Source organism: Haliotis cracherodii, unplaced genomic scaffold (assembly GCF_022045235.1).
Source record: "Haliotis cracherodii isolate W230 unplaced genomic scaffold, xgHalCrac1.p SCAF_2, whole genome shotgun sequence".
In the NCBI taxonomy this organism is placed as follows: domain Eukaryota; kingdom Metazoa; phylum Mollusca; class Gastropoda; order Lepetellida; family Haliotidae; genus Haliotis; species Haliotis cracherodii.
This window is the reverse complement of record NW_027266275.1, coordinates 57,445,242-57,517,330: the sequence shown is the minus strand read 5'-3', so window position 1 is coordinate 57,517,330 and position 72,089 is coordinate 57,445,242.

The following is a 72,089-nucleotide window of genomic DNA, read 5'->3' as shown; positions in this document are numbered from 1 at the left end:
ATGGGTTTTGGGCTTCATGATCAAAAGCTGATTTGACCTAAAAATGTAGAGCAAAGACTTTTCAAAATGGATGGTCCATATGTGATTTAAGCAATCTGTATTCGTATCAGATCAAAGATAGACATTATGGTCTACAAAAAATGGTGTCTGAACCCCTTGCCACCGCCCACCCCCCCCCACTCTCTCACATACAGACAACAGTGCTTCAAGACCCTGTCTGACATTTGAAAGCCTCCCTTCTATTGCTCAACATTTTATAACAAATTATACACATCGATCAAACTATCAATTTCCAGCATTACCATTGTCCATAATCTGTGAACATCCAAGGAAATCCATTTTACAAATACACTCAATTCTTCAAACAGTCCATTCTGTGAAAACGGTAACAAGCTCAATCCTTTCAAAACAAAAACAAAACTAAGTACAGAATGCATCCTCCATTCTAGACAGCATCAAGCAGGTATGGCCAGACCCCTTGTGTGGCAGTCTATTTACACTGGTCCATTTCATCAGCCTATGTAAAAACACCATGCAGACATTGACATGAGGGGTAATCTATTGCCTGTCTAAATGAACATGACACCAGGTAATGAACAATGATAAATCACTGTGAGATCCTGGTTTAGGGGGATTCCTTGTTAAGATGAAGATCCTCGCAGTACTTAGCATCATAACATCACAATGAAGGAAAGTCTCTCAGACAATTCTAATGCTTTCCAATGTTGATTTACTTGGACAGAGAAGACCTTTCTATTGGCAAGAAACATCAAGAGCAGTTTCAAAATAAAGTCTGATAAATATCCATCACGTGCTTTTAATAGCTGGAACTATTCCGTAAGGCCATTGGTATTTTTTCTCGTGTTATGTATTTTCTTGGAAGAAACACTGCAACTGTGATAATGTGCTAACAACTATGCTTCAGAGCAGTCAGATATGATGCAAGTACTAAGGCATCTGTGGACGCCCAATTTCAGTCTCTCCCCTCTCTCTGACATCCAATGTCCCTAAAGTCTTCTGTGAGTGAGTTGGGTTAGCAAACAATTATTTCAGTTAATTCATGATGTGTCAGCTTGATGTTGAAAACCCAAAGCGATGCAGGTCTAGGATGTTTACCACCTTTATGAACATGATAAGATCTTATGATGCTGACAAAACTAGAAAAATAATCTGGGCAGCCTGGGATTCGATCGCAATCATAGGTTTCTGGCACACCTGAGGAAAAGAAACTCTGCACAGTGAATTACAGCTCCTCAAACAACTGGGCCACCCGAGTCCCTTAATTACAAAGAAACACATGGATGAAAACTTAGGTGGGTTAGGTGAAATGGGGTTCGATTGAGTGAGTGAGTTTGGTTCATTTTAAATTTTGAAAGGACCGAGTCTGTGAGGTCATGAACTGTTGCATGTGAGTGAGTATGTATAGTTTTATGCCGCTTTTAGCAATATTCCATCAATATCACGGCGGGGATACCAGAAATGGGCTTCACACATTGTACCCATGTTGGGATTTGAACCCGGGTCTTCAGCGTGACGAGCGAACACTTTAACCACTAGGCTACCCGACCACACCAAATGCGGTTTAACATCGCATCCAAGATTATGGCACTTATATAGCAATGTGCATGCATGTGTGTGGACTATTTTATAGTGAAAGCCCACTGAGACAGATTAACATGAAATACCCCACTCAAACAAAGTATACAGACTCTGAGCCAACCAGTCCCTGTTTTAGTCCCTGTTTTAGCCCCTAAATGCCAAGTGCCAGTCAGGGTAACAACAAGTACCATCTTTTAACATCTTTACTTAATTAACTTTGAACTCAGTGCAGTATTTGGGAACTTTCTGTTACATATGGAGCTAGTTATATGTTCATATTTAAGAATCTTTCATTTAAATTCATTTAAACTACCTGTGTGAGTTTTCAGATATTTTCGTTTCAGGTTTTGATTAGAGATTAGTCTAATGTATCAATAGAGCTGTCACAAGACAATATTTCTGAAACAAACTAACACACAATAGCTGTCCCCACCCCTGTGTCTCCCCATCAACCCCATCCAGTTAATAGTCTTCTGGTTGTCAAAGACACTTTCACCGAATGACCAAGAATATCAAGCCTGCTATTGTCAAAGTGATGACTCCAGTGTCGTAAATTACATGAAAAGAAAGACTGTAGAGAAATACAATCACTTGGGATTCACTAAAGGAATTTCTTTTGTTCAATTATTCATGCCTGTATAAGGGCAATGAGTACGTTTAATAAAGACATATATGTCGTTTCCTCATACCGTGTCCTTGTGGGGGAAATCATCACGATAGTGGTGCCCTAGATCAATATTATCTTATGAACCATGTCACGCTGGGTTCATATATGATAGTGGTAAAAATATATACTCTTTTTGATGACTGAATGTGTCTCTTCTGTTGGAAATCCATTTCAATAAAATGTAATATCTGTTTGAACTTTAGGTTTGAAATAAGCATTATCTATCATAAGTGGTAGTGCATGGAAATTTATATGACAAATCGGTGTTGATGTTTGCCGTAACCATTTATATTTTCATTCATTTGAGGCTACTGATGGAATAAAAAATATTCCCCTGTGCGTTACTTATATGTTTCAGAGGATGAAAGACGTGATATTGAATTCATAATCTCTGAAAATGACGTCAGATAAACAGAATTCCCTGTGCAGTGTGATAAAATGATGAATTACCTACTTTGCAATACATATATCTATCACACGGGCAGTGTGAAATATTTGAGTATTTCGATCCCCACTGTCAAATTGTGACAGAAGGGAGGCAGGGAACTGTTAAAAGTAATTTGAAATGGTGATAGAATTGATTCCTAAGTGCACAACAGTTTGCCCATCAGTCCAATAACATGATGTGATATCAATCACAAAAAGCTGAAAGAGACATGATATCAACACGACATGCTGGCAAAGATTGCTGATTTCATGCCATGGTGGTTCCATTCAAATGGTTTGCTACCAAGGAACAGCAGGGTGATACGGAATTAAAGCAAATGAAATAAACCAAATTATGTCGTGGGTGATTATATTCAGAAAAGCAGATTTGACGTAGACTTCATTCATTCTTCCCGAATGGGCTTTCAAAAATGTTATGGAAATGTAAGTCATGAATAAACATGAACTGATGCTGGATCCTATGTTTAGAAACTCTACGAATCCAGATAATGATCAAAATAAGTTTTATTTTACTCTTAAAAAACAAGAATATATTATACTAAGTCCATTATTATTATTACTGTTACTATTATTATTATTATTATTATTATTACATCAGTCAATGGATTTTCATCTCCCTAGGGAGTATACAACCCAAGCTGTGGTATGAGGCACTAGAAGGTTACATTACCATTTCATCCTGCCAGGTACCCATATAGTACTGGGTGAACAGAGGCATATGTAAACAAAGTCACTTGAAAAGGAAACACCATATGTAACATGTTTCAGCACAAGACATTACCAAAGCAATAGACACCTTCAGTGAGTGAGTGAGTATGGTTTAACACCGCTTTTAGTAATATTCCAGCAATATCAAGGCGGGGGGCACCCAAAATGGCTTCACACATTGTACACATGTCGGGAATTGAACCCGGGTCTTTGGTGTGACGAGCGAACGCTTTAACCACTAGGCTACCTGACAGACCCTTGAAACTCTCAGGAGTCAAGCTACCGAACACGGTCACCCATCCACTACTCTCCACAACGAACAGTGCTTAGATGTGTCTGATTCTTGGTATACATGCAGTACTTTGGACAATGTACCAGCACATATACTGAATAAGAGACATAATGAATTATGAATATTTCTGGGGATATCTTCATGAAACTGTGTGCTCAGTCTTCACTTAGGAGATAAACATACTGTGTTTTCAATGTAGAGCTAGGTTACCTGTAGATTTAACCCTGCTAAATTGAATTTGGAACCGAACGCGTAGTGTGAGGTTTCAAATGTTAAATTTAGCGCAAAGCAACCTTTGCAAGGCTTTCACTCTACATCGCACGTCACCATTATGACGTCATATCGGTCATTGTGACGCAAAAGATAACACGTCACAGTCGTATATAGAAAAGCGCCAAAATTCCAAGCTCTCTGTTGTCGCCGAAACGTAAATACATTCCCTTCGTAGATTTGTCGTGTTTCTCTGCACTGTGTTGCCACACATCCTTTGAATATTTTAGTAACCGCATCTGTGCATTTTGTAACCTGTAATTGTAGATATAATTATTGAAATATGCCTACCGACAATGACTGAAAATAGTACTATTCTATGATGATTAGCTTCCGCGGTGATACGGCCGTCAAACCAGCTGTTTCAATCAGAGGGGGTTATTATGATTTAATAGCCTCTGATTGACCAATCAGAATCGAGTAAATTCCAAATTCATGGTAGAATTATAAATAATATCCCCCAAAATATTCATGATCTCCAACATTATTTGTATAGGATATATAGATGCACTGAAGTGTGAGTGTGCTTCAAATGATATCAACATGTGATCCAACTGGTGCTGAGACATATTACAAAAATCTTAAATGTTCTCATTGTTGAAAAAAACGAAGACTAAAGTCAAAAGTCTTGTAAAATACATACATAAAATTTGAATCAAGGTGTATTCTGTGGGATCTGTTTTTATCACCTGATACCAAGTGCACAGATAAGTGCAATGCCTCTTCTATTGATTGAAACACACAATTACCAGTACACTGACATGTGCAGTGTATGTTATTTGGGTTGTCAATTAGCAATTGACATGCAATCAAGAGTTCAGCAGTCAATAACATCAGTGCATACAGGTAACCAAACCGACAGTCACCTGCAATTAACGAGTCCTCATTACAGAAAAATCTTACTTGAAATGAAAATCTTATCTCAACACCCACAAACCCAACATTAATAAAAGCAATAAAACATATTCCATGATGGACAATAAAAGTTAAAAAAAAAGTTTCCTTAATCATAAGAAATCTTAAGAGTCGATTGTACAATCTCTGTAACAGTAATGTTTGAATATCATTAGCATCCAGAAAATCAATAAAAAAGCCAAACTTATTTCGGTGAAAAATAGTAATCATCTAACCAAAATAAACGGAGTTGAAGTCTGTTTGGATCCATACTCTTACTGCGAACATTAGGAAAACAATCACATTTTGCAGAATCTGGCAAGCTCTCAGACCATCTGACATTCCTTAAACAGACGTGATTGATACATATATTTTGGTGCAGATGATCCATGAGAAAACAAACTGTAACCCTCATCACGATGCAGCACCTTGGATCAAACTCAACTTGTCACTGGCCTCATCCCGGCAAATTAACATGATTTATAAATAATGACACAAAACTGTAAACAGTTTGACTATCGTGTCAGATGCTGGGATAAATCGTGGCTGCTTGCACAGACTTGTAAGGGTTATCTTGCTCCGCAGGTAACTGGTTGCCAGATGCAAGTTACCCAGTGCATCAGTGCATGTGCGACAAACATGCATTAATGGATGCACTATTATCTTGTCACTGGTTGATCGGAACAGATTAATTTCACAATGCCGAATGTTTGTTTCTGAAAATTGAGGCAGTGCCTTCAGATTACTTGATAATAACAGTGAATGATTTACATATAACCTATCCGTCTCCAATCCTCTCATCTTGTCTTGTCCACTCCCACTGATTGGCATAGTCTATGAAGAAATATTACTTCAACTCACAACAAAATCTTTTCTCAAGAACATCTAAATTTGGACACAATGGCACCAGGTTACCAAAACGCAAAATATCAGCAGTACTTTTTTTCAACAAACTTTTGACGGGAGATGTAAAAAACAAAATCTTTTGTAGCAACAAAGTTTGACATAATCGTAATTCTTCTGTTGGTTTAAATTCACTCGATAGCTAGTTTGTCAGGCTCCTCATCAACAGTCGAGATAGAGTACCTACATCTGACATAAATCTTCAAGATTGAACTTTTTTCTTACAACAGTCTAAAATATCCTAATTTGTTCATTTCATGAAGTTCTCTTCCTCTCGCTAAACCTGTTGGGACCGTGTTTATAGACTGAGCACAGCTCGGTGTATCTAATGCATGATGCTCCCCATTAGACAACTCGACATCGATTTTACTCAAACACATCTTGTCGATGAGGAAATCTACCAGATCTCATGCAGTGTTATTTGTTTTACATGTCTTAAACAAACAATGCTACAAGACAGTTGTTGTTCCTGATTGTGTTAAGTAAACAAAAATCAAGATGGTTCAATGGAGTATTTATTTTGTAAGAATTGGTTGTTGTTTTTTGTCAAATTACAATGAGATTTTCATGTCTAAAATCTTTACGAACATTTAAATGCAATATGCTTTGTAATTACAGTGAAAATCAGAGAATATGCTTTACTTGAGTTAACAGTCTCATTCTCAACTGCTCATTTTACTAGAACCTTCCCTAAGGAACCTGTTAACCTGTCAAAACCAATCTTGTTTTTGTGGTTTAAGTGGCAATTTCAGACAAAAAAATCTGATCCTAACAGCCATGTTCAAGCTGTTTGAGTTGGATATGGCAGCTGTGTTGCTGCTGGTGTAACTTTTGCTGTTGCTGTTGTTGTTGTTGTTGTTGAAGCTAATGTTGGTGAAAGTTTTTGTTTGTTGTTTAATGCCGCACTCAGCAATATTCCAGCTATATGACAACGGTTTGTGAATAACCGAGTCTGGACCAGACAATCCAGTGATTGATATCATGAGCACTGATATATGCAATTGGCATATGATTACATGCATCAACCAACTCAGCGAGCCTGACCACCCCATCCTGTTAGTCGCTTCTTACTTAGTTTTTCCCTTGGCTATTGATGTTTAAGTATTGCAATTGGTATTAATGTTGATTTTGGTCTTGCTATTGGTACCAATGTAAAATATCAATTTCAGACTAAAAAAACAGATTGTAAAAGCCATGTTTCAACTTGTTTGTGTAGGATGTGGCAGGTGTGTGTAAATTATGCTGTTTTTGTTGTTATTGGTGTTCTTGATGAACCTATAGAATTGTTGTTAGTATTGCAATTGGTACAATGTTATGTTAGCAATGCTATTGGTATCGATATCGGTGTCAGTCTTGGTATTGTTGGTGTCATTAGTGTTGATATTGTGTTTATCATACACCTGTATCAATGCAGGTTTGAGTATTGGTGTTCAGTGTAATGTGGAGATTTATTGTGGGGATTTATGCTATACAGTGGCAGAATGATATATAAGATGAGTTGCTTGGGGCATGGAGTGTGTGGTTGCATTGATTACGAATCAGAAAAACCCACTGGATAATATATGGCCAGGGGATAAATTGAGACAATAAGATGAAGAACTCATAAGATTCACCAATTTCAAACAATCATCCAAAATCCATTGCCAAATAAAATATTTGTGTAACAGTATTTGTCAGGAGCCATAAATAACCTGAAAACTACCATAACTCTCCAAAATGCTTATAATCTTAACATCAATTTAATATACGGAAAGACTGAAATGCATTCTAAATGAGTCACAACCAAGAAGCTTTCCAGGAACAGACCCCATCCAGATACCACTGTCGGAAACTGTAATAAAACTCTCGAGTATATACCACACAAAATACTCAAAAAGTCTTAAATCTCCCAATGCCTTGCTGCCTCCCAGATAGCAGTTGAAAGTTTGGGACAAATCCTGATATATCATTGTACAATCTACAGGAAACAATGACCTCTGAAGTTGGCTTATAAGCAGGCAACTGCCTTGAGGGTTTCAAAGTAAAACAGATGAGAACCTGGCAACCGGCAGAAGGCTGAGAACCTATACATCACCCATCCCTTAGTGAATATAGTGTTGCCAGAGAGGATATGGTCTCTTTATCTCCCAGCCTGAAGAGTTGCTGATGAATTGAGATGGTGATCCTACATGGCAACTGGTATGCAGGAAGTTTAGCACCAATGGTGTATGGTTGGCATTGCCAGTGAAGGTCTTCTATGAACAGCATCATTGCTGTCAACAACAATTGCAAGAACAACTTTATCTGTTCAGGGCCACCTGGAAATTGCAAAAACAAAATGATGTCTTCGGCAACTTTCTAAGTACCTACTCTGATGGAATTCTTCAGTTAGTGGCACCAAGGGTAGCCTTAATGGGAAAAAACGTCCGGATCTTCCGTTTGTGGTATGGGAATAGGAGAAGAATATTTAAGACCAAAATTATTGATGTTACCTTTCACATACCATTTAGGTATGGCACATAATTTTAAATACGCATTCAAGTTTTTTTATCCAGAATCAAGAATTTCTCAAATTACATGTGTTTTGCTCCAAATTACAACACTACTCAAAGAAAGAAGTATGAAATCTGGATTTTTGATTCATTCAAGTTCTTGTTTGGCTGTGTGATGAGATCATGAAGAATGTGGAAATCTATCGATTCCATAACCCATTGTGCCAAAAAAGATTTTAATTACTTGGAAATTCTTAAGAAAATCTTGGTCAACAATAGTGGGTTGCCATCTGCCAGGTATGGAATGTACGGCTTAGGCAGTATGGAATTATAAACAATTCAACAATTCAATTTCAGTTGTAATTCATTCAGATATTTATCAAAGTTTCTCCTTGATGGTAGCAAAAACCCAGAACAGGACCAGCATTAACTGTTGCGTCTCCTGCCTTGTGATTAAACTGATAATAACAGATTTCAGAAACTTAGACCCTGGTCCGCCTTTAAATCAGCTTTGTCAAGACCCTGTTCAACACCATCTGAAACTAATTTCTGACTAATATTCTACCCTCATTGCAGATTAACATTGACTCCCTAACACCACATTAATGAAACAGACATTCACATTTAAAAATAACAGCATTTTCTAAATCAAATTTTTAAAGTTATCCTACAGGAAGATGAAAACAAGAATATTTTCAATTGAAATTTCATTAGTACTTACAATTATACATTTTAAAGACAAAGCAAAACAGCTTTCATCAAATTCCAACACTTCTATCCCTGCCTTTCATGTGAATCTTTTAAAAGTATTTGTAAAAAAAATACACCAGCATTTGCTTTGGGTCTTCTTTTCTTCATAATCCAATGCTTCTCTCCATTATATCTTGCAAGGCCCCATCTGTTCAAGCCATACCTGTCTTTCAACAAACTTTAAATCTATGCCAAATTGTGTTTGATTAATGGTTTGTTAAGGGCCACAGAGCATCCCAAATTACATTATCATCAGCTTGAGCGACATGCTTAGTGATTTTTCTCCCAGGCAAAAAATTATCTTGTCTGTTGGTGTAATGATGAATGGAGCCTTTTAGTGGGCTAGCTTGAGAATGTTGAGGAATTTAGAGAATGTTTGCTTCTCTTAACCTTACCAGTGGTAAGGAATATTTCTGGAATTGGAATGAGATATATTGATGTCAAGGCAGCAAAGAGGGTGCCAGAAATATGCATACTCTGCAATTTTTGACTGCCAGTGATAGTCCCCAATAGCGAGTGATAATGATGATGTGTAGTGCTCCTGTAAAAAGAATTTCTCTTGGAGGCAATTATTCCACATTGTCACAAACTTCAATTTGAGATCTCATGAAAATGTAATTGCATATGTTAAGATGGGACGAAATAATTCCGGGAAAACACATTTTGCTTTACACATTCACATTTGAAAATTGAACAGCATTTAAATAAATAACAAATGATAATTCTTTTCATGAAACATTAACTTTCAAAATATTATCTAAAATATTATAACATTTACATGCTGGAATTAGAATGGACGTTAAAAACTTGAGATTTTACATATACCTGACTGGTTATAAATGATGATGTTTGTAACAGCTTTGGGCACATTTTACATTGTAATCAGTTTTTTAAAATTTGAATCCAACTCCATTAACTCTGCCTTGAACAGTATCTCAGTTAGCTCGATGAGTGAGTGAGTGAGTGAGTGAGTGAATATAGTTTTAGCAATATTCCAGCAATATCATGTCAGGGGACACAAGAAATGGGCTTCACATAATGTATCCATGTGTCGAATTGAACCCAGGTGTTTTTGGTGTGACAAGCGAACGTTTTAGCTTGATGAGGGAGTCAAGCCAGAAGTGATGCAGGTCCAAGACGTTTACCACTTTGGTCAAATCCATAACAACAGGTATGGAGCAGACAAACCTAGAAATATAATAAGGACGATTCTTGGATCAGAAGTCATGCTCATAGGCTGCGAGCACACCTGAAAGATGCAACTCTTCACAGGGCTTTCTGGTGCCTTCAACCCTGCCACCCATATCCCCAGGTTTGCTTGAATCCATTCAACAATCATTTCCGTAAACCATGAAAGCCTAGTTCTTGCGCCCCAAAATTGAATTTTCAACAGCTATAGGGTTAAATGATATCCAAATTACTTCTGGCAGGATGATTAGGAATCAACGAGGCAGAAAAAAACAGGTGTTTACATAATCTTATCTTTCCATCATTACGGAAAAAACAACCACCTGAAAACCTGCAGGTCATAGAGGGCGCCAAGCAAGAGCACCACAGAACACTGACACTGGTCTCGGTATTTCTTTACAAACGCAAGGTCAGTGCAGAGCATAATGAAGAAAACACATCTTCTTACTTGTGCTTCATTAACCGCCTCAGCAGGTAATAATATACTGACAAGTCTACAGGCAGGTAACACACCTGAACAAATCCAGGTGCGTTGCTCTGCGTATACAAGTGCTGCAAATTTCACGAATGTTTTAACCAGAATTAAGCAAAGGAGTGGCAATTTCATATGAATAATTCAATATTTAAGCAATTTTTAACAAAACAGTAATACTAGTTTATATTTAATTAAATTATTGTACTTCAACTTGTGTTTTGTCCAGTCAAACATGTTCATCATTCAACAATTATTTGACAATAAAAATTCACATGGACATATATGTCAGTGAATTGAACTGTCTCATCAGCCTATTAGCACTGACTGAACTTGAACTGATTCATGAGGATGCTCTAGTAATTGACGTTCTCACTTCATTAAGGATGGAAAACATTCAACTTTCAAGTGATTCATTTCCGTGACTTTTTTTCTCCAATGTATCCTGTCTGGATTCCATGTCAGTTGGACCAAACTGACCTGGCTGATGTACAAGTTTCTCTTTTATGATTCTTTCATGAGTAGGAGCAATCATAGCAATGAGGATAGATATTTCGCAAGATTGGAAATTGACGTCCATGGAGGGGGTCAGCTGTTAGATTGTGGCCAAATTGGCTGGACTCAGCTCAGACAGCAAATTGACAAACAGTGTAAAGGCGTCAGATCTCTTGAATGACCGGACTACTGACCAATAGCCAATGGACAGTCAGGACACTGCAGGTGGTGTGCTAGCATCTGGTGCCAATTTTGGGGTGCCAATATTGGCACCAGATATTGGCAAAGAATCACCAGTACTGATCTCAGCTGTGGTAGAAACTGACAGCAATTTTTCACAAATCAAGTCTTCACAACCATAGAGAAGTCTTGTGAAATCAAACTTTAAAGTTTGATATTTCATTGAATTCCTTATGATTAGTATACAATTGTAAAAAGCATTTTTAAAATAATTCTTCGAAGGCATGTTTTATTCATTAGAAACATTTCCTGTAATAATACATAAGTCAAGTTTATGTTGATTATCTAAAATTATATTGACACAACGCACTTTTGAATAATAAAGAAATTCTTGCAATAATTTTAGCTGTTAATTGGAATACTTTTAGCTTTAAAACGAAAGGTATGAATGAAAAAACAATGACGCTTGAATAATTACAACATTTATCTTCAATTAAACCAATAAAATTATTTCATTCGTCATTAAAATTACTGAAACTGAATCCCCTCTAGACTCAAACAGGAAGTCAACATATTAAATGGGGAATAAATTCATGAGCCCCCAATTGTGATATTTCTGTGATCTTAGGCTTGGATGTTTGTTTTACCAGATAGCATATTGTATGGGATCTCATTACTAGTGCTCGTACTACATGTGACGACTTTCCTGCATCCACAATGGCTTCATAAATCAAACTGTGCATTGATGGTAATGGAAAATGGATGTTTCATGTCTAATCCTCAAACATGAAACAGCAGCTAACTCGGACAGCAAACATATTTTACACGACTGTGGAAATTCTTTTTGTTGGAGCACTTGTCCCAAGTTTTGAGACACTAATACCTCACAAGATGGAATGACCAATTACCAATTGTAAATTCTTGGAGAATTATTTTAGACACACTGACAGAGGCTGGCAATAATGAAGCAAGAGGAGTTCACTGGAGATACAATCATACCATGATGTCGTTCAAATAATCCAGCACCACTGGCTGTGTTTCAAAAGGACATTACGAATTGGCGCCAATCAATATCGGAAGGGAGTATGTCTGGTCTGAGCCTACGGTGACATGTCTCAGACAGCAGTGGATGTCTGTTTCACTCATGGAGGGATTCGCCCAGGCGACAGGCAACGACACAGCCACTGGCACAGCTATCGACACAGCGACCGACCGTTGACGTACTTCCTATAGCGCTAATGGGCAGAGCTGATTGGCAGCACGATGCATAGCTTGCACGGTTCAGATTACCTGTATATATTATTGCTGACATGTGATATTGCATTTCAGAGGAACATGTCACCGATGATGTTGATAGCTGGGATGGAAATGTCAATTTCGGGAAAAGTGCTGTTCGGCTGTCAGCATCACATGAAGTGCCATCAGTTGAAATTAAGAGAGCCTGATGGAAGTTTGCTCTGGCGCACTGAATTTATGTAACTTTATAGGAGTATAATTGTGCTTGATTTTGCTGTTTGATAAACAGCTAGACCTTACATATTCCCATACTAAAAGTGGAAATCCCACTTTGCCATTAAGCCTAAAGATAATAAACCACTTAAGCTTCTACCCATGTACATGACTTTTACTGGATATACATTACAAATGATGATGCCAATCACCTAGTCACAGCTGTCTCAGAAATCAACATGCATTCCCAACTGCCCCTTGCCACATGAGCTATCATTGGACATCTAGGCCGTCAGATCCTGCACAGATTGTATGTATGCCCGTTTAGCCAATCCCTGATTTCAGTGCCAGCTATCCTGTTTCCAGCTATCTCTGCTAACTATTCATCCTGTCACCCTGCACAGCCAACTAATCAGTTGATTTGCGAGGTTTATCCATCTAAACCATGCATTCATCATCCATCTGGACTATGCCCTCAGGCCTGAGTATGTAAAGAATCCTCTTAATTCCCACCATAACACCACTGATGCTAGACCATTTTAGGCCGTGCATTTAGACCATACTATGGTCTGATGTCTTCAATATATGTACTTCCTGCTGCCACCAAGACAGAATCTACACATTCCATTCAATTCCAAGACTACAATCATGAATTCAGAACAATGCATCCAGACCCAGAGAACCGACATCCTTCCTGAACCAAACCACTTCTGATGTTGTCATGCACTTGGACCATGCACCAAGACACAAAAGATCCAGAAGAACCCCCTCCTGTAGCAAACCACCTTCTAATACAATTATGCACTTGAGCCTTGCATTCAAAGACAACCAACAGATCTCTCTCTTGAACCAATCCACCATCTCAAGCCATCATGCACTCAGATACTGCATTCAGACTCAAGAGAGAATCAACACCCTTCCTTCCCAATCAGAAAAAACTGTCCACCTTCAGAACCAACATCATCATCTGCACACAACCAGATGAGCCATCCAGACCATGATTCCAGACCCAGAGACAACAAACACCCTTCCTTGCCTTACCTTCACATCAAAACCCACATCATCTCAGCAAAGCAACAACAAGATACAGCTACTCTATGCTCCTAGACAATGAAGGTACGTGAACGTACATTACAAATCCCTGACATCAATGTTATCCTTAACCCATATGAGCCTCTCTCCCTCATCCAGCTATAATAGTCTGGTACCTGACCCTCAAAGCAGCACCAAACCCTATCCTCCAATCTTCTTCAGCCATGTGATACACGAGACACGACAGACTCCATCATGGGTGCATCTTGCTGATTCAGCTGCTCATGTTACCCAGTCTAGCAGATGTGCATGCTGCAGGGACACTGGATCTGCAGGGACCGCTACTATTGATTGGGGACTAATGGTTTTCAGGAAGTGAAAAAGTTTACATCAAGCTATCACATAATAGCTGCATATCCATCACTGACAAGTTGACATTCCTGGTCCACAGTTCAACAGCTTGTGTCACGAGTCTTGCTTTCCACTTGGCATGGTAGATACTCAATTTTCGCCTTGCTTTGATCTAACATACCTTTGTTTTAGTACAATGAAGTCATCTGTGAGTTTCTTTTGCTTGAAACTAATGTCATGGTTCAGGCTGACTTGATGTTCTGGAAATATTTGAATATGTCGACAGGTTGTCATTTCAAGTTTAGAATATGGCATGATGGATTCAATAAATGAATAGAGAATAAAGTAAGAAATGAATCCAGCTCAAGTCTACAATGATTTGGCAAGTCTAGAATTAGCTCAGCTCTGAAATCAAGCATTATTCTGGGCCCCATCTTTTTTGATATTTTGTAGACAGATATTTTTGAATATGATAACTTTATTTCTGGAACTGGACTGGGTGGACTTCTTATCATGGAATTAATTGAAACTTTTATGACTACAGTCCTCAGCACTTATTGGATCTTAAATTTTAGCATAGAGGTAAACGTTATTAATCTATACTGGAAATCTTATGGCTTGTTTATGTATGTCAGGCCTTAGATGCTTCAACCATCGCCTTGAGAAATTGGCAATTCCACATCATTATAGCAATACCAGCCTAATGACCTTGAAACTGACACATCTTGTTGTTCACTTGAGACATGCTATTGACACCAAGCAAATGACATACATCTCTGTGCACAGATGAAAAATAAGGAATGATATATTATGGCCATAATGAGAACATTAAAAGAAGTGGGAAAAATATATTACCTTGACAGTAAATGTATAAAAGTTGACTACATCACCAAGGTTTGACATCACAAATAATTCTATTTAGAACACACCGCTTGACATCAATCAAAGAACTTGTGAATGCAACATGACACTTTCTACCAGACACATGACACAGACAATTTCCAGCCCATCTGTTTTCTTGTTTACAGCCTAGGAAACACTACTGCATCAGTCAGGACTATATATTTATCAACTAGTAATCTGATGTGATAAGACAACATGACGTTTGTGAAATTGACATCTGCTCATCTGAAATGTACATAATTCTTTGCACAATATCTCATTTCAACGCAAATAACTTCTGGAGAAGAAATATGACAGTAAATGTTGACAATGTTAATAGGTTTTAAGGATGTTGTTTCTCAATATGTATAGGTTGTTGGGCAAGGGTCCTTACTAGTGCTTTATGCAGAACACCTTTTTGGGTATACCATATTCGACGTAATAAGCGCTCTCAAAATTAGAAATAGGGGGCTCTTATTAGAATATTATATTGGTTAACAAAAACAGAGTTGAAAGGTTTATGCTGACAGCCTGAAATGTTTATATACGCCAGATATATTTTTCCAGAATTTAATTGCCCATAATTGAGGGTGCATATTACACACGAGTGCGTATTATACACGAATAAATAGGTCATGTGTACATTGATCAATGGGAAGGGGTGCTTATTGGGATTGTTCACCAGCCAATACATTAGCAAATATCGCCGTGGGCGCTTATTAGAGTGGGGCGCTTATTACGTTGAATACGGTATAGCAGGTGAGGCACATTTTTGTTTGAAGGCAACATAAAACTAAATCCAGAAATATGGACATATATTTTTCACATTTGACACTTACAGATTTATTTGAACCTGTAAATTGAGCAAGTTGGTTCAGAAGTATTTTCCTCTGATGTTTAAGCTTCAGGTAGTGCTCTCACTTTTGCCATAAAACATACAAAATTACAAAATTACAAAATTACAAAATTAAATGAAATAAAAATAAACATTTATTGCATCAAATTCACAACAAAGTATGAATTGTTTGGGGGTAAACAAACATCCATAATTCAAGAGACTTAGAAAAAGGTAGAATACCACTGATCTTAATGTAGTTCTATTTCGTGGATTTTATGAAAGTCTAACATTCTCAAGTATGAAAAGAAATCAGTCAAAACTCAGGTCCATCCATATTCAAATTCTTTTTCTAACTTTTGGGCATAACCATTCCAGAACTTTTGTCAGAATTCTTGTCTATGAATGGCATAGCAATTTCACTACAGGATTCATGACTAAATGTAAATGAATATTGCAGTAACACTGGCACTTTCCTATAATAAGATGTTTTCAATTTGAAACTGAAACAAAACAATTCACTTCACAGACCTGTCAAAATCTCACAAGCAATTTTAGACTTAAGAACATGGTACACCATTTTTACAAAATTTCCATTTGGATTTCTGTGCAATCATACTTAAAGGGTATCTTTACTGTCAACTTTCATGCAGAAAGGAAATTAAAAGAAACTACTTTCCATAAAACCACTTCCATCATTTCACCACAAACCAATACAGCCTCTGAAAGCCAGCTGAACAGAAAATTCTATCATACATTCGTCTCACCAACTAATCAAAGATTGATACCTCGATTTGACCCCAACTAATCAACTAACAATTTGCTGGACAATCTTTGATTGCTTCTATGATGGCCAGCTTTCAATGTGGTGTCCCTTGAGCCCATCAGTGCCAGACGGCAACGGCAGCCATATTGTGCAAGGATTTCAGCTTGATTTAGGATGTGCTCGGAATCAGAGCTACTTTCGTTAGGTCAGTGGAATGTGGAATGCAATAACAAAATTAGTTTTGTGGACATTTGTCCATACAGACCAAACATAAAATCCTCCTAACTGTCAAATCTTAAAAAAATTGGAAAAAAATTGAACGACACAATAAGGTAATTCAATGGGAGCAAATCCAGACAGCACTTGTTTTAAACTCAGCAGTTTAACCCTGGCTTGGAAATATTATCAAGTTATTAAAATATATGGTTCTGCCTTTCAATCCATCTTGAAGGCCAAGAATGACATGTTTACTTTTGTAAAAGCGTCACAAGTAGAACATGTATTCATCACTCCATCATATTTGCTTTATGAAACTGTAATAATCTGAAGAAGACATTTCCTTCTCTAAAGATCAGAATGCCAAGTGTCAGAATCCAAAGTGAGGTCACGCCCTTGACCTTTAGCCTTGACTGTTACAACTGCAAAATGGTTCATGATGGTATCAATGCTGGTAGTAAACGGCTGTTCTAGGTAGAGGCCTCAACATGTTGATAGCATCACTCAGACCCCCAGACCACCTAGTGTAGTAGAAAAATGTGTAACTCCATCCCACTCTACACACAAACACCTACATGCTTATTTACTCCATGAAATTAATGCATAATCATTCAAAATTGACACAAGTTGGACAATATTATATGAGTGGGTTGGTGTAGAGGAAGATGTTATTGACAACACAAACAGAAGTGGGCTTGTTTATTGTCATTGTACCCTTGTACATTTCACAACAGACGGCATAATATATCGGTAAAGCTGGTGTTATTCAACGTCTCTTTGTGGTAATGTGAAATAGATGAGAAATAAGTGCTTGTTGATATCGCACACCATACAGCTACCAGAGCAGGAGGAACTCCCAGGAGAGGGAGGTGGCTATGTACATTGTTCCAGATAGTGTTCCAGGCTGAAGGCCAGTTCTAATATCACAGGAGCCTATGAATTAGGAAGATTCACCATGCTAAAGATGTGGGCCCACATGGAAGAATTCAGAGAATATTTGGCAGGAGATAAGAATGGAGGCATATCCCTTGAGACGTGTATGATGAATACAATTTAACAAGACATATGATAAAAATGAGTGAAAGGAAACCGACATTGCTGATATGTGCAAAGCATTTCATTCCCTGAACATTTTTCATGATCATGATTAGATCATGGTCGCAACTGTAGGATTACCTTTTATCTGAATGTTCCATCCATAATCTTTCACCAAATATTTTGTACAGTTGTATAACCTGGCTCTTTTGAAAGATATTGGGTACCAGAGTCATAAAGTATAAAACAGCACTCCTGACATTGGTATTGACTAAAATATATCCATTGCATTGTCCTTAAAATAAAACAAATAATTACAACAGTTTATGTCTTAATAAATAATTCTATAACATGAGTGAGAAGGGTTTTATGCTGCTTTTTTTTCTTTATGAGTCTCCCTCTCATATGGGACACCATCACATATTGTACCACTTTGGGGAATTGAAACAGTAACTACAGTGTGGCAATTTAACACTTTATCTACAAGGCTACCACTCTGGTCTTAGGAGAATGTGAAGAAAATATATGCCAAAGTAATAATATCATTCTTCTCATTCAATGTCATCTCCTGCAGCACTGGCCATAGACTAACATTTAATCTATGAAATCTTATATTACACAATACCCTTCTTGGCTCTAAAAATAAAAAAAATAATTTTCCCAATGCTGATTTCATGTGGAATAGAGCTAGCTAAAGCTGGCTAGACTTACTTTTGTATACATTTCTAGATTGTGTTTTTTGTCATAAAATAAATATATTCCACATCTCATGGTGCAGGACGACAATGGCCATGACATGTTTTGATAACACACATTTCTTAATTTTAAATTACTTTGAAAGACTAATTTCCTTCACCATGTTCACTGTTTCAAAATTATCATGCTATTTTTGAAATAAGGGAAAAACCCATTTCTCCAAACTATAACTGCAATTTGCAAACTGAATAACAAGACTCAACTGAAGGATGTCGGATGCTGCAGAGCTGATAAACTTTTCAGAAATGAAGCAATGATGATCACAGCACTAACATCTAGGTATACAATCAAACATAATTCTGTTCTGATGGATTTAACACACTCTTAATGTTATTGTTGCAGATACTTGGAAATAAGCAATGATGAGAAGAAAAACACTGAAAGGTCATGCCACGGCCACTCACGGACAAGGCCAGACTGCTCGGCACGAACACGGAATAGGAGACAATCCAAATATCTACCATGTGAACAACGGTGGCCTTCTCCTCAAATAAGGTTCAAGACATTAAGGCTGGGACGAGTCCAAAGTTTCTACCTGGTTAACCCCAAACCCCCCCCCCCCCCCACTTTGTAGTGGACCTTTGTATGTTCATATATTTAATGTCATTATCATCTAACATATGCAATATACATACAGACTTATTTTGTAGGATTATTTCTTATACCCAAAATTGTCCCTTAAAGATAAACACAATGACTTGCCATACTTTAGATTTGTAGCAATACTGATGGTGATTTTTTGCACAATTATTATTATCAAGTAAATCCTTGGCAAAAAAACAAACAAATTTAGATTAAAATACAAGGTTCAGTTATGATTATGCACTGAAGCTGAACATTCAAATATTCAACTTGAGTTTCTGAAGTAAGCAGACTTATAAAGGTCTAAAAGTATTTGAATTCTTGTTGCGATTTATAAAAAAAAATTGGTAATTGGTAACATTTATTTTCAGTCAATGAAACTGAATGTTGCCTATTTTGACAAATCGCTGGAGAATTTACTCCAACCCTGAGTGACTGCTCCTCACCCCTGATTTCAGCTCTTAGACTACTCAACATCTATGGGCTCTCAAGTAAATAAACCAAAAAACCTGAAATTTGTTCCTATCAAATTATACTCTAATCCAAAATCCTTAAGTGACAGCCAACATTGGTGTGCCAGCCTAGATTATCGATTTTGCGTCTCAGCTCCATAGAAAACTTCACTTTACCTGATCTCCCTCGACATGCAATGGCTCAAATTGGGGAAAAAGTGCATGCGTGTCGAAACTCTGATAAACCGATAATACCAGCTGCTTGCACACTGATAAAATGAGGGAAGAAACTTTTATCATGCATATGTTTACATAATTTTTGAAAAAATTCTTATGTACGTATTTCATCAGAGAAAGAGAGATGCTTCCACGTCTCATGCTCAAATACTGCAGTACGTATGGTGTATGCTTGCAAATGATCAGTCTGGACCAGACAATCCAGTGATGCATACAGTGAGCACGGATCTGAGACTGATCTACATAGCAAGTTTCAAAATGAAATATTTAACGGTTTTGGAGTTCTGCTCTGGAAATAAAAAACCCAACTTGTTTGCATCATGAAAAATCATGTAAACTAAACAAAATAATTGTCATCAAAAATAAAAATTAAAAAATATTTTAAAATCCCAAATGATCATAAGGCACCAGTTCCCCACTAGACTGATCTACATAGAAATTCTCAACAAGAAATATTTAACAGCATTGGAGTTCTGCTCCGGAAATGGAAAATGGACGGACGGACGGACGGACGGACGGACGGATATGCTGATCGGGTTTGGTGGATGGGGGGATAATAAAAAGGAACTTGCACTGAGTGACATATGAAAAACACCGTAAAACAATCAATAATGTTAGATGTTTTTTGTTTAATTTACACATGGTTGAACATCATGAGCTCATACTGACTCGGGGGTAAGTAATGAAATGAACAAGCTGTTGTTTTCCACCATCTCAGTCACGTGGGCAGGGCAAAACACAATGAATCAGTCATCACGCTTTCAAACAACTGATAATAACACAAATCAATTTGGGATTGAAATACTTCCACGTGCAAAAACATTATTTTGTTTTCCGTCGATGTAATTGCATTTCAAACCAATCATTTAACTATGCCAGCTCTTGCCTTAAGCAAAACACTACTTGATTGCAGTACTGGTATATACTATTCCATCTTTATGTGCAGAACTGTAACAAGGTTCAGCTAAAGCTACTTTATACACAAAAGAGATTATACAAAACAATTAAAACAATTCCTAATGGATCCACCCAAAGTCTACGTATGCTGTAGCAAAGTTGTAAACATTGTCTAGCTCTACTAAAAAAATCAGTATAAATTTCAACCTGTAAAGATCTTGGTCAGAATTTGTCTTCAGGAATCCATGCTTGTCGTCAGAGGTGACTAACGGGACCTGGTGGTCAGGCTGCATGTCACTGTATCCCAATTGCGTAGATCAACGTTCATGTTGTCAATCACTGGATTGTTTGGTCCAGACTTGATTATTTCCAGACAGCCATCATATGGCTGGAATATTGCTGATTGCAGTGTTAAACAACAAACAAACAGCATAAATTTCATTACCTTTTCATTTATAAATTAAATATTTTCCTCAAAATTCTTGCTAAAACATTTATACTCGAGAAGTTATTATATACATTTGATACACACACATAAATATATTTTGTAACTCTCAGGCACAAGACAGTAATAATTAAATAAGTGGAGTAAGATTGAACACAGTTTTAATAGGGATATAATTAATTGTTTTCCAGATTTGTTTGAATAGACAGATATATAGATATTTATATCTATATATCTGTCTATTCAAACAAATCTGGAAAACAATTAATTGAAATTGAAATGAAATATGCATTAAATCCCATTAAAATCCACCAAACTTGATTTAATCTGAGCAAATGTGTAATTATTAGTGGAAAGCCATAACCTTGGTGAATTGATCCAACTCAAGAATAAATCAGAAGAGAAATATTCTTATGTAAACATTTATACTAATGAATCGATACCGGACAAATTTTCCCCAAATCCATCCCGGTAACTATGCAACCAATTAAAAGATGGCAGTCAACTAGCTTCGTTACTATGGCAATGAGGCACTTTGAAGTTTCACAAAGATCTTTCATTACTACAGGAGGATCGATAGATGCTTTTTAGATTTTCCACTGCAGGAAAATTTGGTCAGGATTTAACATGTGTCTTTCTTCATTTATGAAAATGACAATGTGTTGATAGTGACACAACTAGTGATTACAAGAGGAACTCTAATGACTGGTGTGAACATAAGGAAAGGTGCATCCAGTGTGGATGACTGAGTGCAATGTACAAGCTCCATAATGAAATGGACGCCATTACACTGGAAGTTGAAATCTATCAACAGAGCTAATGACAATTGATGAGGACACACAGTGCAGTACACAAAATATATGTTATTTCCATTTGTACTATTTTACAAATTGGGAATCTTAAACAAAATATGACATTTTTTATGTACATGTTTTTGTTAACTTCTTTGATTGGGGAGGAAATAAATCATCTAGATGAAGAACAAACAAGATAACGAAAAGGTTACATGACAACATGAAATCTGGTGACCGGATACAGATATCCCGTAGTTATTTCATGGGTTATGTAAGGATGATGAAGCCAAATTGGCCATCACATCGCATTCTTCACAGGTTAATTCCTGTTTTTCGACTTCCCTGAAGTTACTTCCACACTGCTAGGCACTCTGTGGTTGCCATACTGCAATTGTACCCAAACTAATGACGTCATGCTGAGGTAAAGCAGAGCGCATGGCGTGTAATATGCTTGTAGGTGAAAGCCAACAAGAATACCTTTGTCATCTTGAACAATGTCCATTTCTGAAATGGTATATTAAGGGCTATGAGTACCTAATAATATCCAATTGGTGATATTTTGCAATAGGTCAGCTTTAAAATATCATTGAACAAGCTTCAAAACCTAGTATTATCATAAATATATGAAATATTGTATTGATACATTTGAAGATATTCAACAAAATATATCAGTGTCTGTCTATGAATAAAAATGCCTGGACTGTATTATATATCCATGTTATCTATTCATTTCAGAATTTGTCTATAATACAAAATGATTCTAAAATTATCTACAAATAGACTCTGCAATACCTTTCACCTTATTTGCCATGTCAGGTATAGAAGCGCCACCAATATGTGCCATGGTATATACCTCCAAACCAACACTTGTACAAAGCTTCTATCATATAAACAGAGCATGTCATATGTGCTGAAGTTACTAGCTTTAAAAGATACACGAGTCCAGTTAAAAGGGTGAAAAAATTCTCTGTTTACATCTCACTTAAACAAACTGAGCTAAATGGCTTGCATGTTTGTTCTGTGTGTCTTAATTGTTGAGCAACGTGTTGCATTGCTCAATTCTTCACAATTTCTGGTAGAACATGCCATTGGTGCCAAGAAGAACACCATTGGCGCTAATAACAGGCATGTCCAAGTTTTCTTGCATCTTAACCCATTAATAAACAACTTCCAAATAAGGAAAAACATGTAAAAAAGTGACAGTATGCAAATTACGGTTTTAGTGATAGCTTGTAGTTTACTGAATTACTAAATATTTCATACCGCTTTCCATTAAAAAAACCCACTAGTCCATCCTATTCATAAATCAAATTCAACATAAATGGTATCGAACTTATCAACACCTTTAATTCAGTATTTGTGAATGTGTGTTTAGGATGTTGAATCATATTCATGAAGGCAGAAAAACTGAACCCAACAGCATAAGAGCATTGCCCATTGGCGCCACAACTGGTCCAATTTACCATAAAATGAAGAATTTTGAAGCAGTTTCCCCTAGGACCATAACGGTAAGAGTCCCATCTGCTGGGATTTCCTCTAGCTTTACTGCTCAGCATGACCAGGCTCCAAGATATTTTCCTTGCCACTAGTTACACTTCATCAAACGTTTGATACCAATAAAGTGTTCCGTATCTCATGAGGTTTGCCTGCTGCCAAACTGAATTTTGATAATTCAGGTGTAGCTCCTTGCCGGTTGTGATGCTATTTTACAACTTGGGGAGTATAGATTTTCAACAGATTTTTGAAATATCAAGAGATCTGTCCCTCTTTACATTACCATAGCCCAAAAGCACCTGACTCCCCTCTTGTGGAGATTGGGATGGCCCTGAGTCAAGGGTGGATTCAACCCAAATGAAACAAAATGGGATGGAAATTTCACACCTAGTCACTAAAATGTCCATACTTAAATTTGATTATCAGGACATTTGCTGCAAACATGATCTTAAATTTTAAAAAAAATAGACTTTATCAACCAGATTTGAAATCTGATGCAAACCCAATATCCTTTTAGACTTTATTTCACATAGATTTTTTACCACACAGTCAAATGTTTGAGATAAAAATAAGAATAGTTGTAGTATAACTTCTATAAACTTGATGGCTTTGATTTTTCAAACAAAAAATATATACATGTCATACAAGCTGGCATGAATAGTGAGTGAGTTAAGTCTTCATTTATTCAGCATTATCTCAGCGTGTCAGCTTGATAGGGAGGAAAACTTGGATTGATGCAGGTTTGGGAAATTTTCCACAAGCATGGGCACGGTGCTGACAAGCCTAGAAACCTAATCAGGGCGAATCTGGAATTCGAACCCTTGAACATAGGTTTCTGCACGCCTAAGGGACATAACTCTACACAGGGATTGTCTTGTCAATCTGTCTCCAATCTAGTCCCTATAAAAGATTTTAATCATGCCTAACCTCAATACTTATTTTCACTTTACCATAATGAAGAGATATTATTTTCACCAATAACTGTCGAATTTGTGCCATTTCATCAGTAGCCATCAGTATAATTAACGTAAAAGTAACACAGTTGACTGTTATGTTCTCCGAAAAGGATGTACTATGGTGCCACAATTTGGCCTCTGCAAGGTGGTGACTATTAATTTTTCCCACTTATCATTCTCTGGAACCCATAAAGGACCCCCATTACTGAAGATCTTGGTGCCATTACCAGATTGGCCAAAGCAATATATATGATAGGGACATTTCCTTGAGCTGATGGTTGCTCACGTAATATCCCCGATCAAAGCAAATTGGCACAAACTTTAGACTAAAGGTTTATTAGTTACTACAAGACCTGGTACCAATTTGAAGATGATATAAGCATTCTTGTAAGATGAACTGGCAGTGACCGAGTGACCTAGTTTTCCATGCTATGTATTACCTTCTGTCTGAATCATGTTTCAGTGTATTAATCTTAGATGTGACATTCAACGATGTCTATTGCACGTTAGTTTCAGCTTGTCACAATGACCTGTGCAGGTACTTATTATTAATCTTATTAACAGCTCATAACAAGGGAAGTACATCACACATCTATGTCAGATGTATTTACTTGTGGTTCTAAATATATCTTTGGGACATAATATCAACTGATTTTAAAAAAAAAGCACAACAGGTGTTTGTTTGGACAGATTCTTTTCCAAGTTGAACAATTTCATTTCTTTGAACTTTTTTATCCAATATTTGCTCAGATATCTCAGGCCACACATTGTTTATTTCTTGTTTCACAGGCCCACCACCCCTACTGAAAATGAGCTGGAAAAGTAATAAATTAAACATAAAACTATTTATTTTTCCCACTTATAATATAGACCCTCTTGTATACAATATATAATAAATTCCTTGTCTACATCACTATCAGTGATTCAAGAAGCCAGCTGCAGTTTTAACTCCATGGCAGAGTGATTTTCCAATAAATACATAAATGATTGACATAGCTATTTATTGTTTATTTTATTTTCATTTTTACCGACCTTGTGTGGAAAAGCTGTAATAAATCTGTGAAACATAATATCATGTGGCCTCACAAGAGTTTTGATAATTTCTGTAGAATCTGATATACTGAAGGCAAAAAATAAGGGCACACTTAGCAACATTTACATTTATTACTAAAAGGTGAAGTTATTTCTGTGTATTTCTGTATTGGTGTGTCCGATCAATCCTTTAAGACAAAGGTGGATATGATTGTATTCAATGTTGCTATGATGGCGAAAATCAACTGTCAATTTTCAGGATAGAGACATATTTCAGCAAACAATGGTTCTCTTAAAATCAGATATCTTACTTTTGTCCTGAGGTATTAATGAATTGAATAAACTGACAAAGGCACCATTTTTAACTTTTAGAAACCAAACAGATCAGGCAAACTGAGAAACTCAGGAAATATTGTATATTAATAATATATTTAAACATAAAGTAGTACCCATGTGTCAATATTAAATTTACATCATATTTCCTCGAAACATTAGTTTCGCAATGGAATCGCTTTCTTTATCATTGGAAATATCAATAACAGATCACTCTTTGATAACAGTAATTAAAGTTGGAGCCATCACTGGTCAGTGTGCAAATATCGCCATCAATTTCAAATGATTACCTACATTTTCCTGTCTACATTTTGTTAATTGGGACAAGTGGAATTGATTTTTGGACAAGCTGTGTCCTAAATCTCAGCAACCGACTTTCCCATCAGCCAAGACCACTGCAAAAGAAGTCAATGGATAAAATCGCCAAAGCAAATGTATTGATAGTTGTCCCAGTGAAAAGGCAATGCGATTGATTTCTAACACAGACGAGACACTGATTCTGACCCCCAAAGACTGCTGGGAAAGTTTATGACGAATGATTAGGCGTGTTTAAATGTTCCACGACCCATTCCGCAAATGGAAAATGGTATCAAGAAATTAAGATTTCTGTTTAAGGACATTATCTGTTGCCCAAAATGGACTCATAGGTAATAGTTATGTCGACTAATGCAATGCTAGTCACTTGTGTATCGACAGGTATGACCAGTAATGCAGCTTATGTCATCCATGTACTGACAGTTACGACCACTAATAGAGTGGAAGTCATCAGTGTATTGACAGTTACAACCACTAATGCAGTTGAAATCATCAATGACTGACAGTTACGAGCTCGTAATGCAGAACAAGTCATCTATGTATTGACAGTAACGACCACTAATGCAGTTGAAATCATCAATGACTGACAGTTACGACCTCGTAATGCAGATCAAGTCATCAATGTACTGACAGTTATTGCCACTAATGCAACATAAGTCATCTATGTGTTGACAGTTACGACCACTAATGCAGCACAAGTCATTAATGTACAGACAGTTATGACCACTAATGCAGCGTATGTCAATGTACTGACAGTTGCGACCTCGTTGTAATGCAGAACAAGTCATCTATGTACTGGCAGTTACGACCACTAATGTAGCGTATATCAATGTACTGATGGTTGCGACCTCGTTGTAATGCAGAACAAGTCATCTATGTACTGGCAGTTACGACCACTAATGCAGTGTATGTCATCTATCTACTGACAGTTACGACCACTAATGTAGCGTATATCAATGTACTGATGGTTGTGACCTCGTTGTAATGCAGAACAAGTCATCTATGTACTGACAGTTAGGACCACTAATGTAACATATGTCAATGTACTGACAGTTACGACCTCGTAATTAAGAACAAGTCATCTATGTACTGACAGTTACGACCACTAATGCAGCACAAGTCATCAATGTACTGGCAGTTACGACCACTAATGTAGCGTATGTCAATGTACTGACAGTTACGACCACTAATGTAGCGTATGTCAATGTACTGACAGTTGCGACCTCGTTGTAATGCAGAACAAGTCATCTATATACTGACAGTTACAACCACTAATGTAGCGTATGTCAATGTACTGACAGTTACGACCACTAATGCAGCACAAGTCATCTATGTACTGACAGTTACGACCACTAATGCAGCACAAGTCATCAATGTACTGACAGTTACGACCACTAATGCAGCGTATGTCATCAATGACTAACAGTTACGACCACTAATGCAGCACAAGTCATCAATGTACTGACAGTTACGACCACTAATGTAGCGTATATCAATGTACTGATGGTTGCGACCTCGTTGTAATGCAGAACAAGTCATCTATGTACTGACAGTTACGACCACTAATGTAGCGTATATCAATGTACTGATGGTTGCGACCTCGTTGTAATGCAGAACAAGTCATCCATGTACTGGCAGTTACGACCACTAATGTAGCGTATATCAATGTACTGATGGTTGCGACCTCGTTGTAATGCAGAACAAGTCATCTATGTACTGACAGTTACGACCACTAATGTAGCGTATATCAATGTACTGATGGTTGCGACCTCGTTGTAATGCAGAACAAGTCATCCATGTACTGGCAGTTACGACCACTAATGTAGCGTATATCAATGTACTGATGGTTGCGACCTCGTTGTAATGCAGAACAAGTCATCTATGTACTGACAGTTACGACCACTAATGTAGCGTATATCAATGTACTGATGGTTGCGACCTCGTTGTAATGCAGAACAAGTCATCTATGTACTGACAGTTACGACCACTAATGTAGCGTATATCAATGTACTGATGGTTGCGACCTCGTTGTAATGCAGAACAAGTCATCCATGTACTGGCAGTTACGACCACTAATGTAGCGTATATCAATGTACTGATGGTTGCGACCTCGTTGTAATGCAGAACAAGTCATCTATGTACTGACAGTTACGACCACTAATGTAGCGTATATCAATGTACTGATGGTTGCGACCTTGTTGTAATGCAGAACAAGTCATCTATGTACTGACAGTTACGACCACTAATGTAGCGTATATCAATGTACTGATGGTTGCGACCTCGTTGTAATGCAGAACAAGTCATCTATGTACTGACAGTTACGACCACTAATGTAGCGTATATCAATGTACTGATGGTTGCGACCTCGTTGTAATGCAGAACAAGTCATCCATGTACTGGCAGTTACGACCACTAATGTAGCGTATATCAATGTACTGATGGTTGCGACCTCGTTGTAATGCAGAACAAGTCATCTATGTACTGACAGTTACGACCACTAATGTAGCGTATATCAATGTACTGATGGTTGCGACCTCGTTGTAATGCAGAACAAGTCATCTATGTACTGACAGTTACGACCACTAATGTAGCGTATATCAATGTACTGATAGTTGCGACCTCGTTGTAATGCAGAACAAGTCATCTATGTACTGGCAGTTATGACCACTAATGCAGCGTATGTCAATGAACTGACAGTTACGACCTCGTTGTAATGCAGAACAAGTCATCTATGTACTGGCAGTTACGACCACTAATGCAGCAATGGGCTGAAACAATGGGTAACTTTTTTACGTGAGAGATATGTATGTGTGTGTGTGTGTGTGTGTGTGTGTGTGTGTGTGTGTGTGTGTGTGTGTGTGTGCACACACATACTACTCAAAAGAAGTTTAAGAACACCCAATTATTTAATATGACTATAATTATGAGAAAGAATAAGGCATTTTATAGTAGTACACATCAAATAGGTACCGTAATCTTTTTAGCATTATTTCCATCCAACCAGGTGAAATGGATGATAAGCAAAATATATGCAAAGCTCCTCATTACCTTTTAGGGACAATCTCAAATATATAGGTACTTTATTTCTTTACGGTATCACATATCTCCATACTGCTTCATTTTTCATTTTTTCTCAAAAAGAAAAAAGAAAATTTTAACCTTTAAATTAAAAAATGTATATCATTGGCCCCAAAAATATAATTTTTTCGTAATTCACCTGTATCACTTTCCAATTCACATGGAGGCTGCAATTCGCTATGCAGAGTTTCATGCCAGAAACCTATGATCATGGGTTTGAAACCTGGTTTTGCCCCAATTATGTTTCTAGGTTTGTCATCATACCTTTGCTTATGGGTTTCACCAAAAGTGGTTAACATTTTAGATCTGTATTTAGGGCTTTCCTCCAACATCAAGCTGACATGCCGTGATTTAACTGGACAACTGTTCAAAGCGGTGCTAAACCCAACTCACTGCCTCACTCCAATTCACACATAAAGTCGTTACAACTCTTTCTCAAATTATCAAAGAGGAAAAATACCACTTTTAGAAAAGTCATAGACCTATACCTTCTGGATGAGAAATGGAATGACAGGATTTGAGATGGTCCCCACATGTAATAAATTGACCACAAAATCCAGTATTCCAACCTGATTGTGTTTTACAGTTGATGGTACCACAGACTTCTTTCACTTGTCCTATAGGTCCGCGATGGTACTGCGCTTCACAAGCAGCAAGTGACCCAGGGAGACTGATGAGCTGATCTTATCAATTCTGCATAACACTTGTCCCAGGTGGAAATCTGTTTGCATTTATCACAATCAACACCGGCAGTGCTTTAAGAAAGAAGAAGGTCAAGAAGTCAGGGGATGCCAATTCATCAGCTATAGATCTGTCAAGTTTCAAGATATATTTGAATAAAAAGACAATTCTATAAATTACAAACAGCCGCTGTCAGTTTTGTGAAAATGACAGGACAGCTTTGGATCCAATGTTTCAGTGTGTCTGTGTATCAGTGTATCTGAGACAACCTGGCGATATTTGTACCTGGGTAATCTGTACCATGGTGTATTTTTACCTGGGTAATCTGTACCATGGTGTATTTCTACCTGGGTAATCTGTACCTGGAAGAATTTGTAGCTGGGTGAATTTGTACCTGGATAATCGGTACCTATGTGCATTTGTACCTGGGTAATCTGTTCCTGGATAATCTGTACAAGGGTGCATTTGTACCTGAATAATCTGTACCTGGGTGCATTTGTACCTGAGTAATATGTACAAGGGTGCATTTGTACCTGAATAATCTGTACCTATGTGCATTTGTACCTGGGTAATCTGTTCCTGGATAATCTGTACAAGGGTGCATTTGTACCTGAATAATCTGTACCTGGGTGCATTTGTACCTGAGTAATATGTACAAGGGTGCATTTGTACCTGAATAATCTGTACCTGGGTGCATTTGTACCTAGGTAATCTGTACGTGGGTGCATTTGTACCTGGGTAATCTGTACCTGGATAATCTGTACAAGGGTGCATTTGTACCTGAATAATCTGTACCTGAGTGAATTTGTACCTGGATAATCTATACCTGGGTGCATTTGTACCTGGATAATCTGTACCTGGGTGCATTTGTACCCGGATAATCTGTAACTGGGTGCATTTGTACCTGGAAAATCTGTACCTGAGTGAATTTGTACCTGGATAAGTTGTACCTGGGTAAGCTGTACCTGGGTAAGCTGTACCTGGGTAATCTGTACCTGGGTAATCTGTACTTGAGTGGATTTGTTCCTGGGGGTATCTATACCTTGGATATTTTTGGTCCTGGGTATGCCAGGTATTTTGACATAACATATGAGAAGCATCAGAACAGAAAGGTTCTATATCCTATTAAATGCAATTAACAGCAGCTTCAATATCAGATTAACAGCACTAAACACGGCTTCAGTATCAGACTCACTAGAACAGACACGGCTTCACTATCAGACTCACTAGAACAGACACAGCTTCACTATCAGACTCACTAGAACAGACACAGCTTCACTATCAGACTCACTAGAACAGACACAGCTTCACTATCAGACTAGGATTAGAATTAAGACAGCTTCGCTATCATATTGACAAGAATAAACACAGCTTTAACAGCAATTGGATTAGAATAGGGACAGCTTCATTATCAGACTTATTAGAACAGACACTGCTTCAATATCTTATTTATTAGAACAGACACTGCTTCAATATCAAACTCAGCACCATTTCACTCAGCTGGCAGAACCAAACACATGGCATATTCATCCATGACCTGATTTGAGAATTCCTTACACATAAACATACATAGCTCCCCAGCATGAGCTTCAAGTCATAAAGCCTGTGCACTGAGTAACATCCTACTGAATCTGTAAACTTCCGGACAGGATGGGTCTACCAGAACTTATCTACAGCCTTCCTCCTCCTATCTTGTCTATAAACCATCACACTTAGAGAGTGTTTGAGGAAATGCAATGTACAAGCAATGAACAGGTCTTATGATGGTCTAATTGGCTTGTGGTGTTTCCGTTTGGTATAACTCATGTTTCTAGGCAATGAAATCATCTACGACTGGCATCACCTGGCTATCTGGCATCTTACATTCCAACATACAAGATGAGGTGATCAGAGATGTTTCGGCAGATATAAACATGTTATGAAAATCTAGGTTACTGTTACTGGACAGAAGAAGGGGAGGAAATTGATGGGTCCTTAATCTTTGGAAACATTCTTTCAATGGTAGCTATGTAAAATGGATTTTTTTTTATTTCAATTAAAAAAATGACTTAAAAAAGATTGAACGAAATAACTAGATTGTCAATATGTGGGGTTATATTCGTCATGCTCATGCTGTTTCTAACATATTTGTCTTTAAATTTTGATTGGGTTGATTGGTATTGAGATACAAATATTTCTTGATATTGAACACTTTTCCAAGTAGTCTTTACTTAGACATGGACAAGAGTTTTATTCTGAATAAGCATTTTAAAGAAAATTCCCTTCCATAAAGTAATTGAAATCCTATGATGGGCCGGCCATTCTAAACATATCCCTTTTTATGTTCTGACACTTATGTGGGTACTTTTCCAATCCTAAGTACACAAATACTATTTTCCATCTGACAAAAGACAGGGAATAACTTTAATATTACAGTGAACTCAAACATGCCAAATTAACTAAAACTTTCCCAGTGAGCCACAACACCTAATTAGGTTATCCAGAGACCATATACCAATGTCGGGATATGGTCTCATCGGTGTATGGTCTCTGGGTTATCACTTCAAAGTGGGATGGATACAAATTATATCCTTGCTAATTGAAGCCCTTGGGATGATACAGACTGTTAAACAGTTGTGTGGAAACCAGTAGCATATGTTGGGATGTACATTTTGCTGGCCATGTGTTAATAACCTATGCCTCCCCTGATGAGATTGTATAAGAATTGAGTCAATATGTATTATATCATGTACATTACAGTTGTCATTGCTTATTGCATTCATGCAACAATGTCACAGCTGAAGCGGAGAAGAGTTAATTTCATATAAACATATGTACATTTCTCTACATGAGATCCAGACCAGAGACGATGCAGATAAATATTCAGTGGTATATATTTACTGTTAATATTCCATATGTAACGAGTATTTTTAATATTCATAATTCTAAATTACTGGCATAACGGGTTAAACATATGTACATTTCTCTACATGTGATCCAGACCAGAGATGGTGCAGATAAATATTCAGTGGTATATATTTACTGTTAATATATCACATGTAACTAGTATTTTTAATATTCATAATTCTAAATTACTGGGATAACGGGTTAACCATGTGCTTTGATAACAAAACATAACATGTTACTTTCAGTGGGAACCAGTCAACATAATCCAACAAAGCTCTTTCATTTTTTATCACAATTTATGATCTGATAAGTTGAGGGATTACCATAATTATTCTATTGATGTGAACCTAAAACATTTCTGAAATGTTTAGATGTCTGTAAGGTTAGAACAGAACATATCAAATAGAGTAAGCAATTTCAGAAGAGGACATGGTGAACTGCTTAACTGGTTATGTGTTAATTTAATAAAACTAAACCACAAAATGACCATGTTTGGTTAGACAGGACCAGTTCCTTTTATTGTTTCATTGACATTTTGTAAAAGTAATAAAAAATATACTTCTGTCATTTTTTATTCCTTCTTCTGAGTTTGTTTGGCAACACTTAAAAATAAGTATAGATCAATGGTTTTTTTCATATGTTTCCTCCGCCATCTTGATGATGTTGTCCAAGAAAACATTTAAAAAAGAAAGAAATTCAGTTGGTCTGTCCTTACAATATTCAACCTCCTGGGCATAAAATTTAAGCCAAAAATAAATAAATCTCTCATTGACATTCTCAGCATGTTTTAATGAAAATAAAAGAGAAAATATTAAATCTACCTTTGTGTTCATTACCACAAAAGAATTCAGTTAGATACATACATATATGTAAACTCCAGCTTTTTTGCCTCCTGGGCTGTTCCGGTTTAACGCTACATTAAGAGAGATGCTTGTTCAACCATTGCCAGCCTCCCGGCCTTCATCATTTACAGTCTTTTGGTTTAGCATTACATCACGAGAGATGCTTGTTCAACTATTGCTGGCAATGGTTGAACAAGCAGGGCTTAACCCAAAGTGTAGCTGATGAAGGCTGCCGGCAGTCCAAAAGTGGTTGTCACGAAGTAAAAGACCCGTGAAGACTCCGGAGTAGAATAGGTCTTCAGCAAACCATACTTGTCGTAAAAGGTGCCTAAAGGGATCGGGTGGTCAGGCTGGCTGACTTGGTTGATACATGTCATCGATCCCAACTGCTTGGATCGATGCTCATGATGTCAATCACTGGATTGTCTGGTCCAGACTCGATTATTTTACAGACCGCTGTCATATAGATGGAATATTGCTGAGTGCGGCGTTAAACAACAAACAAACAAACAAACAAACAAACACAAAGTAAAACATACACATTCAGTTTTCATATATTAAAACACTTTGGCGTTTTCATTTTGTAATAGTATTCATAGTTCCAGTGTTTCAACTCTTCAATATTAATAGCCAGCACAATGGAGTTCATTTCAGCATGTTTTCACTCTTGATGCCACTCTGAAATGTACAACTGTCATCAAGTTACACTCATGTTGTAATAAATCAAGTCTGATGTCATACACCTTCATGTACAAGAGTGTCGATGATAGGTACTCATTGCAGTAGAACCTTTTTCAAATATTCAGTGTGGCAGATCTGTCCAGGCTGGGCCAGGTGATGGTTTGTTGTTGTGGGTGACAATACAAATAGATGACTGCCTTGAGGAATCGAACAAGTCTGGGGCTTAATTAGATAAGATATATCATTAATATTCTATAGCCCTTTGGGAACTCTTCTAGACACAGCAACTTTAGAAATGTGGTGATCAATTTGATTTGTATGAATTATGCAAAAGTGCAGGTCTAATGACTTTACTTTTCCTGAGAACTTCACACATGAAATTTGATAAGTTAACTCGCCTTGTTGATTTCAAAGGAAAACAAATGAAACTAATCAATAGCATTCTATATGTTACATAAATATAAAGACCTTTGTTGCTTTACTCTTTCCAAACAATGATTATAATATTTAAACATGCAATAAACTTTGAGGTTTGGTTGACACCATCAGTTTGGTTAACACTCTACAGGATTTTACTCGAAACAAAATATCATGTTGTACACACATAGAAATGAACAAGGATGCAAATAATATGCACTGCAAGTCCTATGGAATGCCCCAAAGTATGGCTGTTTCAATCATCAAAACTAATCCAAAATAATTAAATTTTCGTTGTGTTCATTGAAATTCCTGTATTCTGATTAGCTGAATTGGCCACGTGTTATTGCATTCATTTCTCAATGAATGTAAAAAATTAAGCCACGCCCACCGAGGCACATTACTTTTATTACTTCGGAATGTCGGGGAATCCCAATATTACAGCCGAGGGAATTCCCTTTCTGCTCACGTGTATCGTCATGCACAGGGTATTTAGCGACTTTCATGCATATTCATTGTTCAAACAAACCTTTGAAACCAAAGGCCGAGAATGAATGAAACAGCGAACGTGCAGGCTCGCTCGCCTGTTTTTTTTCTGCTCTCCTCGGTTCAACTTTCATGTCTTCGGGTTTCCTTTCTAACTAGCATTTTTCCAAATGTGTTTTACCGTAATCAGGGAAGTAATGTTTGAATCTGGCGGTAACTGACCATGTAATTTGAAACAGACGCCTTCTCCCGGACATATTTCTTCCAGTTCGTTACAGTCTGACTGTTGCAGTTCTTCTCACCTCTTGTCTTAATTGACAGGTCCGATGAACATTGTTTTGATCCTGCTCTCCGTTTATTGGCTACTGACAGTGTAGGCGTGTCAATTTATGTGCATAAATTAAACAATCAGCTGATTCACAGTATGCATTCCTACACCTGGAATGTTTATCAATCTCGTCATTTTTGTCTGTTTTGATAGATACAACTGTTTTTGGTTAAACTATTGTAGATAAAACATGTTTTATGCTGTCAAATTTAATTATAAGCATTGACTGTGTATTTTTTTCGGTTCATTGAGGTATGAATTGAAAAACCAATGTGCAAACCTTTGTAAGAATCCGCTACGGTGATTCATACAGTTTGCACATTGGTTTTTCGATTCATACCTCAATGAACCGAAAAAAATACACAGTCAATCCTTAATTGTAGATTACATGTTACATATCTGACCTTTCTATTCTGGTTGGAAGTACACTGAAGGTTCAGAGTATCGATGGTTCATTTTCATCCTTGTTATATTGAAATCCCCATCTTTTATTGGCTCGAGGCTCCTGAGCTTGCACAATGCTATGTCATCTGTACAATTTGTAAAACTGTACAACTTGTGTGAATCGTGCCATGTGTTGACAGCCGGGGCCCCAATGTTCATGCCTTGCACCCCAAATCTTACTGGTTTCTAAAAATAGAACCGGGTAAATCCCACCCCTTACTGTAGATGCAAAAATGTCCATCATGAAAATCACATGGAAATTTTGATGTGTTAACGGTGGCATAAAACAATTTCATTCTCTAACTATACCAAAATCTTTGTAAACTCAAGTATCATATCTCCATTCTGCCATGATACATATCCTGGAACCATTCGCCTTTCAAGCTTCGTTTTGATGTCGGTGTGAATGATGCAATGCCAAAAGTAGACTTTCGTCAATGATTTCAACAAGCAGCAATATCTTTAGATCTCAGGTCAACTGAAACACCTTGTACAATAAGGCCTTCACTCTCTGTCTTTATCAGGAAAACATCTTTTCCAGTTGAAAAATAACTTGTAACATTCTTGTGAGTCATTTAAATACATCAAGGGTTCGCTTGGATGAGACTGTGATTTTGAATGGAGATCTATGCCAAACTCTTGCTCAGAAGGGGCGTTTTGATTGGTTGTTGATTTCAGCTCATGAACAAGAGAAATTCTTTGACTAGGCTAGTGGTGAGAGATGCGGCAGGTGAGTTCACTTCTAAAACAAAGCTATGGTGGTGAATGGGTCAAGGGTATTGATCATAACAATGGGAGATACAATATACTGGAAAATCGAGGATGGATCCTTCCTCTGAGACAAAACAAAATAACCAGTCCTTTAAGTCAGAGAGTTCTTGATATATTACTAATGTGTATCACCTGATGATTTTTACTGTCATAATATATCTTGATGCAGGTCTTTACCACTTTGGTAAAGCCCATGAGCATGGGTATGGTGCTTAAAAACCTACAAACATACTCAGGGCAAACCAGGATTCGAACCCATGATCATAGGCTACTGGCATGCCTAAGGCAGGCAAGTTTGCACAGCAAAGTTGCAGCACATTAGATGACTGGGCCACCCATGCATCCCTTGAATGTTAGAATGTGTGAACATTCTTTCCGTGTTGAAATATTTTAACCTGTTACACATCACTTGTTTATCTTTGAGATATTTCCTGGGTTAAAAACAGCTGAAGGGAAGATATTCTTGAAGGAATACTGCAATAAAGTAGATAAACAAGTGAGAGGGGAAATGTACAATCTGCATGGGTCTTGTTCATACACACCTGACTTTGACATATTTCCCATTTTCAGTCAACTGATATCAAGCTGACAAATCTTTGGGGAACTTGTTATTTGAAAGAGGAAGCTATGGCATACTTTAAACAATAAGACATACATCACCAATTAACAACATTTGTTATGTAGAATTCATATGTGATTTGGGATAAGTCCAAACTTGGCAAAATTAAATCACAAAAATATATATTTCACTTGGGATCAATAATTTTGTATCACAACTGAAAGTGGTTGCTGGGAAAACTGACTTCAGTGTTCATTAATATCAGAATCTGTCATCCATATTGATTTGTAACTGATAAATTCAAACAAAAAGAATCAATTCCAATGGGTTTTTTTCAAAGAGAATGTTACCAAAAACACATTTGCAAAATACACAAACAAAATCACAAACTATGTTGGAAATCAACAACCAGTAACTAAAACTACTTTCAATATTTTCTCTTTGTTTATTTCAATTGCAACCCACTTTTGTTACAATCAATACCCTTCATCTGTAATATAAATCAGGTAATTGGAGCTAGCGCAACAATAAAATTCACAGACAGATGAAGAATTACACTCCCTTGAGTAAATATCTCAGCCTGTTCAGATGGAAATCTTACTAACTAAGACAGAGTGTATTCTAAATGATACTAAATCTCTCAAAGTCATTTCTATTCTCATAGAGTTGCCTGTTTATGGTGAAATAATGTTGATATGTGAGTTATTCATTGCAAAATAATGGCATTCTATTTCTCGGGACATTATGTGAGGTGGCGTGTTTTATGTGCAGTGTACAAGATTTCAATGTTTGATAGGTCATTCACCCTGCCAACAGTTCAACCATTTTATTGATAGCTTATCGGGGTAGTAGCCTGAATGAGATTGGATTACAAACATGAACATGATTGGGAACATTGTTATAATTCTTGTAAAAAATAGATAGTTTTTCTTGCAATGTTGCTTACATTACCAATATCAGCCTTACCCTAGGTCCCAGTTTAATCTGTTGGTACTGAGAATCTAGTTTCCATTTGTCTGTCCCATTATGTCCATACCTCACATATGGAACACAATATTGTCCTTCCATTCTCTGAAAAGCTTTGATAACCTGTTACAGGGGTACAACAAGGAACATATTTTTGGTCCCATCATTCTATGAAAAGGGATGAAAAACAGGTACAAAAGGGTACGTGGTAGTTTTGAGCAGTTACAAATATGTATCTATATTTTACTTCCCTGGTTCGTTTGGAGATATTTTGAAAAGCATAGTCTTCTAGCAACCATGTCACCCCCAAAGTTCACATTGGATATTCACATCAGTGAAGTGTCACGCATTTCCTGCATTTCCCGTTGATTTATTGAACATATGGCAGGGCCTGTATAATAGGCTATGAAAGCAAGAAAATCCATAATGTTACACTCACACAGCTTGCGTACTACTACACACATCCAGTTGGGCATGTCTGCCATCAATCATGTTTCACAATTTTACTTAAATCTGAGTGAGTGTTGTTTAATACACACTACTATTTGGAAATAGGGGACAATAGTGTTGGTCATGGTGGTAGAATGGGAGCTCTTGAAAAAATCAGAGGCTAGTTCTACTTGGATTTGTTTGTTTGTTTGTTTGTTTGTTGTTTAATGCTTCACTCAGCAATATTCCAGCTATATGACAGCGGTCTGTAAATAATGAAGTCTGGACCAGACAATCCAGTGATTGACATCACGAGCATCGATCAATGCAATTGAGCCTGACCACCCAATCCTTTTAGTCGCCTCTTCCGACAAGGAAAGCCACCTTTCACGGCAAGCATGGGTTGCTGAAGACCTATTCTAATCCGGATCTTCATGGTCAGTTCCACTTGGGATCAGGTACCTGGGACATATTCTGCTTGGGATGAGGTATTCAGGACATATTCTGCTTGGGATGAGGTATTTGGGACATTTTCTGCTTGGAATGAAGTACTCGTGACATATTCTGCTTGGGATGAGGTATTCAGGACATATTCTGCTTGGGATGAGGTATTCAGGACATATTCTGCTTGGGATGAGGTATTCGGGACATTTTCTGCTTGGAATGAAGTACTCCTGACATATTCTGCTTGGGGTGAGGTATTCGGGACATATTCTGCTTAGAATGAGGTACTAGAGACATATTCTTCTTGGGATGAGGTACTCGGGACATATTCTGACTTGGTGTGAGTGAGCTGGGTGTAACACCAATTTGAACAGTGTTCCAGTTATATCACAGCATGTCAGTTTGATGTGGCAGGAAAGCCCAAAGTGATGCAGGTCTAAGACGTTTACCACTTTGGTGAAACCCACATGCATGGGTATGGTGCTGACAAACCTAGAAACATAATCAGGGTGAACCAGGGTTCAGGCCCACGATCATAGGTTTCTGGCGTGTCCAAGAGATGCATTTCTGCACAGAAAATTGTGTTGCCATAGATGACCGGGGCACCATTGTCCCCTCTGAGTTGGAATGCCAACAGCTTCCTTCAACTGAACAAACATTTCCGGTAACTGTTTATGATGAACATGACCACTAGTTTCTGCCATTTTGTTTGTTGGTTTGTTTGTTGTTTAACGCAGCACTCAGCAATATTCCAGCTTGTCACTATACATTTATGCTGTAGATGCCATATGATGGCGGTCTGTAAATAATTGAGTTCGGACCACACAATCCAGTGATTGGCATCGGTCCACGCAATTGGGCATACAATGACATTCATCAGCCATCAGCGAGCCTGGCCATCCAATCCAGTTAGTCGCCAGTTACGGCAAGCATAGTCACTTCTTACGGTAAGCTTGGGTTGCTGAAGACCTTCTGCCATTTGGACCATTAGTGAACATGTTTTAGACATTTGGTTGAATCAGAGGAACACGTAGAAATGGGAAAATGAAAACGCGTCTTTAAGTAGCCAGAGCAAATGAACCTTTGGAATGGTACAATAAGTCAAAACAGAGGTCAGCAGCTTCCCCTGTGGAAACACAACAGCACCATTTTACCATTCTCCACGCGACTACCACACTCAATCCTGCAATACAGCAAGCAGCAATTGCTATGGGGAATAAAGGAATCTGGTTGTATTGCTTGGATTGGTACAGAGAAATGACAAGTTTTGTAGTGAGAAATACCGTATTTGACATAATAAGCGCCCAGGGCACTCTCAAAATTAAAAATAGGGGGCTCTTGTTAGAATATTATTTTGGTGAAAAGAAAACAGAGTTGAAAGATAAATTTCGTGGTTTATGCTGACAGCCTGAAATGTTCATGTACGACAGATATGTTTTTCCAGAATATAATTGCCCATAATTAAGGTTGCATATAACACACGAGTGCGTATTATACGCGAATAAATAAGTCTTGTGTACATTGCTCAATCGGAAGGGGTGCTAATTGGGATTGTTCACAAGCCAACATATTAGCAAATTTCGCAGTGGGCACTTATTCGAGCGGGGCGCTTATACGTCGAATACAGTACCTGTATTAATTTTCAACCACTTCTTTCATGTGATTTGAGATCCAACTACGGTACTTTAAGATCGTTTTAATCAGATGATAAATATCTTTCCAAACTATGTGCATTTACATAGAATGATCATGTTTTTAATTGATGTTCTGGAATTCAGTAATTTTCTTCAAATGTCCAGTTGACATGGTGCCTTGTCAGTGTGGGGACTTACTGTTTCCTACCTGCTCTGCTTCTGAGCGGTTTGAAGTTGAGTCAGTGATTAGAAGAGCTATATCTGGATATGCTACAGAAATTGACGTAATCTTTGTTGCCATGGGCTACAAGCCATGGTAATTGAGCCATTATTAGAACAAGAAGTATCATGAAATTGACACTGCCATAAATGATATTGACATGCTCAGACACACATATAAACATAGCTGACATAAAATGCTAATGGCAGCATCATTAGTTTAACGTTATAATAATGTATTGACTATTTGGATTGTTAAATTTTACAATTTCTTTCACTGTCATTAGATCTATAACATTCGTCATTAATTCATATCTATTTATCATAGTTAATACTTAATTATTCAAATATGTGAATTTGAAACATGCATGAATAAGTTATAACCCTGTGATATATGTTCATATCATGTTTCCCACGAACATCGGGATCAAATTTGATAATTGATATGAATAAGTCACATAGTTTCCAATGTACACCTGTAGAAATACAAAATATACATGAAAACGTAAAAACTGGATTGACTCCGAAACTGTATCGTTGTGCTCTCTTCAAATTTATCATCAATTATCAGCCTGTGACTCGCAATATCGTGGTGCATTCTTTGTGGTAATGTCAAGTCTTTCAGGCAGGCATGCTCAGCTTGCAGATCAATACATCTACCTTATCAGGTGAAGCTGAGAACTGGGGACGAGTTGCCACTGCTACAACGGCTTTATTTTGAGACCGTAACACTGTCCCACTGACGTCATTGGGTAATTCGTGGCTACCGAGACAAATTAGAGCCTAAAAGACCAGAGAAGACTGTGTATAAAAACATGGAGTCATCAATAATGTTGTCAATAGCGAAATCTGCGTCCTGGCAAAGACTTACAATGGATAATGAAGGAAATTACGGCAAACTATGGCTTTTAAGGCTGTACGAGTTTTACATTAAACTTTTCAAGAAGAATCTTCGACTATACACTTTTAAAAATAGTTTTTAATTTTAAAGATTTTTTCATCGTATTATATGAAAAAAAGATTATATCATTTTGCCAAAATAACCCTCTGTCTCCATCTTGTTATGTTTGATTAACTTTGGTTTGAAAGTGTTCAAACGAACAAACATTTCACTGTTATCTTGCCTCTTGTGCCCAAAGGAATCTGTTTTATTGGATAATTAAGGCTGGTTATTCTCTGGCGTTGTTGTTTTGTATTTAAGTTCTACGCATTTAAGAGCAAGTGGTTCCGCTATGTTGTGTGTGAATAGGCAGACATCTATGCAATCCACAGCTTACTCCAAATGAGTTTAACAGAATAATACTTCAAACTGATACGCATTAAGTTAATACCATACAATGGCCCACCTTTAGAATAAAGGTTTCTTCCACAAAGCTATCGTAGCGGTAAAATTATTGTAACTACCATATTTTAACATAGACATATAACTGTCATTGCAGTTACACATGATGGCAACAATGAAATGTTCATTTATTTTAAGTTAATGATACATTAATAATAACTGATATTTTACACAACTACCATACTTTAACATAGATGTAGAACTGACATTGCAGTTACACATGATGGAAACAATGAAATGTTCATTTATTTTAAGTTCATCATACATTAATAATAACTGATATTTTACGCAACTACCATGCTTTAACATAGACGTAGAACTGATATTGCAGTTACACATGATGGAAACAATGAAATGTTCATTTATTTTAAGTTAATCATACGTTAATAATATCTGATATTTTACATAACTACGACACACGTTATACACATTGCTACTGGCAACCTGATTACCACAGAACAGCTATTCATACAGTAATTAGCACAGTAGGTGGTGCTGTGACATAACCTCTGCTGATTAAATATCAGTACTGACCAGCAACTGACCAATGCCATTACGCAATGAAGATACACATACCACATATCCAGGCCCTTATTAACAGTGAGACTGACATTGACGTGAAATGAACAACCATCATTACGCAATGGACACCATCACCACTTCCCACATCACCAGGGTGTCTGCTGCTGTGTTACAGCTGATTAATTGTGAAACTCACGTATTAGGTGTTTTCAATAACAGGGTATTGTTCCTTTAATAAGTGACTATGGGAGATACAATCAGGTGGCCATATGTTGCTATTGGACATCAATTTTTTAATGAACATGCTTTGCTGGTTACATAGATCGGCCTAGATAAGAGTAGTGTTTCTGAAATGAATGTGATATGTACAATCTACACAGAAAGATCACAATCATGTACATTAAGTTTTGGTTCAAAATAAAAAATCCCAAATCTCAAACATGTCCACATTTTCTGCACTACAAACAAGATACCACACCAGTTCAAGAGGAAATCACTGTCTCGTCCCATTCCAAGTGGACCTATGCTTCGTCCCTCAAAATATACAACTACATCTAAATTGAAAAGGAGACCCATTAAGATTAGCCTGTGGAAAATCTAGACTAACTTCATTAAGTCTATAATATTACAGTAAGGGCTAAAATCTAGACTTGCTTCATTAAGTCTCTAATATTACAGTAAGGGCTAAAATCTAGACTTTTCTTCATTAAGTCTCTAATATTACAGTAAGGGCTAAAATCTAGACTTGCTTCATTAAGTCTATAATATTACAGTAAGGGCTAAACCCTAGACTTGCTTCATTAGATCTATAATATTACAGTAAGGGCTAACATCTAGACTTGCTTCATTAAGTCTATAATATTACAGTAAGGGCTAAAATCTAGACTTGCTTCATTAAGTCTATGATATTACAGTAAGGGCTAACATCTAGACTTGCTTCATTAAGTCTATGATATTACAGTAAGGGCTAACATCTAGACTTGCTTCATTAAGTCTATGATATTACAGTAAGGGCTAACATCTAGACTTGCTTCATTAAGTCTATGATATTACAGTAAGGGCTAACATCTAGACTTGCTTCATTAAGTCTATAATATTACAGTAAGGGCTAGCTGGAAGGGGAATAATGTGGTTCAGGGACTGAGACATACTTCCATTTCCAGTTAGAGTTGATGTTTCAATTCCACATGTGAAATTAAGTCAATGTCTTTATGTATTACTGTCATCATTATCTGCTAGACTTCTAGGCATCATAAAATTAATGTCAGCAAACAAAATCGAATATTGGGACAATTTGCTAGGACTGCAGTGCTAATTGATCCAAGCCAAGTCTCTTAAGATAAATTTAATCATTCGGTAAATATCTACAGCAGGATCTCAGAGTAAGAGGAGGCTGTGCGGATATCATCTCCACAGCATAGACACAGCACATCACTAAAATGAATTCTGTGAACTTTGACCCTGCCAGTACTGACCCATACTGTGGAGCAGATAACAGGCATCAAAGGTAATTCAGTTGACCCCGCCTGCAGAGAGGGGAAGGGTTGGGAAGGGAGGGGGTGGGGAAGGAGGTATGGAACCTGTTTACTATCCATCTGAAAGACCACTGGTGTTAGGCATTCCCTATGTAGACTCCCTGTGATGGTGAGCAGAGTACATCTGGCTGATGCATAACAGTGCATGATGCATGTGTAATACTGTAACACTCACTCATACTACTGTCTTTACCAGTTGTCAGAATTATCGTACATATTATTCGTAATTTTATGTTATCATTTATAAAATAATACCAAATCCCTCCGAATGTTCAGCTCAAAAAGCCTGTTCAATTCACAGCATGTTTCAAAGCCTCAACACGCCCTAACTGTGTATTAATCTGACATTGTGGTTCATCATTACTGTTAAATTTCCTGCTCTCATAATGCATGATGTCTTCGATTCGTTTCTGTGCCTGGCCCCAAGTTGGTGTATATGTACAATAACCTTTATCGTTATCTTTATCTTCAATCCAGATGAAGAAATTAGTAAAATCCGAGACCGTAAAATACATTTACATAATCGTCTCTATAATTTGGTATGAATCAGTCAAGTTGTATGCTACTGTTCTTAGTTTTATGAAGGCATAGAAGTTCTTGGAACTGAGTCTGGCCTCATAAATGAAGTTACAAGTCTTTGCAGTTTATTTTGTATGGAAATATATATGACAAAATCATAAGAAATGTTTGTTTGTTTGTTTGTTGTGAAACGTCTCGAATCAAGTTGTCTTGCAACCTTTCAACATACTTGCGCTTTGCATCATGACCCTATCTGAATATACACAAAGGCTGGTCTTCTATTATCATGGAACTCACACAAATATCATAAACATTTTACCCCCAAAATAGCTATCCACTTTTTTGTCCCTCATGTATTCTTGTCAACAGCACTGACTGATAGACTAACATATAGTCTCTGAAATGAACATATCATACAGAAAAAAAACAGTTGTTCAGTTATCTTAATAAAATTTAATAAAAAGGGAGCCCAGTGATTCTCTTCATTTTCAGATACTGCAGTAATCTAGACTTGCCAAACATTATAGACTTGCATGGGCTGTAGTTGATATAAATGTATCAGGGTCTGTAAGACAGACTATCTGACTGACACCACCAAGCCTTGAGGAGACTCTTATTATCACCACCCTTCATCCTCACAGTTAAAATAATCCAACAAGTCTACAATGCTTTTACAAGTCTAGATTGCCTAAGCTCTAAAATTAAGATTTAAAAAAAAATAATAACTTTATTTTGGGACTAAATGTTAGTCTATAACTTTAATAACTAACTGTTTTCTTTGTTGTTTCATGCCACCCTCAGCAATATTCCAACTACATGACGACGGCCTGTAAACTATCAAGTCTGGGCCAAACAATACTGTGATCGATATTGTGAGGAACAATCCACTCAATCGGGTATAATGATACGCAATCAACCAAGTCACAGATTTTGACCATCCAATCCACTTAGTCACCTTATGCGACATGCACAGGATCCTGGGCCCTCTTCTAATGCGGGATCCCTACAGGGGGCTAACACACTTTTTTATCTTTACAGGAAATGGCCATCCCCTAGCACCACTCATAAACCAATTCTTAAGTCCATCCCTCCCCCACATCTCACCAGCTGAACCACACCCATCCCCAGACATGTCTCCCCACCATCCTACTTCCTTGCATTTCCACCTTACCCCACCCTGTACAGGAATTCCACCGTTCTTACGGTGCCGGACTATTCCCAGCTGGTCTGCTAGCACTTCCAGGAACCTCAACTATGTCGGACTGTGCAGTATGGGGATGGGTGCTGCGCCTGTGTTGGGCCTGTGAGGGGCTCCAGGAATGGGGGATTGACAGACTCATTTAATATCAATTAAACTCAATCTTTGATATAAGTTAATACAGGTTTTTTTACATCTATGACAAAAATATGCACATCCAATTCATAACATTTATTCAAATGTTTCTGTAGCAACCTGAATGAAGTTTTTGTTTTGATGTGACATATAATGCACTTGCAATTTACTTAAATTCTAAACTTTTGACACCTTTAATCTTTCAGTTAATGCAATAGGGCGGGGTTCAGAATGAATCCCATTTTCTCTGAAGTAGGGAGTAAGGACAAGATAATTTACAAACTGTGACATGCAGGGCCACCTATACAGAGCCTCACAATATCAGGAGGGACACCAAGACCTCATCCTTGGTGATAACATTTCAGGAAAATGCCAACAGTTTAGTTTCTTACAACCACAACTATCTCGTAATCATAATCTCCAAAAGAAAACAAAACGGAACCTTTACCCTTCCCCCACTAAAGGCTTCAATGAAAAAAATCAAACATGTACACACCCAATGTATAAACTCTTTCAAAGATGATTCGATATATTTTCAAGAGATTATTTTCATTAGCAAAAGCAAGAGATTGATAATCCCACCCAAACATGCGTTGATGTGATATTGAAACAATGCTGGCATCTTCTAGTCATCTTCTTAATCTCTGACACATCTGTGTTGAAATGTACACCACAGATGTAGCATGTTGAAAAGAGTATTCAGAGGATTTTTGAGTTTGCTATTGTATTTATATATTACACAGATTGTGGAGGTGTGTTTTATCAGAGCTTTAAACAATACCCATTTCTTGTCAAGATGGTTCTTTCAGCAATGTACATCATCCTGACTGAAATCTACAAGAAAACAACCCTCAAATGCCAAATAAACACAGCATTTCGAAGAGATCCCACTGCATGACAACAATCATATATGTAAATAATTGCATTTTAATACTAGGTTCTTGGCAGGGATTCAGGAGACTGGAAATCCACGTCAACTAATCCATTTCATGACTGAAATCTACATCAGTGAAATCCAAACCCCAGGCTACTCATCAACAAGTACCTTATTCAGGTTCACAGGGGAACACTTAACATATACCACAGGGTGGTAAGGGGCTGTTAATGTTATCAACAACTTTTTCAATCTTCAAAGATAATTTCCCACAAATGATGATTTATTTATAACCAGACTGAAAAGTTGAGTTTAATTGTTAATATTTTCAATTGATAAACATAAACATCTTTCCATATTATTTCAATTTCGATTTTTCGATAATTAACATCAGATCTGAGTACCAGCTGTTGCTTATGATCATGATGTCATTGTTTACACGAACTGTGCAGTGAAATGCACGTCTCTGCTGTCAATCAGGCTGAAATTGACATTGATGACAGAGAGATTACAGTTAACCAGTTCTACTTTTGATTGTATCCAACAATTTCACTCAGAACTTTGGCACTTAAAAGACCATTTTAAAAGAATGGTCTGTTAAAATGGAAATAAGCTCTTGGGAATAAGCTCTTTCAATAATTAAAACAACCAAACAATGACTACATAAATTTCATGGTCCACAAGAGACTTTTGATCAATATACACGATAACATAATCTATAATATACAACAATGGTGCAAACGTTGTGTGGGTAACAAAATTCTCATTCAATGTCACATGATATTTAATTTCAATATTAATTTTAATGTCTGAAATCTTGGGTGTTTATATTCTAATGTCTGAGCAAGGTGTTGGATTTCACTGGTGCAATGTATACCAGTTTGTATGTTTACATATGCTTAGGGACAAAGAAAAAAGACTGATCAATCCTTCCTGTAAATTATTAACAATCATCATCTGGTAAAAGATGAAAGAAATCGAATACATGTTGATTCTCAAAACAGTTCAAGAACTAGCAACCAACCTCATCCACGAGAGGTAGAAAAATCACCTGACAAACTATCCAGCTATTCATGTCCATGATAAGAGAGCCAGCATTAATCATTCTGTTTGAAATATACAACTATTCTATGGTGATTTTTGCATTTCTTCTAAACAGACAAACAACTGATGAAGATTCTGTTACTTGATGCTCAACAACCCCACTCTAAACGTTAGCTGAATAGTGACAGAACACACTAGGACCGTATTTCATGAAACCAGATGAAACCTGGCATTCTTATGCAAGCAGTGTCTTAAGATGGTGGATCGCGCAATGGTGATATCGATGAATCATAGAACATTCAACATTGAACATCATTCGCATTCTGCGTCTATGGGTGGTTTAATCAGTAGTCATAATACCTAAGTCATCAATACACTATATAATGGTCAACGATGATATAACGTACGTTACCTGATAGGAAATCATCCCTTGAACCAGTTGAGCTGAAACTTCAAATTGAACACATAATATCCATGTATGAGCGAAAAGAAATTGGAAATATAATCCCAAAATGACGAACAATATTATTGATAAAAGGATATGGATTTGTGATGGTCCTCAGGCAGACATAGCGAAGCATGTTAGTTTGCTTGAGAATAAAGAATGATTTCGGGGAAAATCCTGGAAACGGTAACTCCTCTTCCTCGTCTCCATCATCACCATCGGAATTGTTTTGTGCCTCAACATCTTTACTTTTCTTTTCATCACTTTCTTCCTCTTCTTCCTTCCTCTCATTTTCGTCCTTCTTTCCTTCATTGACGCTCAGCTGGCGTCCAAGACCACTAGATTCTTCAGCCATACTTGCCGCACAACCTAACCTAACATATTATCCGTTATTCCCATGCACAGGTGAAACAAAGCAATTTTGTATATCTCGTACTCTCTCACATAATGCTACGGCAACAGAGTTGTGAATTAGACAACTCGGTAGTTGCTGTGCCAAGATCCAAGATGAATGATAGATGAACACGCCTTCTGGGATCCATGTTAGGCGTACCTGCCTAAATCACGGCACCTCAGTCTCGAGGAACTGGCTGGCAGTGCGGCGTTCACCATCTGGCTTTGCCAATGGGCTCGGCAGATCCCCACAAGACTACCTGCAAGTCAAGTTACGGTGGAGCCCTACCGTAAGCAGCCAGCTGACTTCACAGCGAGCCGGCTTGTCAATGGAATATTTCCTACAAACTCGAGCCTTGCGAATCAATACCACTGCTACGCGTGCGGTTTGTTCGGGAAGAACTCATCCGGCGGCGAATACACATGCGACAATCGCCATGCGAAAAAAACCATATTTTCAACGAAAAATTATCCAGTTAGTTAAGCGTTGAAGTTTCCCCCAGATGTAAATCACGGCTTTCGCGAGGCGCTACTTCCATTTTCGCTTCTCTGACCATTCATTTACATTACTCGCAGAATCCCGTGGTAATATGGTCATGTGACCTTATCAAAAGCAAATCTCGTTTGCACATGGCGACGCCGAGCTTGTCACCGGCTCTCTCATCTCATGTCGATGGACATATGAGGGTGGCACGCTTGTGCCGTCGCGGCTGAAGTGCAAACAGATTTTCGCTCGTGTTGAGAAAATATCCCATATGGATTTTGCGGCGTTTTAATTGTCATGTGTTGCTTTTGCGCTACTGTTTCAGCCGGAATCTTGGATGGGTTTTAGCCTGTAATGCAAGAAAACACGATAATTAGAAGATGTCCTATGTCATATCGATCTGTGAGCGCAGCGCGATTAATTTCAAGTGAAAATGAACATAACGGCAACAGACCTGGGTGTTCACAAGACTATTTTCGCATTGCATGACCCTGTTATTATTTCACAGATAAATGCGTTTTGGCTTGGAAAGAAGCATCCAAGGTCATCGTTGATTAATAATGAAACACTCTGAACAATGTATTCCTTATCATGTACCGTGTGTTTATTAGTTAATATTATTTACTTACTGCCATGAACGCATTAAAAAGGATTGTATTTAGAAAATATACAAATCCGTATGGAATTTTAATTTGTGTCTTAAATTCCGTTCATCTGATATCGAAGACTAAACACTCCCTACTAATAGTAAACACGTGAACGTCTGCATTGAACACCTGTTGGTAATTCCACGTGCCGGGCAAGACTTATCTTGTGGAAACCCAGTCCGGATAATCGACGTTCTACTGTAGTTAGTGGCAGAAATATTAAGTGATTACCATTGTGTAATATTACAGAAACATTCCGATCATCACCATCACCATCACTACCACACCAGCATCCATGACATCATCATCATCATCATCATCGCATCATCATCATCGCATCACCATCATCATCATCGCGTCATCATCATCGCGTCATCATCCCATCATCATCACCATCGCACCATCATCATCACCATCATCATCATCATCACCATCGCACCATCATCATTATCATCACCACCACCATCATCATCATTATCATCACCACCATCATCATCATCATCATCACCATCGCATCACCGACTCATCATCATCATCATCATCATCATCATCGTCGTCGTCCAATTAACATCATCACCAAATTCACAACAACACATTTGTATAGAATCTGCATTCACGTGTTCAAACGCTCCTCAGTGTCTGTTGAAAAATCAATTACTGTTTCTAATATTTCTTGCAGGACAAATTATTAAAGGTCACCCCACAGTGTCACGAAATTCAGAATAATTGCGAGGGATGTAGGGAGTAATGTCACTTTTAAATATTAGTACCATAATCTCATCATGACATGTCAGAACAATGTGGAGGGAAGCTCACATAGGGCCAGGTCGTGGACAGGAACATCCTCGATTATCCACGGTATTATATATCCATTCTTTTACGATACATACCTTGGACCCTTTCGCTGAGAAAGTTTTCTTCGGAAGTGACGTTACTACCTTCAACTGCCCTATCACTAGCTGAGCACAGAAGGTCTCCAGCTGGTAAGTGTTATTTGATTGATGGCTATTTGTATGGGCTTGGGATTTTTTGATGGAGACCAGATATTTTATCTGCTAGATATCGAAAACAATTTCTTTCTAATTGAAATTATGAGCCAAAATATTTTTTTCAAGCATCGTCTGGAACAATTATTTGTTTTCGATTAAAGCCCAACCCCTTTAGCAATTGTTTACTCACCAAGGCTAATAATGACAGGGCATCTGGAATTCAACTGAATACAGCGGATCCTTGCAGCAAAGGGACATAACTCAGACTACAGATTCTGGCCACCCGCGCCGCCGAACTGAAAAGAGAGATCACACTCGTTGTCTACGTCATATAATGCTTTTTAATAACCTTTTTAAGTACACCTCTCCACAACGTAATGGTGGACATAAAGAGTATGTTCCCTGATTTTGTTTTCAGAAAATGAGTTCATTATTGTTGCAACTCATTCTGATGAAACGTACCGATGACCGAACTATTGGCTATTGATTTCTGTTCTGACTGATGTTTACCATCCTAGGGAAGGAGCTGAGTTTAACGTCGCTTTGAGGTGAGGTGTATTTAGGCTTAAGGTCGTGTCCAAGATTATTGCATTACATAGCGACGTGCAAGCGTGTATGTGTCGGAGCCAATCAGTCCTTGTTTTAGCCCCTTAATGCCGAGCCTCAGACAGAGTAACAACAAGTACAATCTTTGAACGTCTTTTGGTAAGACGCGCGCTAGGATCGAACCCCGACCTTCCGCTCTCCTGTGCGGACGCTCCACCACTAGATCAAGGAGGCGTTCAACGCTGCTTTGAAAATCTTTCAGTTGGAATACGGCGTATCTGAGTGAGTTGGGTTACAACCAATACGTGTTATCTCTTTGCAAGTCAGAAAATCTGACAGGCCCAAATTCATCAATTCAAGAACATACTTTGCAGTTATATCACGACGTGTCAGCTTAATGTGGGAGAAAACCCGAAATGATGCAGGTCTCAGACGTTAACTACTTCGGTGAAACCTACGAACACGGCTATGGCGCTGACAAACCTAGAAAAATTAGGGCGAACCGAGATTCGAACCCACCATCATAGGTTTCAAGCACGCCCAAGGGAGGAAACTCTCTACAGCAATATGCGGAGTTTTGGACTCCTGGGCCACCCGTGCGGCTTACCTTTAAGACCGTTCTCTCTGAAGTACAAAGCACGAAGCTTAATGAGGCTTGTTTTGAGACTTCTCGAGAAGGAACATTCTTCCTGTAATTTTATCACCAGAATTCCTTGCTTAAAGGAAGAAATGAACAATACCCTTTTGTTACTCGTCATATTTTTGCACACCTTTCGGTATCACTGTGCTGAGTGAAACTCGGAGGGAAGTGAACAAACGCCCTTGCTATATATACAGCATACACTGCCACACACAGCCACATCTGGGTAAGGTGGATAAGAACATTCTTCAGCATTCAAAAAACGTTTGAAACACCTCATTTCATTGGAGCATCGGCAAATCTGTTCTCTTATGCCTACATTCATTGGCTAGACCGTGGATGACACCAATTGCTTATTTCTTTAAGCTGTTGTCTGGAGAAGAAAATAACATTTGTTATAGGTGGACGGTAAGAATGCTGAATCATCAGTTTGTGTAATTACCTTTATAAGGGCCGTCATAACGGCTTATCAGTAAAACCTTGAAATTTAACGATGTATGAATATACCTGGGTGACACATCACAATTAAGGTGACCCAGCTTATTAACGAGAGCAGCATTGAGAGCCACGTTGTGTGAATGCATGGCATTTTTAACAGAAAAAAATACACGGAGTGAGTTTGAATAATATGAAAAGAGACATTTTAAAGGACTGATATGATTTTACGGAAAGAAGAATACAATGATAAAAAGGGAGGGAAAGAATGAGTGAGTATGGTTTTATGCCACTTTTAGCTATATTCCAGCAATATCACAGAAATGGGCTTCACACTTTGTATCGGGAATCAAACTCGGGCCTTAGGCGTGACGAGCGAACGCTTTAATCTCTAGTCTACCCCATCGTCACGATAACATAAAGAGTGAGAGAGTGATAGAGAAGACGAATATACAAGACGACAATGACTCCTACATTCCCGCCATCCTCATCCTAGGATGTGTTGCAATGTGCGAAAGAAGCCTGACACGCAGATACACTCCTGTTCAAAACAAACGTCCCCTCGATCGCGATCATGGCGCGCAAATATCGCTTCCCGGTTGCGATCGATATCTTGAACGATTTTTGAGCTATCGTTGTCATTTGTTCTGTTTCCATGGACACCGCAAAGATAACTAATAGCAACATCTGTAAGTAGCAAACGGATGCGTTCAACAACATACTCATTAGGTGAGCAAAGCCCATGAAACTATCGAGAAATATTAAATTTTTCATATTTGCTACGAAACAAAACTATCCTCTTTATCAGTTGTATTAGACTCTGCATCCAAGAATACACGCATAACACCAAAGATAATGGCATTTGGAATTTCTAGTGCCGACAGGCACCACTACACGTTTTGGTCAATATGGCGACACAGTGTAATGAACATGTCTTTACCGTTCTATGCGTTCAACCCGGAAACGAAGCGAGCTATGCTTTCAGTGGTGTTTGTTCTCGTTTCCGTGAAAACAACCCCTGGTAAATCTAATTCCAAAATTCTAACTGCCAAAAGCACTACGAAACAAATTACTTCATACGAGTACCCAATTTTATGAAAATTTTGTCTTTTTTACTTCCGGTCCAACGGAAAAGATCGGACCAAGCTTGTGTGTACATCTCACGTCAACTTCAATATGACGGGGGATATAAACAGATTGAAAGGGAGACAAAAAAAGAAGGTGGAAGGAATAGAAGCATCAACTGGATATCTGGAGAGGATGGAAAATCAAAGAGATAGGAAAGAAAGAAGGGGCGATTAAATCAACTAGAAGTACCAGCAGACACGAAAAACAAGGAAGCTGAGAACATTGAATTGTGAGAGAAACAGAACTGGAGATAAAGGCAAGAGCCGAGATAGAGAGAAGGGAGGAGGAACAAACAAGGGAAGGGTAAAAAATCTGTTGATGATGACAATTTTCCACACGAAGACACTGGAGCCAAGATAGAAAGAAGATAGAATGAAGAACGGAGGGAGAAAAGAGGAAGAAGGATACAGACCAGGGCTAAATAGACTGATGTCTCCACTGAATACTCTGGAGCCGAGATAGAGAGAAGAACGAAGGAAGAAAGGAGAATATATAGATCAAGGCTACATAGAGTCATAAGTCTCCACTGAATACTCTGGTGCCGAGATAGAGAGAAGAACGAAGGAAGAAAGGAAAATATATAGATCAAGGCTACATAGAGTCATAAGTCTCCATTGAAGACACTGGAGCCAAGATAGAGAGAAGAACGAAGAAAGAAAGGAAAATATATAGATCAAGGCTACATAGTCATAAGTCTCCATTGAAGACACTGGAGCCGAGATAGAGAGAAGAACGAAGGAAGAAAGGAAAATATATAGAATAAGGCTTAATAGAGTCAAAAGTCTGCACTGAAGACACTGGAGCCAAGATAGAGAGGAAAAGGAGGAAGAAAGATATAGATCAGGGCTAAATCGAGTGATAAGGCTCTACACGGGATACTAGATAAGCACGTCATCGAAAAAATCAAATTTGAAACATTAACATTGAAAATCACTCAGTACACAAAGTAAATATGACCACATGGCCACATAATGCACTTATTTTATAGTCCCCGAGTCGGGCATCACTACAAAACACCGACCTGCAGTATCTCGACCAAATCAAATTACAAATCGTGACACAAATTGCAATACGCCAGTGGTCTACACAGCCGAAACTTTCACACTCCGACGATACAAAATTGATCCCAAGGCGAAGAAAGCCTTAATATTTTATCATTTAGTTTCATTGGCAGGCAAAGCCCACTCTTAGTCCGCATGGAAGCGGCTAACTCGCACTTTGACATGCACATCATTTAGCGTTGTGTCCACTGCACCTGTACACCTGTCACGGTGGTATTTGGAAATGTAATAAGACGCTGATGAAATGACCACGCCATTTGTCAATTAATAAATTGACCGCGCGCAGGGCCGAGGTCCGAGGATTTGGTAATGCGTTGTCTCCACGAGACTCGTCAGTTCCTTGCGGGGTTTCATCGCTATGCTACATTTACTTGCGTCTCCAGGGATGATTAAGTTTACGGGTAGGAGTCGATTGATTGTGTTATGTAATGAAAGCCTAATAGATCTTCTCATGTGGAAGATATTGTATATCAGTGTGTTTCTGTAATGGTGTGTTCGGACGTTAACGGGGCGCTTGCAGCTACATGACGCTGAAACACACCTGCACTTCGCCAGATCAACTTGTAGTTTATGTTCCGTTTATGAAATATTGTTTGTGTGAATATATGCATTAACTAGGCCTGTATCGAATCCTAATTATCAATGTCTCTTAATATACTTCTGTGTGTTTGTTGTTTAACGCCGCACTCGGCAATGCCCTAGCTATATGTCGGCGGTCTGTAAATAATCTAGTCTGGACCAGACAATCCGGTGATTAATATCATGGACATCGATCTACTCAATTGGGTTACGATGACAAGCATCAACCAAGTCAGCGAGCTGACACCGGACCCCGTTAGTAGCCTCTAAACAAATTCTAACCCGGATCTTCACGGGGTCGCTGAATATGCGTTACGTATACACCGAGTAAATATCATCTTTCGAAATAATTACTACTTTTTTTATGAAATGAATGAAGAATTAAAGTAAAGAGGACCATTTTTATGTTTCTGGACACCATAAAGGGCTTCACGTGTTGTATTCCTGGGGGAATTAAACACGTCTTCGGCGTGACGAGCGAACTAGACTACCACCACTGACATACAATACAAATGAAACATGACATTCTAAACAGAAGTCGTATCATTTTTCAACTTCAAAGGACATAATGCTGCAAAAAACAGTGCTCAGTTACTGGAACAAAACCGTATATGTGCTTGTATTCAACGAGAAAATAAAAAGGTTTCAAGGAGAAGCAATATTGTGCTTCGGAGGAAATAATGCTGTGCTTTCAAGATCTGTTTGTTGCTTGACGCCAGTCATCAATATTCCAGCAGTATGACGGCATGTAAATACTTGTCTGAATCCGACAAATTAGCGATTGATAATGTAAGTAATCATCAACGCGGTTGGGGTACGATGACACGCAATCAACCAAGCCACTGAGTCTCGCCACCCAATCCATTAAATTCCGATTTTAACCCGGCATTACACGGTGGTTTTTCAAAATAAGAAACGCAACATCGTAGTGAGTGATTGAGTTTAACGCCGCTTTTAACATTATTCCAGTCATATCGCGGCGTGTCAGCTTAATGTGGGAGGAAAGCCCGAAGTGATGCAGGTTTTAGACGTTTACCACTTCGGTGAAACCCACAAGCACGGGTATGGTGCTGACAAACCTAGAAACAAAATTGGGGCGAACCGGGATTCGAACCCACAATCATAGGTGTCTGGCCATGCCCAAGGGACGCATCTCTGCACAGCGAATCGCGGCGCCTTAGACGACTGGGCCACCCGTGTCCCCGCAACATTGGAAGTTTGTTTTAAATGCTGCTTTGGTCAATATTTCAGTTTTACAGAATGCGCCCGATCTTAATGCAGAACTCTCTACCCCACCCCACCCCAAAAATGGGGCGTTATTCACTAATCAATCCTTGAAGACAAGTATAGGAATCTGTTGAATCGAGCAGAAGAATCAACGAGCTCTAATGACGGAATTAAAAGATTCGATTGATTTCTCCGACTTACGCCATGTTATGGTTGATGTATATTTTCTCTATAATTATGCATAATGAACAATAGTGGCGTCAGGTTTACTTGTTAAAATGCATATTCAGAATGGCAAGTGATGTCCTGGCTCAGAAGCAACTGAAACAACAATAGCGTGACGTCATCACAGTGGTTTAAAAGTGAAAGATTACACTGGTTTAGAAGGAGGAGTGAGTTGCTTTAATCGCCGCACAGTGCCTCGAGAGAAGCATTACTTAGAGACGCAGTACATTGCTTCATTAATCTTTTATTCTATGTTTAACATGTTAGTAGCTGATTGTCATGGGAATGCTAAAGCATTGATACTGTAACAAAGGGAAGCACATGTGCGCGATAGCATGGCTTCCAGGTCATCACCATTAGAGGCTTGTAGTGTTTATCCCTAACCCTGACATGAAACAAAAGACGGGTGGTAAATAATTTAAACAGTATGACGGACTATATGCCAGGGTGCCGTTGTACAAAACAACCTTAGCGCTAAGGTTACCTTATATCCTTAAGTTTTAACCTTAGGCCTTTACTAAGGTTGATCCCCTGTTGCATGAAACTACCTTACGCTAAGGTAGCATTAGCTAAGGTGAAAATTTTAAGGTTGGTCACACCCAACCTTAGCCACGTTAAGGTTGATACTTCAGTGAATTTCAACATGGCTATTTTCTTGTTGATGTGTGAGGAAACTGAGAGAAGTTTGAGGAAACAGCGTGTTTTCCGAGATCGCACCATGCAGCTTGAGACACTGACAGACTTGGACCTGATATTGCGTTATCGACTTACTCGCGAAGCCATTTTCTGTCTCGTACACAAAGTTCGTGTGTCATGTTGAAGTAGCAATATTAGTCGTCTGCAGATGCGAGCAGGGGAGATAACTCTCATCCGTAACTATATTCGTGACCAACTCGTGTTATTCCGGGACAAGCCGAATAGCGACTCGTGCCCCTCTCGTTGCCATTTTGGCGACAAGGTTCCATCTTTGCGCAAACGGGCATACCTAAAACAATTGTCAACTCGTTGCGAAATGGTTCACACATTTTCCCCATATATTATATATATTTCAGATGCAATTTAAAGCACATCGGGACGTGTGGAATTATACAGTATGATTGAACACATTTAACTGTGTCTAGGGTATATTTTTAGATGCAAGACATATGTAAAATCAAAAATTATTTCTGAGGGATTCTTTGACAAAGAACTTGAAATCATACTCGCATCCTGATTGGTTTGTCGTATTTTCGCACATAACATTCATCGATAGGGGGACGAGTCTTCTTGCAGGTGACGGAAAGGGGCGAGTGGTGACGAATGCTCCATATATTTAAGTCCGGGTACAGCACTTTGGGACGGGTTATGGGTAAGTGGTTTGGTTTAAAGCCACTTTGAACAGTATTTCAGTTATATCACGGTGTGTGAGCTTGGCGCGAGAGGAAATCCCGACGCGATGCAGGTCTTAAACATATACCAATTTGGTAAAATCGAGTATAGTGTTTAAAAACACGAGTATGTCGAACCGGGATTCGAACCCACGATCATAGGTTTGTGGAAAACCTTAGGGGAGCATATCTGCACAGATAGGACCAGCGATGTCAGCGATGCATTGATGCGATGTTTAACACTGCGATGTCCAAGGTTAACTCATGACAAATATCTGTTTGTGATCTGTGGGGGAAATCGTCCAATAACGTTCACCTGAGGCTGTGGGTCAAGCAACTTTAGATCAGCCGACTCACACTATGAGTCCCATGGGTAGTCTGTCGTTCTGACTGACCCCTAATGGGATGTCCTCACATCTTTATTTAGCGGTAGCGAGAAATAAGATCTGATTTTAATGAGATTGAATGAGAATTGACCACCAACATGCCACGTACGATCTGACGAAAATGGGGATCGGGTGGTCAATTCTGTGACGTAACTGATTTCTGGAACTTGTTCCGCGACGGCTTGGGACGATGCTTGTACTGCGGTCACTAGACTGGATTTACAGGCCGCCGTGGTATAGCTGGAGTATTGCTGACTGCGGCGTCAACAACATGCACGCACGCACGCGCACACACACACACACTTGCTTATCTGAGTTTGATGCTTACCAGTTCAATAATGACGTTTGCCCTCCAACAACCGTGTTCCGCTTAATAAGCATATACAAACTGGGGTTATTTGTATCGCGATGGATGAGAGCAATAAATATAGGTGACTGTTGGCGTATTATGAGGTGAGATTATTGCACTTATATAGCGACGTGCATGCACGTGTTTGTGTGGCTGTTTGTACTAGCCCGGACTGATGACGATTTATAGTGCTAGCCCACTGAGATACCATGCCGCAGTTTAACATGAATATCCCACTCAGACACAGTATACTGACTTCGAGCCGACCAGTCCTTGCTTTAACCCCTTAATGCCGAGCGCCAGACAGGGTAACAATAAGTACCATCTTTTAACGTCTTTTGGTATGACGCAGTCGGGGATCGAACCCCGTACCTTCCGCTCTCCGGGCGGACGCTCTACCACTAGACCACGGTCGTAAATATTATGAGTGAGTGAGTGAGTGAGTGAGTGAGCATGGTGAGAATGAGTGACATTCCAGCAATATCACGACAGGGGACACCAGAAATAGGCTTCACATATTGTACCCAGGTGGAGAATCGAACCCGGGCATCGACGAGATGAGCGAACGTTCTAATGACCCGGTTTACCTCACCGCCTCCAACGGCTCTTGGGCAAAGTTGGATGTTTATGAAAGGAAGCACGATAAGCCATGCGTCCCCACCCTTGGAGACGTAAACAGACACGTTCTCCGTGCGACGTATCATCCAGGCCTGAGGACTTTCTTCAACCCCATAGATGTACCTGATGAAACATCTGACATGGTTCGATCAAATATTTACGAGCATAAGCAATGCTTGATGTCACCAGCCTGTGTCGCAAGTCTGGCTCATTAATCTAAACTGAAACAATATTCACAGAGGCATCGAATCTACTTGAGCACAACGGGCACGGTTGGTGGAAGAGCTTAATGTAGCGTAACTACTTGATACCAGCCCTACTGTCCTACTTATAAATTGTAACGTTTTTTGACATAAATCATCATAATAATACTGGATGTTGTTGAAATCAACAATGGTTTTGTCTTTGTTATTATCATCATCATATTATTATTATTATTATTACTATCATTTTTATAATATTTTGATATTGAGTGCGTGAGGTGGAGCTACTCGTGGCTTTTCATACAACATGTTTATATCACTATTTTACCGTTTCAGTCATTCGTGATCAACTCGTGTTATTCCGGGATAGGCCGAATAGCGACTCATGCCCCATTCGTCACCACTCGCCGCTTTCCGTCACCGCTATTCGGCTTGTCCCGGAATAACACGAGTTGGTCACGAATGGAATGCTCATGCCCCTCTGGTGGCCATTTTCGCAACTGGGGTCCGTCTAAACGCAAACGGGCATAGCTAAAAGAATTGTCAACTCGCTGCGTTATGATTCATATATATTTCCCCATATATGATATATATTCCAGATGCTATTTAAAACAACATTGGGACTTACGGTATTATACAGTTTGGTTGAACACAATAAACTGTATCTTGGGTATATTTGTAGATGCAAAGCATATGTAACATAAATAATGTTCAACTTGTCTGGGCTTCCTCTGCATGTACTAAACGCTCAGCTCTCTGCAGGAACCAACGCTGGAAGGAGTTTACACGAGAAAGCACTGGGGAATGCCCCTGTCAAGTGTAGTGTGTTTGTTTGTTTGTTGTTTAACGACGCAATATTCCAGCTATATGTCTGAGGCTCGTAATTAATCAAGTCTAGTGTGAGCAACGTCACAAAACGTCGGGGTGGGATGATACGCTAACAACCGGGTGACCAAACCTGACCACCCGATCCATTTGGTCACCTCTATAACTTGTTTGTTTGTGGTCAAACGCCGAACGCAATATTCCAGCTATATGACGGCGGTTTGTAAATAATCGAATCTAGACCAGACAATCAAGTTATTGACATCATGAGCATCGATCCACGTAGTTGGGATACGATGACATGCATCAACCAAGACAGCGAGCCTGACCACCCGATCCCGTTAGTCGCCTCTTACGACAAGCATAGTCGCCTTTCACTTCAAGCATGGGTTGCTGAATACCTACTCTTCCCCGTATCTTCACGGGTCTCACCACTATCGACCAGCAATAGTTGCTGACATATTCTAACCCGGAATCCTCACAGGGTGATAAGTAAAGTGTCACAGCCGTGGTGAATCTGGGAATATAAACACATTACTGTGCCACCGAGTGACTGAGCGAGTGTTTGGAGGACTAAACCCGAGATTTGAACAGTCAGTGAGTATGGTTTTACGCCGCTTTTGGCAATATTCCAGCAATATCACAGCGGGGGACACCAGAAAAGGGCTTCACACATTGTACCTATGTCGGAAATCGAACCCGGGTCTTTGGCGTGACGAACCAACGCTTTAACCACTAGGCTACCCGACCGCCTCGAGATTTGAACAGTACTGAGGTCTCTGGATGTAAGCTGGATTTGTTAGGAAACCGAAAAACTGGGGCATAGACGATTAACACAGGCAAAGGAAATGGTGCAGACAAACCATGGCTCATAATCAGACCGATTCTTGGATTCGAACCAGCGATCAGGAACATTCCTAAAAGGCTACTGAACATTACAGAATGGTTATTTGTTGTTTTTACGCTGCTGTCAGATATATTCCAGTCTATTACGGGGGCCTTTAGTGAGTGAGTGAGTTGGGTTTAACGCCGCTTTCAACAGTATTCCAGTTATATCGCGGCGTGTCTGCTTAATGTGGGAGGAAAGCCCGAAGTGATGCAGGTCTCAGACGTTTACCACTTCGATGAAGCCCACGAGCACGGGTATGGTGCTGACAAACCTAGAAACATAATCGGGGCGAACCTGGATTCGAACCCACAATCATAGGCTTCTGGCGTGCCCAAGGGACGCAACCCTGCACAGCGAATCGCGGCGCCTTAGACGACTGGGTCACCTGTGCCCTCACGGCGGCCTGTAAATAATCGAGTCTGGTCCAAATAAACAAGTGGTCAACGTGGCCATCAATTCAACATCTAACGCCTCCGGGGGAACTATAGCACGCAATCATTCACACATATCCTCATGTCATACATATATCACCCATATACATCCTTCGATGCCAATTTGCTTTTTACGAAAAGTATTGGGTACTGGGGACCTATTCTAACTCGGGATTAAAGTGTTTAACGAATGTTATTTTATGACGCAGACAACAATATTGCAGCTGTGTATCGCCGATTTGTAAATCTTCAGGTGCAGACAAGCCGGCGACGGCAGATTGAATGGTGTCTGGAAATGCTGACACTCAGTCAGCTAAGTGACACATTATAAATATAAGAGACAAAATTCATTCCTGTATTATTAGAAATCTTTGCCAAAAGCAGAGTTGATGGTACGATTCGGAGTATATCAGGATCATGTGTTGTAGAATCACTATCACATATTGATGACTCGAGGTGTTCACGAAAAGATGGGCGTATCAAGCCTCACCGGTGACACACCCGTCACAAACACATGCAAAGGCAAGTCAAACTTCCTGAACAAAAATCAAGGGAACACGTCGTCAATATAGTCAAATAGGAAATCAGACATAATTTTTGTCACTGATGCGTCCACATGTCTGTCATAACACTGTTTGAAAGTTTTACTGAGCAAGAGTCGCATGACGTCGATATTTACACAAGCACGGTATATTAGGTACATCTTAGTCTGAGATTTCGAACGAAGGCTTTTATTTTAGAAAGTACTAATTTATTAATATACTTATGTTAATCTGAATCTTATTTATTATGAACAATAATAGGTAAATATCTCCAATAATTACAAGTTCAAACATGAAAAGACATCAGATGTGGCCATCACAGAAACCAATGACACTGTGTAAAACTAATGTAAGAAAAGAGTAGGTTAAAAACTACAAAATCAGACTACCTGGGGTTACGGAAATCTGATTGGAGTGGGGCGAACAATACTTGTCTGAATATCGCCCAACGAGTATTCATCGCACGTCCCAGCTGACCAGTAAATGAGTAAATATGGCGATTCCTCGACTATTTCAAGAGTACGCCAGATATTTTAAGCTTCATCAATAGTTTGGATGATGAATGCCGCTCTATAAGGAGGACAGACGTTTCCTAGTACGTCTGCGGACAGCTAAACACTTATCGAAATGTTAGACTGATATGGGCTTCAAGCTTAAAAGTCAGGCACACGACGCAAGGGAGAGGCAAGGTGAAATGGGGTTTAACGTCGCGTCCAAGATTATTGCACTTATACAGCGACGTGCATGCACGTGTATGTGTGTGTGGCTGCTTCTACTAGTCCGGTCCACTGATACCATGACGCAGTTTAACATGAATACCCCACTCAGACACAGTATACTGACTCCGAGCCGACCAGTCCTTGTTTTAGCCCCTTAATGCAGAGCACCAGACAGGGTAATAACAAGTGCGTCTTTTGATATGACGCGGCCGAGGATCGAGCCCCGTACCTTCCGCTCTCCGGGCGAACGCTCTACCTCTAGACCACGGAGGCGGTTCGCATGGGAGAGAATAGCAAGAGAAGAGTTACCAATGAGCGAAGGAATACGGTTCCGTACTTACAGGACATTTACGAAGGATGGTGGAAAGGTTCTGACTCGGATGGACTTCGTTGATGAAGTTGACTGCGTATTATGTTTCAGCATAATCCACTCCGAGATCACACACTTTTGCCAACGATACTGTTTGTTGTTAAAAGCGCAATCGGCAATATTCCAGCTTCAGACCAGACCATCCACCGATCATGAGATTCGATCCACGCATTTGGGATACGATGACACGCATCAGTGAGTGAGTGAGTATGGTTTTACGCCGCTTTTAGCAATTTTCCAGCAATATCACGGCGGGGGACACCACAAATGGGCTTCACACATTGCACCCATGTCGGGAATCGAACCCGGGTCTTCGGCGTGACGAACGAACGCTTTAACCACTAGGCTACCCGACCGCCCCATGACACGCATCAAGCAAGTCAGCGAGCCTGACCAACCGATACCGTTAGTCGCCTCTCACGACGAGCATAGTCGGGGTTATACAGTAAAGTACGGTTATAACGAACTCAAAAGGACTACTAATTTTAGTTCGTCATAACCGAAGTTCGTTATAAGCATATATACTGCATAACTACAGGAAATAGTCGGGACCAAAAAAGTAAGTTCGTTTTATCCGTAAGTTCGTTATAAGCGTATTCGTTATAACCGTAGTTTACTGTATTTGAAACGGAGGGAGCAACTTAAACGGGTAGTCCATTGACCATTGCCGTGGAATGCTTACAAGATATGGCACGATATTATCGATATCGGTTTCTATATTTCAAAATGAATATGCCTCTTTGTAAACTAAAACAAATGGTTTCTTTTGAATAAAACTACAGGATTCAATTTTAGATAATTGATATATTAGATGGAAAAATATAGCTTGAGGTGATGATCATTTTCCAGGTGAATAGTTAAAATAACTTGTTCGTTCTGGAGATATTTGTTTTAGCACCCAATGGTATATAGTCATAAACTGTCCACAATTACCAAGAAACCCCGGACCAGCTACATGTATAAGTTATGAACTGATGGAAGAGCGGGTTTACTAAACTTATCATACCAAACCCATTAGACTTCGAGTACAAACACATACCCATGAACTCTGTAAAACTACATTTGAAGCATAATTCGTGTCTAATCAACTCGAGTTCTTTGAGGGACCTCTTTCACCTCAGTCTGCCTGCCAACACCACTCCACCTTAACCACTTTACGTAGGTAACGGATAAACGACAATGTATATTATCCACGTTACGTCGGCGGCAGAGGGTCACGTGGTCATCACTGACGCAAAGCCAGGCGCTCAAGGCCGATTAAATCGTGTAATTGTTCTAAATATAACCTGCCTATTGTCGAAAGCGTGGTCCAAATTACAGGTACATGTATTGCTATTGATTAAAAGCGTTGCCTATTGGAAACGCACTCGATAATTATATCTAAGAATGGGTAAAAGCAAATTAGAAAGCCTTAAGGCTTGACGTATGTGAATTTCAGTACAAAGGTCGGTGGACGTGCCAAAATAATGGATTGCGTCAAATATTGGCATCGTTCTGTAAACGGGAAGGTAGGTACTTCATGTCGGCATGGTTTAATCGAAGTGGGAGGTTGTGTAACAATATGGCAATGTTTATGTCAAAAGGAAAGATGGTATTCAACGTTGGCATGTTCATGTCAAAAGGAAGGACTGTATTCCAAGTTGGCATTTGTTTTGTCAGAAAGAAGGACGGTATTCCACGTTGGCATGTTTATGTCAATATGAAGGTTGTATTCCATGTTGGCATTTTATGTAAAAAAGAAGGACGGTATTCCATATTGGCATTTTTTGTCAGAAAGGACGGTATTCCATGTTGGCATGTTTATGTCAATATGAAGGTTGTATTCCATGTTGGCATTTTATGTAAAAAAGAAGGACGGTATTCCATGTTGGCATTTTTTGTCAGAAAGGACGGTATTCCATGTTGGCATGTTTATGTCAATATGAAGGTTGTATTCCATGTTGGCATGTTTATGTCAATATGAAGGTTGTATTCCATGTTGGCATGTTTATGTCAAAAGGAAGGTTATTGATATTTATTTATACCGCCCATTTGATATTCTGGAGAGGGGGCTGCGATATTTTTCTGGTAAGATTTCTCTGGGATTAGGAGCTGGGCAATTTATATTTTTAACATCTTAGAAAGAAATGTCTGTTATTTTCTGGAAAAAGAATTTTGCGCAGGATGCACGATCGTTGGTTCCAATGCCAGATTTTCTGTTTCTGATTATTGGTTTGTCAGACGGGTTTCATTTTAGTGGTAAACATCTAAAACCTGCATCACTTCGGGCTCTCCTTACACATCATAGGAGTAACAACTGTCTTGAACCGAATTTCACAAAGAGACAATCAAGTCTACGACATAGGGGTTACAGCTATCCTTGGTCAAGATTAACTAAGAGATCTTAGCGCGATGACATTGAAAAGTCTAGGGGTTACCACTGCCGGTCGAATTTCACTAAGGGATCGTAAGTCAATGTTAAGTCTTTGACAATCGGAACTCTTACATTAAAAGTCTTCCCTTATTTGTGTTCTTTAACTTGATCATAGAGATCCCAGACCGTGGAGTGGAAAGTTGTGTTGTTTCAATTTCCGCATTATGACATTCCAAGTGGCGTGTACCAAAATGGGCTACACTTTAAGCGTAAGTTGTACGCAAAAGCCACAAAATCCATGATCATTTTATCTACTACTAAAAGCAAATCCATAGGACGATTTCGACCAATCATAAGCATGTGTTTCTGAATCACTATTACATAGTGATGATACCAGGTGTTCGCGAAAAGGCGTATACTGCTCCGACGAGACCACCTGCAACAAAATACACGCAAGGGCAAGTCAATTGTTCACCTGGAACAAATCCAGACGAACAAGTCAAAATAGTGACTTGCATCAGTAATCGAGACTTGCATCAGTAATCATTATTGTCGCTGATGCGTCACATTTGGAAATGTCAACATGTCTACCATAATAATTTTGAAAGCCTTACTAAGGATTTGAACGTTATAACTCTTATCAGATAACGCTTGAGCACGAGTCGTATGACGCTTTTTGAAACCTTCGTTGAAAAAAGCATGCTCGATTATACCTCAAACGTGGTTGCAAGTAGACACCACTGACAAGGGCTGCTGGAGTGTGAGTGAGTGAGTGATTTGGGTTTAACGCCACTTTTAACAGTATTCCAGTTATATCGCGGCGTGTCAGCTTAATGTGGGAGGAAAGCCCGAAGTGATGCAGGTCTCAGACGTTTACCACTTCGGTGAAACCCACGAGCACGGGTATGTTGCTGACAAACCCAGAAACATAATCGGGGCGAACCTGGATTCGAACCCACAATCATTGGTTTCTCGCGTGCCCTAGGGACGCAACTCTGCACAGCGAATCGCGGCGCCTTAGACGACTGGGCCACCCGTGCCCCCAAGGGCTGCTGGAATATTGCTCGACATAATGGTAGAGTTGATTTTTTGCAAGTCATCCCTCTTGTCTTGTGGACAGTTTTTTGTCAACCCGAATCTTTATGCATAGATCTAAATATGAAACAGACGAGGCGGCCTCACTAATCCGACGAAGTGAAAACATTAATTCTATGAGGAAATTAATTATTTGAACCTGTCAACTTAAATGGATGTATGTTTAATTAAAGGTGTTTAAGGAGACATATTGTGTAATGTAATTTTCTACTCACTCACAAAAGACATGTTTATTTTTCTATTCTAGTCAAAAGCTGAGAGTTGGAAGATTCGGAAAAAGTTATAAAAATATCTTGGACTCGCGTGCGTGGATTCGGGTATAGAACAGCGGTATTTTCCAGGCCTTCAATTAAGGAAATGCCATGACAACAAATAACACGACAGCGTTGAATGTTTTTGTCAAGAGACGAAACCCAGCACGTCAAACTTCCAATCTATGATCTATCCCAACATAATTAATATTTCATGCAAATGTAAATTATACGGAGAAAGAATCCGCGAATCCCCCGCGACATCATCAAAATAAACATTATTTTTTATAACAAATCCTCTCATGTTTTGTATTTTGTTTTCGCTGACGCTCAGGCGACACAGGCTCACGATTTCGGAGTAAACTGGCATGTGATAGTTTCTGGTTAATACTGTAGCTATGCTGTCTGGTGATATTTCATTACGTACATATACATATATAAGCACAGTGCCCTTCCATTTGCATCCTGTTTTCTCATTTAACAGAGAACTAAGCCACATTGATTTTGTAATTTCATCTGTGAGCGGCAAATCCACAAGATACAATATTGTCCGCAGCTTTCAAACTACAGGATAATGTACCAGTATCTATTAGCTTATCAAGGGAACTTTATCGAACACTATCGTTGCCATGGAAACCTGGCATGGACAAAAGCTGTCAAGTAGATTATGTCATTTCCGTCCGCCACAAATAACACGCAAGGGTGAAAATGCACATTAGTGATCTGTATAACTGGACATTAGTCAGCATGGATTTGGGTAGAGAATGCTGTGCACGTTTAATTATTACATTTTTTGAAGTAAAGGACCCAGACGCCCTTAGTGACAATCTGGTGAAAGAAAAATGCAATTTACTCATCTGATTTAAAGATGTTTACAGCTGTACATATGCTACTGTGTGTACCATGGCTTTGAGTTGGTACGCACGTCTCTCAGCTGAACTTATTCAATGCTGGGTTAGGGCCTTTTTTACAACACCTACCGCCCCAGAGAGGTGATTATGTAATACATATGTAGTATTGCATAGACCGACGATGTATTATCGCTTCTTGTTATGTCGAATATTGCTATCTAGAGATATTGATTGTTTCGAACTACAAATTGACGTAAGAGGCGACTATGCTTGACGTAAAAGGCGACTATGCTTGACGTAAAAGGCGACTATGCTTGACGTAAGAGGCGACTATGCTTGACGTAAGAGGCGACTATGCTTGACGTAAGAGGCGACTATGCTTGACATAAGAGGCGACTATGCTTGACGTAAGAGGCGACTAACGGGATCGGGTGGTCAGGCTCGCTGACTTGGTTGATGCATGTCATCGTATCCCTGTTGCGTTGATCGATGCTCATGACATTAATCACTAGATTGTCTGGTCCAGACGCGATTATTTCCAGACCACCGCCATATAGCTGGATTGGTTGAGTGCGGCGTTAAACTACAAACAAACCAACATTTAGATTGTAAATGTAAAAGATCTGCATGGCTCTCCTGGTTTCCTCCAACATCATGGCGGCAAGCCTTGTTGTTTAACTAAAGTACTGTACGTTTAACCAAACTCACTGATTCGTGAGCCGTCATCTTCAGCTTTTCCCTCAGTGGTGATTTATTTTCAATCATTTAGGGATAATTTAAAATGTTTCACAACACAATTTTGTTGATAGCTATTGTGAGACCATTCTGTATGCCTGTATGTTTTTTTTTTTAAATCCTTGTATCAACATTTCACAGAGTCAAAACGAGCGTCACTACCTTACTATATGTTACAAGTGCGATAAAAAATATGCTAGCTTACTTACCAGGAACGCGCGTTAAGGGATGAATTATGATCGTTCCGCGTTTGCCATTGGAAGTAAACAATAAACGACCCCCGCCAAAAATACAAACCAAGCAACCAACCAAGCAACCAACCAAGCAACCAACCAACGCCAAAACAAAATAATTAAAAATAAACAAGCGAGTGAGTGAGGTTATTTCAGATACACCAAGATGGGTGCCAATAGTAAACATCATCTATTTTATACAATCGAACCTTTGTAGCATCATACAATTGCCGAATAAACACAGTACATTGCGAAACCAGACAAAAATTTAGGCGAAAAATATTAGACTTCAATAAGACTAGGTGACAATTGTACATCAGATTTCAAAATGACAACGCAAACAACGCACAAAAAACTGCGACTAGGCGAATAACATACAACTGACCTCAATAGGGTAAGGTGAATATTGTACATTAGATATTGTACAATAACATAAGGTTAATAGACACGATGAATAATTGACTTCATGCGTCAGTAAGATTTGTTGAATAATGCACATTCGACGTTAATAAGTCCATGTTAATAATGAACATTAGACGCCAATAAAGTTAATGCACATCAGACTTCAATAAGACAAGAAGAATAATGCATAAAAGGATTCAATAAGACTTGGTAAATATTTGACAGACGAATTCGTTAAGACTTGGTGAATAATGTAGATTTGACGTCAATAAGTCTTGGTGAATAATGGACTTAGGATCTCAATAAGATTTGGTGAATATTTGATATTAGACCTTAATAAGAGTGAGTGAGTGAGTTTGGTTTTACGCCGTTTTAAGCAATATTCCAGCAATATCATACTGCACATTCGACTTCGAAGAGATTTGGTGAATAATAATCCTTAGATTTCAATGAGAATTAGTGAATGTTTTATGTTAGCCTTCCATAAGCCTGAATAAGGAACATTAGACGCCAATAAGACAAGGTAAAGGGTGCACATTAGACGCCAATAATATTTGGTATGAATAATGCACATTATGTGCCAAAAAGACTTGATGTGAATAATACACATTAGATGACAATAAGACTAAGTTAAGGATGCACATTATACGCCAACACGACTTGGTGAATAATGGACATTAGGTGCAATAAGACTTGGTGAATAATGCACATTATACGCCAATAAGACTAAGGAAATAATGCACATCATATTTTGATAAGACTGGGTGAATAACTTTTAGATTTCGAATAATGCGAATAATGTACATCAGACTTCAATAAGACTTGGCAAATAATGCACATTACACACCAATAAGATTTGGTGAATAATGCACATTAGGTGCCAAAAAGACTTGGTGAATAATGCACATTAGACTTCAATAAGACTAGATAAAGGATGCACAGTATACGCCAATATGACTGGATAAAGGATGCACATTATACGCCCAAAAGACTTGGTGTGAATAATACACATTAGATGACTAGATAAAGGATGCACAGTATACGCCAACATGACTGGATAAAGGATGCACATTATACGCCCAAAAGACTTGGTCAATAATGCAAATTAGACTTCAATAAGACTAGGTAAAGGATGCACAGTATACGCCAATACGACTAGGTAAAGGATGCACAGTATACGTCGATATGACTAGGTAAAGGATGCACAGTATACGTCAATCAGACTAGGTAAAGGATGCACAGTATACGTCAATACGACTAGGTAAAGGATGCACAGTAATGTCAATACGACTAGGTAAAAGATACACAGTATATGTCAATACGACTAGGTAAAGGATGCACAGTATACATCAATACGACTAGGTAAAGGATGCACAGTATACGTCAATATGATTAGGTAAAAGATACACAGTATACGTCGATATGACTAGGTAAAGGATGCACAGTATACGTCAATACGACTAGGTAAAGGAAGCACAGTATACGTCAATCAGACTAGGTAAAGGATGCACAGTATACGTCAATACGACTAGGTAAAGGATGCACAGTAATGTCAATACGACTAGGTAAAAGATACACAGTATATGTCAATATGACTAGGTAAAGGATGCACAGTATACATCAATACGACTAGGTAAAGGATGCACAGTATACGTCAATATGATTAGGTAAAAGATACACAGTATACGTCGATATGACTAGGTAAAGGATGCACAGTATACGTCAATACGACTAGGTAAAGGATGCACAGTATACGTCAATACGACTAGGTAAAGGATGCACAGTATACGTCAATACGACTAGGTAAAGGATGCACATTAGACGCCAATTAGACTTGGTGTGAATAATGCACATTAGATGACAATAAAACTAGGTACAGAATGCACATTATAAGCCATTATATGGTGAATGGTGAATATTCAACTTCAATAATACTTTGGAAATAATGCACATCAGATTTTAATAAGACTGGGTGAACAACCCTTACATTTCAATAAGATTTAGTGAATATTGTATGTTAGTCTTCCATTCGTTACAATTTGGCGAATAATTCACATCAGATTTCAATAAGACTTGGCAAATAATGCACATTATACACCAATAAGACTTGGTGAATAATGCACATTAGACTTCAATAGGACTAGGTAAAGGATGTACAGTATAAGCCAATATGACAAGGTAAAGGATGCACACTATACGCCAAAAAGACTTGGTAATTAATGCCCATTCGACGCCAATAAGACTTGATGAATAATGCACATTAGGTTCCAATAAGACCTGGTGAATAATGCACATTAGGCGCCAATAAGACTTGGTGAATAATGCACATTATACGCCAATAAGACTTGGTGAATAATGCACATTAGGTGCCAATAAGACTTGGTGAATAATGCACATTATACGCCAATAAGACTTGGTGAATAATGCACATTAGGTGCCAAT